At 45.8% G+C, this 72,089-nt stretch overlaps 1 protein-coding gene across 1 annotated transcript; it reads left to right on the forward strand.

Moving 5' to 3' along the window:
- Positions 1-8,281: 8,281 nt before the first annotated feature.
- LOC309559878 (uncharacterized protein) lies at positions 8,282-45,547 on the forward strand (the record flags this gene model as incomplete). Its single annotated transcript, XM_082263305.1, has 4 exons — positions 8,282-8,305; positions 10,605-11,136; positions 15,584-15,666; positions 45,383-45,547. The coding sequence occupies 4 exons, from the start codon at positions 8,282-8,284 to the stop codon at positions 45,545-45,547; spliced, it is 804 nt and encodes a 267-aa protein (XP_082119431.1).
- Positions 45,548-72,089: the final 26,542 nt, after the last annotated feature.

Here is a 72,089-nt window from a genome sequence, read left to right on the forward strand (position 1 = left end):
CTGGAAATCTATACTGGTATGGACTGGGTATTGTGTTAGGATCTATTCTGGTATGGACTGGGTAATGTGTTAGGATCTATACTGGTATGGACTGGGTAATGTGTTAGGATCTATACTGGTATGAACTGGGTAATGTGTTAGGATCTATACTGGTATGGACTGGGTAATGTGTTAGGATCTATACTGGTATGAACTGGGTAATGTGTTCGGATCTATACTGGTGTGAACTAGGTAATGTGTTCGGATCTATACTGGTGTGAACTGGGTAATGTGTTAGGATCTATACTGGTATGAACTGGGTAATGTGTTAGGATCTATACTGGTATGGACTGGGTAATGTGTTAGGATCTATACTGGTATGGACTGGGTAATGTGTTAGGATCTATACTGGTATGGACTGGGTAATGTGTTAGGATCTATACTGGTATGGACTGGGTAATGTGTTAGGATTTATACTGGTATGGACTGGGTAATGTGTTAGTATCTATACTGGTATGGACTGGGTAATGTGTTAGGATCTATACTGGTATGGACTGGGTAATGTGTTAGGATCTATACTGGTATGGACTGGGTAATGTGTTAGGATATATACTGGTATGGACTGGGTAATGTGTTAGGATCTATACTGGTATGGACTGGGTAATGTGTTAGGTATATATACTGGTATGGACTGGGTAATGTGTTAGGGTCTATACTGGTATGGACTGGGTAATGTGTTAGGATCTATACTGGTATGGACTGGGTAATGTGTTAGGAACAAAAGGATGCCACATCGTTTGATGAAAATGAAAATTATCACCCTACAGAGGGCTGAATTTAAAGACCCCCGTGAAAATCAAAGTGAAAAAATGATGCAGCCGGCGAGTCCATTTTGCGAAAATTTCATTGCAGCAACTCAGAATGGTCCTCAGTAGTTTCTATGGCTCCCACGTGCTTGTATGCAAGCCTGACAACATTGGGGCATGCTGCTTATGAGACGACGGATAGTGTCCTGGGGTATTTCCTCCCAGATCTGGACCTGGGCATCACTGAGCTCCTGAACAGACTGAGGTGCAACCTGACGGTGTCGGATGGACCGAAACATAATGTCCTAGAGGTGTTCTTTTGGATTTAGGTCAGGCGAGTGTGGGGGCCATTCAATGGTATCAATTCCTTCATCCTCCAGGAACTGGCTGCATACTCTCACCACATGAGGCCAGGAATTGTCGTGCACCAGGAGGAACCCAGGACTCACCGCACCATCGTAGGGTCTGACAATGGGTCCAAGGATTTCATCCCAATACCTAATGGCAGTCAGGGTGTCATTGTCTATTCTGTAGAGATCTGTCCGTCCCTCCATGGATTTGCCCCCCCAGACCATCACTGACCCACCACCAAACTGGTCATGCTGAACGATGTTACAGGCAGCATAACGTTCTCCACGGCTTCTCCAGACTCTTTCATGTCTGTCACATGTGCTCAGGGTGAACCTTCTCTCATCTGTGAAGAGCACAGGGTGCCAGTGGCAGACCTGCCAATTCAGGGGTTTAATGGCAAATGCCAATCAAGCTCCACAGTGCCGGGCAGTGAGCACAGGGCCCACTAGAGGACGTCGGGCCCTCAGGCCACCCTCATGAAGTCTGTTTCTGATTGTTTGGTCAGAGACATTCACACCAGTGGCCTGCTGGAGGTCATTTTGTAGGGCTCTGGCAGTCCTCATCCTGTTCCTCCTTGCACAAAGGAGCAGATACCGGTCCTGCTGATGGGTTAAGGACCTTCTACAGCCCTCTGCAGCTCTCCTAGAGTAACTGCCGGTCTCCTGGAATCTCCTCCATGCTCCTGAGACTGTGCTGGAAGACACAGCAAACCTTCTGGCAATGGCATCCTGGAGGAGTTGGACTGCCTGTGCAACCTCTATAGGGTCCAGGTATGGCCTCATGCTACCAGTAGTGACACTGACCCCCTCTATAGGGTCCAGGTATGGCCTCATACTACCAGTAGTGACACTGACCCCCTCTATAGGGTCCAGGTATGGCCTCATACTACCAGTAGTGACACTGACCCCCTCTATAGGGTCCAGGTATGGCCTCATGCTACCAGTAGTGACACTGACCCCAGCCAAATGCAAAATGAGTGAAAAAAAGTCAGAAAAGACGAGCAGGGAATAAAAGGCCGGTGGCCTCCACCTGTAAAACCATTCCTGTTTTGGATGTTGTCTCTTTGTTGCCCATCTAGTGCACTCTGTTGCTAATTTCATTAACACCAAAGCAGCTGAAACTGAATAACAACCCCCTCTGCTACTTAACTGACCAGGTTAATATCCCAGGAGTTTAATTGACTTAATGCTATACTCTGATTAAAAAGTGTCCCTTTAATTGTTTTGAGCAGTGTACAGTATATCCCATAGTTTGTGAACTCTATAGCTTTCCTACAGACTAAATGATATACACTGTTTTGGGTTATTTTCACCAAAGAAATGTAACAGAATACATTTTGGGCTAAATTAATGAAGAACAATTATTTATTTGCAAGATATTATAACTGAAACAAAGAAAAAAGTGTATTTTTTTTTAGCAAAAAATAGAAAACCCAGTGGTGATTAACCACTTTACCACTGGAGGATTTTGCTGTCTTATGTCCAGGCCACTTTTTGCGATTCAGCACTGTGCGACTTTAACTGACAATTGCGCGGTCATGCAACGCCGTACCCAAACGAAATTTACGTCCTTTTTTCTTTTGGTGGTATTTGATCACCTGTGCGATTTTTACTTTTTGCGCTACAAACAAAAAAAGCGTAAATTTTGAAAAAATAACAATATTTTTCACATTTTTTTATATGAAATTCCCCCCCAAAAAAAAATGTAAAAATCTAATTTTTTTTTAATTTTTGGCCAATTTGTTTTCTGCTACATATGTTTGGTAAAAAAAAAAATCACAATAAGCGTATTTTGATTGATTTGCGCAAACGTTATTGCGTTTACTAACTAAGGGAAAGATTTCTGTCATTTTTGGTGTTTTTTTTTTAACGAGTAATGGTGGCGATCTGCGATTTTTTTTTTTTTTTTTTTTTGCGGGACTGCGACATTGCGGCGGACAGATCGGACCCTTGACTGACATTTTTGACACTTTTGGGGTTACCAGTGACATTACTGCAGTAATCAGTGCTATATATATGCACTGTTACTGTAAAAATGACACTGGCAGGGAAGGGGTTAATTTTATTGGAGAGGGAGGGGTTAATGTAAGCCTGGTGCTTACTGACATGTGTGGGGGGAGGTGACTGAGTGACAGAGGGACAGATTGCATGTTCAGCTATGCTGAACCCTGCAATCTGACCCTGCCTGTCACTTAGGAGATCCGCCCGCTTTGTTTACACAAGCGGGCGGATCTCCAGACTTGATTCCCCGACGATCGGGGAAGAGCGGCGGTGATCGCCGCTGCTCCTCCCCTGGCCCGACTCCCGCTGTGACTGAATACAGCGGGAGCGAGCCTCCGGCGGCGCGCGAGCGCCGCCCAGAAGGGGTGGAGTCCAGCGACGTAGGTCTACGTCGCTGGACTGAATCGAGCAACTTTGCCGCAGTACAGTCCCAGTGACTGGTCGGCAAGCGGTTAAATGCTATCAAAAACAAAAAAAAGCTCTAGTTGTATAAACAACATGAAAACATTTAGTTTGGGACACCTATACCAAAACTCCATACTTCTTTCCTTTCAGCAACTACAGACCAAATACAATATCAAATGTAGCGCCCTCCTAGGTAGGTGCTGGTAGGTAAACTATAGTTTGTTCCATCTGCTTATCAGAGGAGCCAGATCGGTAGTTCTGCATGTTACATGTGTCCATGTGTGATTAACTTGGTGTCAGGGAGTGTCCCCGCTGTGTCCAATAGGGGAGCATGTTGGACAGTGGAGGAAACCCAGCCAGTGACACCCAGGCTTTGTGACTGTCCCAGAGGGTTGGCACAGGCAGTAGTGCATCCTGGGATATGTTATATAAGCCAAGGGCACATGTGAAAGGAGCGTATATTATCTGAAAACCCAACCTGAACACCTTTATTTATGATCTTTTAGATGACATTATCTTGCAACATAGGCAATAACCTCTCTCTCAATTCTTCTAACCCCTTATATTTGTTAGCATTGGTGTGCGCAGCCTATTGCATTAGACCAGTAATGGCGAACCTTGGCACCCCAGATGTTTTGGAACTACATTTCCTATGATGCTCAACTACACCGCAGAGGTCATGAGCATCATGGGAAATGTGGTTCGAAAACATCTGGGATGCCAAGGTTCACCCTCACTGCATTAGGGTGTGAACCCCAGAGCACAAACACGCATGCGTGTATATCAGCAAAGCAGTGGATGGTGTCAGTAGAGAAAAGATTGGTGTCAGTAGGGCAGTGGGCAATGTCAGTAGTTTTTTATTTTTATTTTATTTATTTATTTTTTTTACAATATTATTTTTTATTACTTTTTTACAATTTTGTTTTTGTTTTAAGAGCCCCCATTATGGGATTTAGGTGAAATATCAGGGTCTAAACCAGACCCCTGATGTCTCACTTTTGAGACAGAGAAAGAAACTGAGGACAGAGATTGCCCAGTCCGGTTTATGCAGCCTGCAGTAAACATAGTTTACTATGCTTCAGTTAAGAATGAAGACAGGAGCGATCGATAAAGATCACTCACTGCGTTCTTTCAGAAAAGAAAGGGGCTGCTTAACCACTTCAGCTCTGGAAGGTTTTACTTACTTAATGACCAGGCAATTTTTTGCGATTCAGCACTGCGTTACTTTAACGAAAAATTGCGCGGCCGTGCAACGCTGTACCCAAACCCAAATTGGATTCTAGGACAATATTCCCCCCCCCGGACAATATCCCCCTGGACAATATCCCCCTGGACAATATCCCCCCGGACAATATCCCCCTGGACAATATCCCCCTGGACAACATCCCCCCGGGACAACATCCCCCCGGGACAACATCCCCCCGGGACAACATCCCCCCGGACAATATCCCCCCGGACAATATCCCCCTGGACAACATCCCCCCGGGACAACATCCCCTCGGGACAACATCCCCCCGGGACAACATCCCCCCGGGACAACATCCCCCCGGACAATATCCCCCCGGACAATATCCCCCCGGACAATATCCCCCCGGACAATATCCCCCTGGACAACATTCCCCCCGGACAATATCCCCCCGGACAATATCCCCCCGGACAATATCCCCCTGGACAATATCCCCCCGGGACAACATTCCCCCCGGGACAACATTCCCCCCGGACAATATCCTCCCTGGACAATATCCCCCTAAACAATATCCCCCCTCTAACCCTAACCCTAACCCTCTAACCCTAACCCTATGTCCCGGGGATATTGCCCGAGGGATGTTGTCCCGGGGGGATATTGTCCGGGGGACATTGTCTGGGGGGATATTGTCCGGGGGGATATTGTCCGGGGGACATTGTCTGGGGGGATATTGTCCGGGGGGATATTGTCCGGGGGACATTGTCTGGGGGGATATTGTCCTGATACCATGCAATTGATGCCTTTTTTTCCCCCACAAATAGAGCTTTCTTTTGGTGGTATTTGATCACCTCTGCGTTTTTTTTAGATTTTGCGCTATAAACAAAAAACAGCAACACTTTTGAAAAAAAAAAAAACACAATATTTTTACTTTCTGCTATAAAACATTCCCAATTTAGAAAAAAAAATGTAAAAAAAAAAATCAAAATTTTTTTTATCAGTTTAGGCCAATCTGTTGTCTTAATTAATATACAGTATGTGTATCAGCGCTGCTCAATAAATAATAATGCAAAAATGTGCTCTATAAAAAGTGTGACTCTATTACTGGTGAATTTCCATTCACCTAAATAAATATCTAATTTTTGTGAACAAAAATTATATAAATAATGCAATCATAAATAAATCTATAAAGTGCAATCATAAAATTTTGCAAAAAATTCTCTCTATGTAAAGTGCCAAATATTAATACCAGTAGTGGATAATAAATATCTTCAATTAAGTGCCAATATTAAACCAATAATAAATGTATACCATATAAAGTGGCAATTAATCAATGTAATAGTAGCAAAAAATATTATTGATAACAACTGTCCTACAAAGATCTTGTGCAAAAAAATCCAAAGTGCTCAGTGCTGTCAAAGTGTGCTAACGACAGTTCCACACAAAGGCTTTGTGCACACAACAATAGTGCTCAGTGCCAGGTGCTTTCACTGCGTGATCCCCTCTTAGTCCCTCACTCACCGGATCAACAGAGAAAGAGCCCTCGTAGGTCAAAATGCCCCTAACTGGTCAGGGATCCTCTGTAGGTGGACTCCGGATAGGCAGTGGGTGAGCGCGCACACAGTGATCCTGCAAGGGTAGCGTAACTCCTGGATTCCGGGATCTTTGCCTCAATTTTTCCCATTGGGAATGGCCATGAAGAAGAGAAGGTTCTCCATAGTGTAGTAAATTTTAATGTAGCTTTATTATTATTCACCGGAAGTGACGTCAGACGGACATACGGGCAACGGCTTGATGCGTTTCGCCCCTCCTACTGGGCGTCTTCTGAAGTTGTTGCGTCATCCGTACGGAAGCTATTTATACGCTAAAACTCCACCCAGAGGCGTAAGTAGAACCTTCAGGGCCCCGGTGCAAAAAACCACGAAGGGCCCCCCGGACCCCTGGCCGGGGCCCTTTCCTTCAAGTCTGGGGCTCTTCCTACTGATTCTGGGGCCCCTTGCTCTCGTTGTGGGGCTCTTTATTACGGTCCCGCAATGGGACCCTTTCACAAGTTCTGCAGTGGGCCCCCTTCCTGCCATCTTGGCCCCCCCCACGGTGGTGGAATGCCAGGGCCCAGTCACAAGTTTGACCTTTACGATCCTGGAAGTTCACCCACTGGTGTCAGTAGTTTTTATTTTTTGGTATTTTAATTGTATTATTTTTTTATCATTCTATTTTATTTTTTTACAATGTCACTGACTATGACTCTGTCCATTCAGAAAAGGAAGGAGCTGGTAAATTACATATTTACCGACCCCTTCCTGGTTCTCTATTGTGACACATCCCCTGCAGCAGCCGGCAGGAGAGGGAAGGGAGCACAGTGGGGGGGGGGGGGACCAAGGGAGCACACAGGGGCCCAGAGACAGCAGAACACAAGTGAACTGGATAGGAGGAGTGGTGGCGGCAGCATACAGAGGAACCAATCTCCTCCATTTTCCTCCTGCAGCTACAGGAAGAAAAAGGAGGACAGTGATTTCTCTACATGCTGCCCCCGCCGCCCCTCCTTTTCAGGTGTACAGGGGAGCTGCACAAGGCCCCTTGAGCATGGGGCCCGGTTGCAATTGCAACCCCTGTAGTTACGCCCCTGACTCCACCTATTCCACCCATCCACCTCTTATTGAAGGATGATCATTCGGCGTAGACCGGAAGTGAGTCGGACTCCATATTGATCCTCCTACACCCACGGAAGTATTATCACCGCCATGATGGTCCTCCTGGAATCTATACTTAACCCCTCATTGCATTGCATAACTGTAAGTGCAATATATTTTTATATAATAAAGCTATATTAAAATTTACTACACTATGGAGAACCTTCTCTTATTTATGGCGATTCTGATGTCTCTTTCTGGCACATCGCTTGTGGAATTTGGGAAGTATATCAAATGATTCTTCCGAATTTCCAACAGAGCGATGTGCCAGAAAGAGACATCAGAATCGTCGCTGTCCTTACTTTCCGCACCTAATGACTAGGACGGCAGGGGAGAATGGCGGGAGGACAGCCGGGGAGGACAGCGGGGGAGGACAGCGGGGGAGGACAGTGGGAGGACGGCGGGGGAGGACGGCGGGGGAGAATGGCAGGAGGACGGCGGGGGGACAGCAGGGGAGGACAGTGGGAGGACGGCGGGGGAGGACGGCGGTAGGAACGGTGGGGGGAGGACGGCAGGGGGAGGACAGCGGGGGATCGCAGGGGAAGGTGAGTTTTAAAATGTAAAACAACAGATTTCTATGTAAAACAATGTACCGCTTTTAGCACAGAAATCCTGACATAATCAGACCGCCAGGGAGGTTAAAGAGTCTCCACAGTGGGAGCACATGTATTCTGATGGACAGATGGAGGACAAGTGACTGAAGGGATTTTTTTTTATGTTTTTTTTTTTATTTAATAACTGTTTATTGAAAACATTTTTTAAGGAAAAAGAAAAACAGAAAAAATAGTACAAAGTACAAACCCGGCACTATGTGAACGGGTATCAATGTTAAAATGAAAACTTGAGCAACCATATCTAGGGTATGCGATGTACATCAAAGTTACTAATAAGGTAAACTCATATATGACCATGTCACCTGAGTTTAGGAAAAAAACAAAAAAACAAGAATATAGAAAAAGAAAGGCAGAAAAATGGAAAAGAAAGAGAAACAGAGATGAGAAAGAAAAAAGGGGAAAAGCGGGGGAGGAAGTAGGGAAATAAAATGGGGGGGGGAGGGGGGATACCATCCGGGGAGCTCTGCAATGGTCATAGAGCAACATAACCAACATCCATAAAAAATTTCATCTGTAAAATAACACAGTAAGTCCAAAATTAAGTGGGAATATCAATGTTAGGGAACATCATTTCAGTATACTTCGAGGAACATATGAAGGCGAGCCAGCAGGCCACTCTTTTTGAGTAGATATGAGCTTGATCTTTCAAGGTTAGGGAAAGATCCTCCATGCGGGCTATATGTGCGACTCGTTCTAACCACATTTGAACTACTGGCAGAGGTGGGGGACTTGAGTCACTGACTTGACTTAAGTCAGACTTAAGTCACCAGTTGGAGGACTTGAGACTTGCTTGACTAAAATTAATTAAAGACTCGACTTGACTTTGACTTGGTATTCATGACTTGAGACTTGACTTTGACTTGAGACATATGACTCGAAATGAATTTTTGAAGTTATTAAATATTTGCATTTTCTCAAGATCTGTTAAAGCAATATTTTGACTTGATTTGTGACTTGACCAAATAAATGACTTGACTTGACTTGCTTGACTTCTAGCAGGGATTCGACTTGACTTGCTTGCTTTTCGCCACAGTAACTTGGGACTTGCTTGAGACTTGAAGGTTAAGACTTGAGACTTGCTTGTGACTTGCACATGTGTGACTTACTCCCATGTCTGCCTACTGGCTCACCTGAACAATAAAACAAAACCACCCAGGGGTCGTCCGGGAACCGCAGAGCCCTGGATGAAGTTGATCCAGTGCAAAACAGAGGACCAATATGGGCGTAGAAGTGGACAAGACCACCACATATGAGCATGGGAGGCATTTTCTCCACAACCTCTCCAGCAAGGAGCAGAGTAGTCTGGGAACATTCACTGCAACTGGTTGGGGGAGTAGTGCCATCTGGACAGCAGTTTGTATCGGTTTGTGTTGGTGATCCGTTAAAGAGCAGGTAAGGTCATGTTCCCATTTTGATAGAAAAGGACTATCCGTGGTGATCTCCATCTTTATTAATGCTTTGTACATGAGGGATAGACCACCTTTAGGCTGGGTTTCCACTAGTGCGACTTCAAAGTCGCGCGTCTTCAATAGCGACTTTGTACTTTGATAAACGCGCGACTTGTGTACGAATTTACAACGACTTGTTGCGGCTACGACTTGTTGCGACTTTGATGTATGCGACTTGCACATAAAAGATTCCTTTTCCTGCTAGTGATGTAATTTCCTGTTTTGGAATAGTAGTGTATGTTGCAGGAAACATGTTGGCTATGCAGTATGTTGGAGCAGCAGTAATTATGGCTGCTGTAGCAGCTGTTATTGATGAGGAAGAAGAGGACCGGAGAAGGAGAAGGCATCGCTTCTGGATCCATCCTGTCATCTCCCAAAGGGAAGAGAGAGGCCAGTTCAGGATCCTTTATCATGACCTCCGTGCTCATGAAGACAAATTCTTTAATTACACACGGATGTCAATTAAAAGGTCAGAACATATGTTCATGTCAACTCTTTAACAAATATGTCTCTATGTATGTTATTTTTTACATGGATAATGTTGATAAATGCCATATATGTTTTTTTTTTACAGTTTTGATGAATTGTTGGCTCTGCTCTCCACACATCTAGAGAGACAAAACACTAGATTCAGAAGGAGTATTCCGCCCATAGAAAGACTGATTATCACATTGAGGTAAATTTTCCAACCTACTTACCTCCTGAGGCATTTGGAGAGACACATTATCATGTAATTATCATGTAACATATATGTAGTAGTGGTTGTGATTATGTTTGCCATGTTTTTTTCAACAGTGTCTTTCTCCTGCCTATCTTCTTCCTTCATTTCCTCAGGTACCTTCGTCCAAGCCAGTTTATGCATCATTCTAACATTATTTTTTTATTTTTAGGTACCTGGCAACTGGACATTCCTTTACAAGTTTACATTATGAGTTCTTGGTTGGCAAAACTACTGCCAGCTATATTATCCATGATACCTGCAGAGCCATCTGGAATGTTCTTAAGGATTTGGTCCTGAAGAAACCCACTACAGAAGACTGGTGCAAGATAGCAGAATATTTCTGGGACCACTGCAATTTTCCAAATTGTGTTGGTGCAATTGACGGAAAACACATTAGAATATTGAAGCCCATTGGCAGTGGAAGTAAATTCTTCAACTACAAAAAATACTTTTCTTTTGTCTTACTAGCAGTGGCTGATGCCAAATACTGTTTTAGCTATGTAGACATAGGTTCGTATGGAAGCAGCTCAGACTCGAGCATATTTGCGAGATCCACATTCGGAAGAATGTTGAGGGAAGATGGACTTCAGCTGCCACCGGACTGTCCACTACCAGGGACAAACGGACCACCACAGCCATTTGTTTTTGTTGGAGATGAGGCTTTCGCTCTCAGTCATCATCTCTTAAGGCCCTATTCAAATCGGTCTCTGACTGTGGAAAAAAGAGTTTTCAACTACCGCTTAACCAGGGCAAGACGAGTTGTTGAATGCGCCTTTGGAATTTTAGCTAACAAGTGGAGGTTCCTGCACACATCTATCAATTTAAAAATGGATAATGCAATATGTGCAGTCAAAGCAGCATGTGTTCTTCACAACTATGTTGCACTTCGTGATGGGTACAATCATGAAGATTGTGGCATGAATGACATGGAGGGTGCAAGTTTGAGTGCCAGTAGGGGCACAAGCAATGGTGCTACTGTGCGTGAGGGATTCACATCCTTTTTCATGTCTGCTGCTGGTTCTGTCCCCTGGCAGCTGGACGCTATTTCATAATGTATCACACGTTCCAACACAGTCCAATTTTGAATAAAATTCTGTTATGTTTTCCTTATATTTCTGTGCAATTATAACCAAAGTCTGCATATTGTTCCAGTTCTAGCTATAATAAAAATACATTGCTTAACCTTCTGTTTTGCTGTTTTCTACTGTAGATATAATTATATAGCATACACACATTATTGACAGTACTATAGAAGCAAAAATAATCCAAACAAAAACCACAGAGTAGAGTAACAAGGTAATTTTTTTTTTTTTTTTTTTTTTCAAAATTTAGAAAAAAATAAACTTTTTATAACAACATCACCAATGTTTTGGAGATACCAGCACCAAAACAATGAAAAAATAAATTAACAGGTAAAATGTTAACAACACCAAAAACAAAAAAAATTACAATTCCTGGTATATAATTGGAGATTCAGTTGACCCAGAATGAGAAATATTTGATGGGCCAGATGGGCTTGGGTAATCACTTGCAGATCCCTGACGGTATTGCCTTTCCGGGAAAGGCGTAACCTGCATGGGAGCAGGTTGGTAAGGTCTTGGTGTGCCAAGGGTGGAGGCAATAGGGGGCGGTATTGGGTGCAACATGCGGGGCCTGGAGATATTCGGCATGTTGCCATACTCATCGTAGTATGGGCGATTAACTTGGTGCCCATACTGTGAACTTGGTGGTGGTGGTGGTGGTGGTGGGTACTGGTAATTGGGGGGATATGTGTGGTGGGGGGGGGGTTTCCATACATGCTGTAGAGCTTGCCTCCCCAACCACAAAAGATTGGGCGGTTGACATGAGAGCCATCCTTAGTGCATACTTTTTCTCAGGGGGGACCTGCTTGCACATACCCAACAGCACGGTCATGAAAGCAGTGTCATCACACATGCTTTCCTTCATGTGTGTGTTCATTTCCTTCACCACCTTCAGAACCTCCTCCATGGGTTTACCACCCCTAGGATTCACCCTTGATGAAGACCTTGAGGAAGATCTTCGTGAAGGCCTTTGTTCTGTACTAGGCCCTGGTTCAGCCTCCACCGCAGCAGGAGAATCAATAATGGACAATGGTCTTGACATTACTCCCTCTGATTCCTCACCATCAGGGTCAGGGTCACCAGGGTCTTGGCATCCCTCCTCCTCCTCCTCCTCCGCTGCCGCCTCCTGTGACCCCTCCTGCTGTTCAGAACCAAGTGAGGAGTCTTGCCAGCTTGCTTGGGTTCTGAAATATAATGAATACATTTAAAATTTTAGGAATATTAATATATTTTATATGTCAACTACAGTATCTAAAAAAATGCTGACAACTTACTCTCGCATCTCCAACACCGGCCTTAAAAATTCCAGCTCCTGGGCATGCGCATAAGGGACAATTCTGGAGGACCCAGAACCACTCCTTGCTTCTCGTAATTTTCTGAGATAGCGGTTATAGCAGTCCTTTATGCTTCTCCATCTGGTTTGTAAGGAGTGCACTGAAAAAAAGAAAATAACGGTACTGTACTGTACATATGGGGGCAAGCAGCAATGTGATAAATTGCATATATGAAACACTTACATTTTTCAGTCCGTTCTGTACTTGTAAGACAGTCCCAATTTTCAAAATAGATCCTTGCAATCTCCAGCCATGCTCTCTCCTTCCTCACATGGTCCTTATATAAGGGGTCTCGGGTGTCGTATATTGAGGGGCGAGCTCTGACCAGACGAATGATCTCCTCATTATCATGAGATGTTCTTTTATTCTTCCTGGATCTTGGCATGCTTGCTGTATATAACACTCTCCTCTCCTCTGCTAACTATGGGAAGTGATGTTCTTGGGAGGTGCAGAGATCATGTGATTTGGGGCGGAACATAACAATAAAAAAAATTTACTGTAAACTTCCGTGCAAATCGCAACGAAGTCGAGACAAAGTCGCGTTCAAAACCGTGTACTGCGACTTCGTTGCGACTTACATTACCTTCTATGAGGGACATATCGCACTAAAGTCGGCCCAAAGTAGTGCAAGAAGCAATTTTGAAGACGCTGCGTCTTGAGTCGCAGCAGTGGAAACGGTCCATATTGAAAACAATGGGTTTTGACTTGTCATGCGACTTGACATGTGTCAAGTCGCACCGCAAGTCGCACTAGTGGAAACCGAGCCTTAGGAATTTGTGACATTGCTAATACCAATTCAGATCCGCAAATAAGCAAATAGGCTTGGGTAAAGCGTGCACAAATCCGGATAGTTGTCGATATTGCCAATGGATCATCGGGGTGGCTGGTGAATCAGGGAGCAGGTCAGAGAGGGGCAGAATTACCGAAGCCGAAATAATATGATGAAGCAGAGGTGGGGAAAAAGGAAGCCATTTACCGAACGCAGAGTCCATGCTTCCTGGCAGAAAGTAAGAGTGGCCCAGCAAAGGCATCAAGGGAGAGTTGTAGCACCATTGATTGCGTCTGTGTACAGAATCTCATATGGCCAAAGTGGAGGTGGTTAGGGGGGAGGTATCCACAGAGTGTGATATATGTTGGCGTGGTATCCACACTTGCGGATATAAGGTGGTATGGTGCAAATATGATTCTAGCTGGATCCAGAGTTTAGTATTCCCATGGTGTTTCCAATCCAGTACACGAAGGAGCACTGATGCATCATAATATTTTTTGAAGTCCGGAAAGGCCAAGCCCCCTTCAGTTTTAGGTCTAATGCCTCGTACACACGCAACGATTGTTGGCCGTGAATTTTCGGCCACCGTCCGATCCGCTGATTTTCGGCTTGTTACTATGATGCTTCCGACAACCGACTGCGACTTTTCGGCCGAACAAAATCTGGTGTGCATGCTATAAAATTTTTGTTGGCCGTCAACAGAACGGTCGATTTCCCATCAGTCAGTACAGATTTCGGCAGACAAAAATCAGATGACCAAGACTGGGCATGCTCAGAGAAGAAAAAACACACGGAAAGTTAACCAGCACATGACATCACTTCTGAAGTTGGTTTTTGTTGGCCGAGAAAATTTGTGTGCAGTCTAGAGCACATTTCAACCAACACAACAACACTGGACAAAAGACGGCCGATCGGTCGGCCAACAATCGTTGCGTGTGTACGAGGCATAACCAGCTGGCGGAGGGCAATACGAGGGCATCTGCATTGCCAAACATACTTACAAACCAAAGCTGTCAGTGTTTTAAAGAAACCCGGAGGGACCAGGAAAGGTATCATTTGAAACATACATAAGAGTCTCGGCAGAACGTTCATTTTAATAACATTAATTCTACCCGACCATGAGCGGGCCAGGGGGGGGGGGGGGGGTCCACCTTCCCAAATCCGCACGAATAGTATTCACCAAGGGTTTTTAATTTTCCCAAAAGAGACGACGGGGGCAGGCAGTGAGACGTATTCCCAGGTACTGTATAGAACGCTTTTGCCAAACAAAAGGGAAAGATGGTTCTAAAGATACAACAAGTCTGGGAGGATCTCAGATTTAGACAGATTTATTTTAAACTCAAACAAACTAATGTTCATATCTCCTCCAGTGTCAATCAAAACAGGAAAGTCCAACACATAAGCAGCGCTGAAATGATGGTATAAACCCACACAGGAATATACACAGGTAAGTCCACAAAAGTCCAAAGGGTGGGATGGCCAAACACCACGAAGTGAAGTTGGGAACACAAAGCTTTCACCGCACCACGTGACCCCCCTTAGGTAGTGCTCACTCACCAAATGTATAATAATATGTGCCTTTAGAATGAATCCTTGCTCAGGATGGATCTCCGCCAGGAATGCGTGCTCAAACCTCCACTGGAACTGTTGTCTCCAGACTCCGGCTTATATGCATAAATAAACCTTAACCAGTGGCGGCATACACTTCCAACAAGGACATGAGGGAGCATATAAAGAGAGAGGGCTCATAGGGCAGTAGTCCAAAAAACTTTATTGGCACAAAACCCCCAAACCTCTTCCCTATACACTCACACAATTCAAATCAAAAGGCTCAAAACAATGTATAGCAGGCAAAATAAGACGGCAGCTGGGCCGCCGAGAATCTCACCGTCCCTCGCTCGTCAGCGTCCGGGGGATCTCGGAGACATTCGTATCAGCCGCTCTGCGTCTGGTTGCCGGGGTGACCACGTGTTCACGCCCTGACGCGTTTCGTCATCAAACTTCAACAGAGGGCGTGGGCACGCAGCCCGGACACCACTACTTATCTCCCTCCTCTCCAGCCGCTTAACTCTTACCACCAACTTCTCACAACGCAATGACAGCCGGCCAGGGGAAGCAGACAGGGTTCACCGGAGATCCCCGATATGTTACATTGATCGCTTGACAGTAAATGTTTATGAATACATTCACATCATTATTAGGGGACCCACGTGAGGCCGATGATCTTCCTCCTTACAACGGCCATAATTTGCAGTTAGAAGAAAGTCTGGTGCACATTACGGGGGTAAAATAGATTATATAACCCCACAATGATCGCACATTAGCCACAGGACGTCTATTGTCCCTTAAAGCAACATCTAAACGAAGCAAAAGTAAATAAACATACAGTACATCATATAAATAGATGACATTATTATACTTATACAATCATAAACAATATAAGAGACCTCCACATCTTATTCTTATACCCATTTCATATTTAACTCAGTGGTATTAACCCTGAGTGTGGGTGGTGATCTTTAGACCATCCAAGAATAATTAGTTATGGGTGCATATTGGATATGTGCCCACCCAATATTCAGGGGGATAAATAGCACAAATTACATATCAGAAATGGAGATCTCCAAAGAAATAAAATATATATAGATATAATTTAGGCATATGTGCAGTACCAAAACAAATCAGACTACTGCAATACATGCTGATAAAATTCAAATCTTAAAACTAAATAAATATAAAAATTAATAAAGCAAGCCACACCTTGTTCTATGCAAAGATGGGAACATTAGTCCCTCATATGCATGGCAACCCTCAACATCAATAATTGCTAATGTAGCAATTGACATCTAGTTCGACATTGAGGCCATTGGGAAACATAGAATTGGTAAGGTATATCCAGTGAGTTTCTCGTTTCGAGAGCTCCCTGACTAAATTGGACCCCCGCCATATAGGGTAAATTTTGTCTATACCCCAGAATTTTAGGTTTATTTTAAAGTTAGATAAAGTGACATATGAAATAAATTCTGACATCAAATTAGGGAGTGTAACCATGGGCTGTTGAACATAAAACACGTCACCCGCATACGCAGCATATTTGTGTTCATACTGGCCTACTTTAATACCATGAATGTTAGGGTTTAGCCTAATCGTGGAAAGGAAGGGTTCAAGGGACAAGACGAATAAAAGAGGGGAAAGGGGACAACCCTGACGAGTACCATTATAAAGGATGAGAGGTTCACTTAGTGTTCCATTTACCCGTATTTGCGCCGTTGGTGTATCATACAAAGCTTTAATTCTGTCCAGCATCCATGGGCCAATACCCATGGAGGACAGAGTCTCCATAAGGAAGACCCAATCCACCCTGTCGAATGCCTTTTCGGCGTCGGTAGAGAGCAAAAGGGTAGGTTCCGCGCTATGTTTAGCATGGGAGATCAACGACAACTTGTGAAGGGAGTTATCCCTTACCTCCCGACCCGGGGATAAAGCCAGTCTGGTCCTTCGAGATCCATTGTGGCATCAAAGGAAGCAGTCTATTTGCAAGGGCCTTAGCATAAAGCTTCAGGTCAGTGTTCAGAAGTGAAATTGGTCGAAAGCTACTACATAAAGACAGGTATTTCGCAAGTTTCGGGAGGATCGTGATATGAGCATGTAAAGTTTTAGGGCGCAAGCAACCGCCCTGAGAGGGAAGGGCAGCTTACGCCTGTAGGTGGGGTAGCAATTGATCGTAGAAGAGTTGGTAATACTTAACTGGAGGGCTTTTCTGACATGCGTTTGCCCTTCCAGTGCTCCTTGCTGTTTAGACCAGTTATATATTATATTTGTATTATTGTTATATTGGTCAGGCAATGCACTGACACCTTTGCTGCCATTGTGCAATGTGTTCAGTGCGTTCCTGCTCCTTTGAGTAGTGGGCTCCCTCCAGTCACCTGTCCTCCATCTATCCGTCAGAATGCATGCGCTCTCACTGTGGAGACTCTTTAACCACTTCTGGACCAAAAGGATTTGCCCCCTTAATGACCAGACTATTCGGCACTGCGTTACTTTAATTGACAATTGCACGGTCGTGCCACGCTGTACCCAAATAAAATTAATGTCCTTTTTTTTCCCACAAATAGAGCTTTCTTTTGGTGGTATTTGATTTTCTGTGCGATTTAAAATTTTTGCGCTATAAACAAAAAAAAGAGCAACAATTCTGAAAATGAAAACAATATTTTTCACTTTCTGCTATATAACATTCCCATAAAAAAAAAAAAAAACAATTTTTTTCATCATTTTAGGCCAATTTGTATTCTGCTACATATTTTTGGTAAAAAATAAAATCCCAATAAGCGTATTTGGATTGGTAATGTCGGCGATCAGCAATTTTTAGCAGGACTGCGACATTGCGGCGGACAGATCGGACCCCCAACTGACATTTTTTGACACTTTTGGGGGGACCAGTAACATTACTACAGTAATCAGTGCTAAAAATATGCACTGTTACTGTAATAATGACACTGGCAGGGAAGGGGTTAACCCAGGGGTGAACAAAGGGTTAAGTGTGAGCCTAGGGGAGTGTTTTCTAACTGTATGGGGGAGGGACTTGTGAAATGAACACAGAGACCTGTGATTCTATATAAAAGGATCACAGGCGCTCTGTGTTAATTTCAGAGAGAACAACAGTCTGCTGTGTTCACAACGGCTTCCCCGCTGCCTAATTGGGGCGTGTGCGTGCCTCCGGCAGACTGCTTGCAACAGCAGACCGTCATTCTCTCTCCATGGCGAGCGATCTCGGGTGCCTGGCGGCAATCGCGTCTACCGGTCCCGTGGATTGGCTTCCCCCTGCCTAATGGGGGCGGGCGCGCTCCTCCGGCAGACTGCTTACAACCGTTTACAACAGCAGACCATTATTCTCTCCCAGCCGTGGATCGGCTCCCCCGCTGCCTAATGGGGGCGGGCGCGCTCCTCTGGCAGACTGCTTACAACAGCAGATCGTCGTTCTCTCTCCATGGCGAGCGATCGCGGGTGCCGGGTGGCAATCGCGTCCACCGGCCCCGTGGATCGGCCTCCCGCTGCCTAATGGGGGCGGGGTTCGTGCCCCTGGCAGACCTCTTACAACCGTTTACAACAGCAGACTGTCGTTTTCTCTCAGCAGGGAGCGATCGCGGGTGCCTGGCGGCAATTGCAGTCAACGGCCCCATGGATCGGCTTCATCGGCTTAAGCAAAGGCATCTTGCAGTGCATTCCTATGGGAAATAAATTTAGAAGAGACAAAGCCAAACCTGGCTGGCTAAACCGTAGCGTTAAAAAACTTATTAGGGGAAAAAAAATGGCCTTCAAGAAGTATAAATCAGAGGGCACAGTATCGACCTTCCAGCAATACAAGGAGGCAAATAAGAAAAGTAAACAAGAAATCAAGATGGCTAAAATCAACTTTGAGAGACAAATAGCGGAGGATAGTAAAAAAAACCCAAAGAAATTCTTTAAATATATCAACAGCAAAAAAACTAAGGCAGAGCATATTGCACACATAATTAACGATGATGGGGGGATGGTTACAGAGGACACTGAAAAAGCAACCATGCTGAATGCTTTTTTCTCGTCAGTCTTTACGCAGGAAACGGAGGGGTACACTGACCATGACTGTATGGGGTACACTGACCATGACTGTATGGGGTACACTGACCATGACTGTATGGTTAGTAGTAATACCCAGGACTTGCCACTATGGCTAACAGAGGATGAAATCAGGGAAAGGCTGGATAAACTTAACACAAACAAATCACCAGGCCCGGATGGCGTACATCCGAGAGTACTCAAGGAACTCAGTAAGGTTATATCTAGACCACTGTTCCTGATCTTTGCGGACAGTATTAGGACAGGAGATGTACCAGGGGATTGGAGGAAGGCTAACGTGATTCCAATATTCAAAAAGGGTCAGAGGCATATACCGGGAAATTATAGGCCTGTCAGTCTGACATCAGTAGTATGTAAACTTCTGGAGGGGATGATAAGGGACTATATCGTAGAGTTTGCTAAAGACAACAACATCATCAGTAGTAACCAGCACGGGTTTACAAATGGGCGTTCTTGTCAAACCAATCTCTTAACGTTCTACGAGGAGGTGAGCTGTGAGCTAGATAGGGGCAGACCAGTGGATGTGGTGTACTTGGATTTCGCTAAGGCGTTTGATACAGTTCCCCATAAGCGCTTAATTTATAAAATAAGGTCTGCAGGTATCGACAGCAGGGTTTGCTCTTGGATACGGAACTGGCTAAAAGGCCGTGTCCAAAGGGTGGTAATAAACAGCGCATACTCAGACTGGTCTGAGGTAGTAAGCGGGGTCCCCCAGGGCTCAGTCCTGGGACCAACCTTGTTCAATTTATTCATAAACAGCATTGAGGACGGGATCAGTAGTGCGTTATCAGTTTTTGCAGATGACACAAAATTGGGCAGGGCAATAACTGCACAGCATGAAGCAGATATCCTACAGAATGACCTGGACAAAATAACGGAGTGGGCAACGACATGGCAAATGAGGTTTAACGTGGAGAAGTGTAAGGTTTTGCATTTGGGGACTAAAAACATAAAAGCACAATACACGTTAGGAGGGGAACCCTTGGGGGAATCAAAAATGGAGAAAGATCTGGGAGTCTTGGTTGATGATAGACTAGGCAATAGCATGCAATGTCAAGCGGCAGCTTCCAAAGCCAACAGAATATTAGCATGCATAAAGAAAGGGATGTATTCCAGAAATAAGACTATAATCCTTCCACTTTATAAAACTCTGGTCCGACCGCATCTGGAGTATTCTGTCCAGTTCTGGTCGCCAGTCCTCAGGAGGGATGTGTTGGAGCTGGAGAAAGTCCAGAGAAGGGCAACTAAACTGATTAGGGGGCTGGAGGACCTTAACTATGAAGAGCGGCTGCAATCGCTCGATTTATTTTCCCTGGAGAAGAGACGTCTGAGAGGGGACATGATAGCAATTTATAAATATCTTAATGGGGATCTCAGCTTAGAAAAAAAGCCGTTCATTCGAAGGAATTGCATGAGGACTCGAGGGCATACAATGCGATTAGAGGAGAAGCGTTTTAACCTCAGGCAACGAGGAGGGTTCTTTACTGTTAGGACTACAAGATTGTGAAATTGTCTACCACAAGAGGTGGTTTCTGCGGGAAGTATGGTGACTTTCAAAAGACTCTTAAGCCCCGTACACACGTACCGATGGTCGGCTTACAAATGTTCCTCTTTTCTCCCCGGGATGTCGGTGTCTGCTGAAAAGTGCAAAGACAGCACAAGGACAGCACAAGAATTTTGTCCGCCGACTGCAGAAGTGATGTCATGTAATGGTTAACTTTCCCTGTGTTTTCTATTTTCTGAGCATGCCCAGTCTTGCAAATCTGCGGTCTGTCGGCCGAATTGTGTACTGACAGGCGAACAATCGTCCGTTCTGGTGTCGGCATACAAATATTTTCATGTTTGCACGAAAGACTTTTGTCCGCGGATTGTGCGCAGACATCTGTCGGAGGCACCATACTAACACGCGTACAATCGGCAGATCCTTCGTCCACCGACGTTTGTATGCCGACGATCGGTACGTGTGTACGGGCCTTTAGACTTACATCTCAAGGATCAGGAGATTAAAGGCTATGTGAGATGATTACAGTCACACACACCTACACAGGTTGAACTGGATGGACTATTGTCTTTATTCAACCTCACCTACTATGTAACTATGTAAAAATGCAATTTTTGGTGTTTTGAAGACAGGGAAGTGCAGTGGAGGGGTTTGGGGTCTTTTAGAGTACCTGTCTCTGCATATTACTGTCACATTCCCCTCGATCCCTCCATAAAGAGTACCTGTCACTCCTATTACTGTCACATTCCCCCCCCCGATCCCTCCATAAAGAGTACCTGTCACTGCTATTACTGTCACATTCCCCCCCCCCCCCCGATCCCTCCATAAAGAGTACCTGTCACTCCTATTACTGTCACATTCCTCCCGATCCCTCCATAAAGAGTACCTGTCACTCCTATTACTGTCACATTCCCCCCTGATTCCTCCATAAAGAGTACCTGTCACTCCTATTACTGTCACATTCCCCCCCGATCCCTCCATAAAGAGTACCTGTCACTGCCTATTACTGTCACATTCCCCCCGATCCCTCCATAAAGAGTACCTGTCACTGCATATTACCGTCACATTCCCCCCTATCCCTCCATAAAGAGTACCTGTTACTGCCTATTACTGTCACATTCCCCCCGATCCCTCCATAAAGAGTACCTGTCACTCCTATTACTGTCACATTCCCCCCGATCCCTCCATAAAGAGAACCTGTCACTGCCTATTACTGTCACATTCCCCCCGATCCCTCCATAAAGAGTACCTGTCACTCCTATTACTGTCACATTCCCCCCGATCCCTCCATAAAGAGTACCTGTCACTCCTATTACTGTCACATTCCTCCCCGATCCCTCCATAAAGAGTACCTGTCACTGCCTATTACTGTCACATTCCTCCCGATCCCTCCATAAAGAGTACCTGTCACTCCTATTACTGTCACATTCCCCCCGATCCCTCCATAAAGAGTACCTGTCACTCCTATTACTGTCACATTCCTCCCCGATCCCTCCATAAAGAGTACCTGTCACTGCCTATTACTGTCACATTCCTCCCAATCCCTCCATAAAGAGTACCTGTCACTCCTATTACTGTCACATTCCTCCCCGATCCCTCCATAAAGAGTACCTGTCACTGCCTATTACTGTCACATTCCTCCCGATCCCTCCATAAAGAGTACCTGTCACTCTTATTACTGTCACATTCCCCCTGATCCCTCCATAAAGAGTACCTGTCACTGCTATTACTGTCACATTCCCCCCGATCCCTCCATAAAGAGTACCTGTCACTGCCTATTACTGTCACATTCCTCCCGATCCCTCCATAAAGAGTACCTGTCACTGCCTATTACTGTCACATCCCCCCCGATCCCTCCATAAAGAGTACCTGTCACTCCTATTACTGTCACATTCCCCCCGATCCCTCCATAAAGAGTACCTGTCACTGCTATTACTGTCACATTCCCCCCCCCCCCCCCCCCGATCCCTCCATAAAGAGTACCTGTCACTCCTATTACTGTCACATTCCTCCCGATCCCTCCATAAAGAGTACCTGTCACTCCTATTACTGTCACATCCCCCCCGATTCCTCCATAAAGAGTACCTGTCACTCCTATTACTGTCACATTCCCCCCTGATTCCTCCATAAAGTGTACCTGTCACTGCCTATTACTGTCAATTTCCCCCCGATCCCTCCATAAAGAGTACCTGTCACTCCTATTACTGTCACATTCCTCCCCGATCCCTCCATAAAGAGTACCTGTCACTGCCTATTACTGTCACATTCCTCCCGATCCCTCCATAAAGAGTACCTGTCACTCCTATTACTGTCACATTCCCCCTGATCCCTCCATAAAGAGTACCTGTCACTGCTATTACTGTCACATTCCCCCCGATCCCTCCATAAAGAGTACCTGTCACTCCTATTACTGTCACATTCCCCCCCCCGATCCCTCCATAAAGAGTACCTGTCACTGCTATTACTGTCACATTCCCCCCCCCCCCCCGATCCCTCCATAAAGAGTACCTGTCACTCCTATTACTGTCACATTCCTCCCGATCCCTCCATAAAGAGTACCTGTCACTCCTATTACTGTCACATTCCCCCCTGATTCCTCCATAAAGTGTACCTGTCACTGCCTATTACTGTCACATTCCCCCCGATCCCTCCATAAAGAGTACCTGTCACTGCCTATTACTGTCACATTCCCCCCGATCCCTCCATAAAGAGTACCTGTCACTGCATATTACCGTCACATTCCCCCCTATCCCTCCATAAAGAGTACCTGTCACTGCCTATTACTGTCACATTCCCCCCGATCCCTCCATAAAGAGTACCTGTCACTCCTATTACTGTCACATTCCCCCCGATCCCTCCATAAAGAGAACCTGTCACTGCCTATTACTGTCACATTCCCCCCGATCCCTCCATAAAGAGTACCTGTCACTCCTATTACTGTCACATTCCCCCCGATCCCTCCATAAAGAGTACCTGTCACTCCTATTACTGTCACATTCCTCCCCGATCCCTCCATAAAGAGTACCTGTCACTGCCTATTACTGTCACATTCCCCCCGATCCCTCCATAAAGAGTACCTGTCACTCCTATTACTGTCACATTCCTCCCCGATCCCTCCATAAAGAGTACCTGTCACTGCCTATTACTGTCACATTCCTCCCAATCCCTCCATAAAGAGTACCTGTCACTCCTATTACTGTCACATTCCTCCCCGATCCCTCCATAAAGAGTACCTGTCACTGCCTATTACTGTCACATTCCTCCCGATCCCTCCATAAAGAGTACCTGTCACTCCTATTACTGTCACATTCCCCCTGATCCCTCCATAAAGAGTACCTGTCACTGCTATTACTGTCACATTCCCCCCGATCCCTCCATAAAGAGTACCTGTCACTGCCTATTACTGTCACATTCCTCCCGATCCCTCCATAAAGAGTACCTGTCACTGCCTATTACTGTCACATCCCCCCCGATCCCTCCATAAAGAGTACCTGTCACTCCTATTACTGTCACATTCCCCCCGATCCCTCCATAAAGAGTACCTGTCACTGCTATTACTGTCACATTCCCCCCCCCCGATCCCTCCATAAAGAGTACCTGTCACTCCTATTACTGTCACATTCCTCCCGATCCCTCCATAAAGAGTACCTGTCACTCCTATTACTGTCACATCCCCCCCGATTCCTCCATAAAGAGTACCTGTCACTCCTATTACTGTCACATTCCCCCCTGATTCCTCCATAAAGAGTACCTGTCACTCCTATTACTGTCACATTCCCCCCTGATTCCTCCATAAAGTGTACCTGTCACTGCCTATTACTGTCACATTCCTCCCGATCCCTCCATAAAGAGTACCTGTCACTCCTATTACTGTCACATTCCTCCCGATCCCTCCATAAAGAGTACCTGTCACTCCTATTACTGTCACATTCCTCCCCGATCCCTCCATAAAGAGTACCTGTCACTGCCTATTACTGTCACATTCCTCCCGATCCCTCCATAAAGAGTACCTGTCACTGCTATTACTGTCACATTCCCCCCGATCCCTCCATAAAGAGTACCTGTCACTGCCTATTACTGTCACATTCCTCCCGATCCCTCCATAAAGAGTACCTGTCACTGCCTATTACTGTCACATCCCCCCCGATCCCTCCATAAAGAGTACCTGTCACTCCTATTACTGTCACATTCCCCCCGATCCCTCCATAAAGAGTACCTGTCACTGCTATTACTGTCACATTCCCCCCCCCCGATCCCTCCATAAAGAGTACCTGTCACTCCTATTACTGTCACATTCCTCCCGATCCCTCCATAAAGAGTACCTGTCACTCCTATTACTGTCACATCCCCCCCGATTCCTCCATAAAGAGTACCTGTCACTCCTATTACTGTCACATTCCCCCCTGATTCCTCCATAAAGAGTACCTGTCACTCCTATTACTGTCACATTCCCCCCTGATTCCTCCATAAAGTGTACCTGTCACTGCCTATTACTGTCACATTCCTCCCGATCCCTCCATAAAGAGTACCTGTCACTCCTATTACTGTCACATTCCTCCCGATCCCTCCATAAAGAGTACCTGTCACTCCTATTACTGTCACATTCCTCCCCGATCCCTCCATAAAGAGTACCTGTCACTGCCTATTACTGTCACATTCCTCCCGATCCCTCCATAAAGAGTACCTGTCACTCCTATTACTGTCACATTCCTCCCCGATCCCTCCATAAAGAGTACCTGTCACTGCCTATTACTGTCACATTCCTCCCGATCCCTCCATAAAGAGTACCTGTCACTGCTATTACTGTCACATTCCCCCCGATCCCTCCATAAAGAGTACCTGTCACTGCCTATTACTGTCACATTCCTCCCGATCCCTCCATAAAGAGTACCTGTCACTGCCTATTACTGTCACATCCCCCCCAATCCCTCCATAAAGAGTACCTGTCACTCCTATTACTGTCACATTCCCCCCGATCCCTCCATAAAGAGTACCTGTCACTCCTATTACTGTCACATTCCTCCCCGATCCCTCCATAAAGAGTACCTGTCACTGCCTATTACTGTCACATTCCTCCCAATCCCTCCATAAAGAGTACCTGTCACTCCTATTACTGTCACATTCCTCCCCGATCCCTCCATAAAGAGTACCTGTCACTGCCTATTACTGTCAGATTCCTCCCGATCCCTCCATAAAGAGTACCTGTCACTCCTATTACTGTCACATTCCCCCTGATCCCTCCATAAAGAGTACCTGTCACTGCTATTACTGTCACATTCCCCCCGATCCCTCCATAAAGAGTACCTGTCACTGCCTATTACTGTCACATTCCTCCCGATCCCTCCATAAAGAGTACCTGTCACTGCCTATTACTGTCACATCCCCCCCGATCCCTCCATAAAGAGTACCTGTCACTCCTATTACTGTCACATTCCCCCCGATCCCTCCATAAAGAGTACCTGTCACTGCTATTACTGTCACATTCCCCCCCCCCGATCCCTCCATAAAGAGTACCTGTCACTCCTATTACTGTCACATTCCTCCCGATCCCTCCATAAAGAGTACCTGTCACTCCTATTACTGTCACATCCCCCCCGATTCCTCCATAAAGAGTACCTGTCACTCCTATTACTGTCACATTCCCCCCTGATTCCTCCATAAAGAGTACCTGTCACTCCTATTACTGTCACATTCCCCCCTGATTCCTCCATAAAGTGTACCTGTCACTGCCTATTACTGTCACATTCCTCCCGATCCCTCCATAAAGAGTACCTGTCACTCCTATTACTGTCACATTCCTCCCGATCCCTCCATAAAGAGTACCTGTCACTCCTATTACTGTCACATTCCTCCCCGATCCCTCCATAAAGAGTACCTGTCACTGCCTATTACTGTCACATTCCTCCCGATCCCTCCATAAAGAGTACCTGTCACTGCTATTACTGTCACATTCCCCCCGATCCCTCCATAAAGAGTACCTGTCACTGCCTATTACTGTCACATTCCTCCCGATCCCTCCATAAAGAGTACCTGTCACTGCCTATTACTGTCACATCCCCCCCGATCCCTCCATAAAGAGTACCTGTCACTCCTATTACTGTCACATTCCCCCCGATCCCTCCATAAAGAGTACCTGTCACTGCTATTACTGTCACATTCCCCCCCCCCGATCCCTCCATAAAGAGTACCTGTCACTCCTATTACTGTCACATTCCTCCCGATCCCTCCATAAAGAGTACCTGTCACTCCTATTACTGTCACATCCCCCCCGATTCCTCCATAAAGAGTACCTGTCACTCCTATTACTGTCACATTCCCCCCTGATTCCTCCATAAAGAGTACCTGTCACTCCTATTACTGTCACATTCCCCCCTGATTCCTCCATAAAGTGTACCTGTCACTGCCTATTACTGTCACATTCCTCCCGATCCCTCCATAAAGAGTACCTGTCACTCCTATTACTGTCACATTCCTCCCGATCCCTCCATAAAGAGTACCTGTCACTCCTATTACTGTCACATTCCTCCCGATCCCTCCATAAAGAGTACCTGTCACTCCTATTACTGTCACATTCCTCCCCGATCCCTCCATAAAGAGTACCTGTCACTGCCTATTACTGTCACATTCCTCCCGATCCCTCCATAAAGAGTACCTGTCACTCCTATTACTGTCACATTCCTCCCCGATCCCTCCATAAAGAGTACCTGTCACTGCCTATTACTGTCACATTCCTCCCGATCCCTCCATAAAGAGTACCTGTCACTGCTATTACTGTCACATTCCCCCCGATCCCTCCATAAAGAGTACCTGTCACTGCCTATTACTGTCACATTCCTCCCGATCCCTCCATAAAGAGTACCTGTCACTGCCTATTACTGTCACATCCCCCCCAATCCCTCCATAAAGAGTACCTGTCACTCCTATTACTGTCACATTCCCCCCGATCCCTCCATAAAGAGTACCTGTCACTCCTATTACTGTCACATTCCTCCCCGATCCCTCCATAAAGAGTACCTGTCACTGCCTATTACTGTCACATTCCTCCCGATCCCTCCATAAAGAGTACCTGTCACTCCTATTACTGTCACATTCCTCCCCGATCCCTCCATAAAGAGTACCTGTCACTGCCTATTACTGTCACATTCCTCCCGATCCCTCCATAAAGAGTACCTGTCACTCCTATTACTGTCACATTCCCCCTGATCCCTCCATAAAGAGTACCTGTCACTGCTATTACTGTCACATTCCCACCGATCCCTCCATAAAGAGTACCTGTCACTGCCTATTACTGTCACATTCCTCCCGATCCCTCCATAAAGAGTACCTGTCACTCCTATTACTGTCACATTCCCCCCGATCCCTCCATAAAGAGTACCTGTCACTCCTATTACTGTCACATTCCTCCCCGATCCCTCCATAAAGAGTACCTGTCACTGCCTATTACTGTCACATTCCTCCCGATCCCTCCATAAAGAGTACCTGTCACTCCTATTACTGTCACATTCCTCCCCGATCCCTCCATAAAGAGTACCTGTCACTGCCTATTACTGTCACATTCCTCCCGATCCCTCCATAAAGAGTACCTGTCACTCCTATTACTGTCACATTCCCCCTGATCCCTCCATAAAGAGTACCTGTCACTGCCTATTACTGTCACATTCCTCCCGATCCCTCCATAAAGAGTACCTGTCACTGCCTATTACTGTCACATCCCCCCCGATCCCTCCATAAAGAGTACCTGTCACTCCTATTACTGTCACATTCCCCCCGATCCCTCCATAAAGAGTACCTGTCACTGCTATTACTGTCACATTCCCCCCCCCCCCCCCGATCCCTCCATAAAGAGTACCTGTCACTCCTATTACTGTCACATTCCTCCCGATCCCTCCATAAAGAGTACCTGTCACTCCTATTACTGTCACATCCCCCCCGATTCCTCCATAAAGAGTACCTGTCACTCCTATTACTGTCACATTCCCCCAGATCCCTCCATAAAGAGTACCTGTCACTGCTATTACTGTCACATTCCTCCCCGATCCCTCCATAAAGAGTACCTGTCACTGCCTATTACTGTCACATCCCCCCCGATCCCTCCATAAAGAGTACCTGTCACTCCTATTACTGTCACATTCCCCCCGATCCCTCCATAAAGAGTACCTGTCACTGCTATTACTGTCACATTCCCCCCCCCCCCCCCCCGATCCCTCCATAAAGAGTACCTGTCACTCCTATTACTGTCACATTCCTCCCGATCCCTCCATAAAGAGTACCTGTCACTCCTATTACTGTCACATCCCCCCCGATTCCTCCATAAAGAGTACCTGTCACTCCTATTACTGTCACATTCCCCCAGATCCCTCCATAAAGAGTACCTGTCACTGCTATTACTGTCACATTCCTCCCCGATCCCTCCATAAAGTGTACCTGTCACTGCCTATTACTGTCAATTTCCCCCCGATCCCTCCATAAAGAGTACCTGTCACTGCCTATTACTGTCACATTCCCCCCGATCCCTCCATAAAGAGTACCTGTCACTCCTATTACTGTCACATTCCCCCCGATCCCTCCATAAAGAGAACCTGTCACTGCCTATTACTGTCACATTCCCCCCGATCCCTCCATAAAGAGTACCTGTCACTCCTATTACTGTCACATTCCCCCCGATCCCTCCATAAAGAGTACCTGTCACTCCTATTACTGTCACATTCCTCCCCGATCCCTCCATAAAGAGTACCTGTCACTGCCTATTACTGTCACATTCCTCCCGATCCCTCCATAAAGAGTACCTGTCACTCCTATTACTGTCACATTCCCCCCGATCCCTCCATAAAGAGTACCTGTCACTGCCTATTACTGTCACATTCCTCCCGATCCCTCCATAAAGAGTACCTGTCACTCCTATTACTGTCACATTCCTCCCCGATCCCTCCATAAAGAGTACCTGTCACTGCCTATTACTGTCACATTCCTCCCGATCCCTCCATAAAGAGTACCTGTCACTCCTATTACTGTCACATTCCTCCCCGATCCCTCCATAAAGAGTACCTGTCACTGCCTATTACTGTCACATTCCTCCCGATCCCTCCATAAAGAGTACCTGTCACTCCTATTACTGTCACATTCCCCCTGATCCCTCCATAAAGAGTACCTGTCACTGCTATTACTGTCACATTCCCCCCGATCCCTCCATAAAGAGTACCTGTCACTGCCTATTACTGTCACATTCCTCCCGATCCCTCCATAAAGAGTACCTGTCACTGCCTATTACTGTCACATCCCCCCCGATCCCTCCATAAAGAGTACCTGTCACTCCTATTACTGTCACATTCCCCCCGATCCCTCCATAAAGAGTACCTGTCACTCCTATTACTGTCACATTCCTCCCCGATCCCTCCATAAAGAGTACCTGTCACTGCCTATTACTGTCACATTCCTCCCGATCCCTCCATAAAGAGTACCTGTCACTCCTATTACTGTCACATTCCTCCCCGATCCCTCCATAAAGAGTACCTGTCACTGCCTATTACTGTCACATTCCTCCCGATCCCTCCATAAAGAGTACCTGTCACTCCTATTACTGTCACATTCCCCCTGATCCCTCCATAAAGAGTACCTGTCACTGCTATTACTGTCACATTCCCCCCGATCCCTCCATAAAGAGTACCTGTCACTCCTATTACTGTCACATTCCCCCCCCCGATCCCTCCATAAAGAGTACCTGTCACTGCTATTACTGTCACATTCCCCCCCCCACCCCGATCCCTCCATAAAGAGTACCTGTCACTCCTATTACTGTCACATTCCTCCCGATCCCTCCATAAAGAGTACCTGTCACTCCTATTACTGTCACATTCCCCCCTGATTCCTCCATAAAGTGTACCTGTCACTGCCTATTACTGTCACATTCCCCCCGATCCCTCCATAAAGAGTACCTGTCACTGCCTATTACTGTCACATTCCCCCCGATCCCTCCATAAAGAGTACCTGTCACTGCATATTACCGTCACATTCCCCCCTATCCCTCCATAAAGAGTACCTGTCACTGCCTATTACTGTCACATTCCCCCCGATCCCTCCATAAAGAGTACCTGTCACTCCTATTACTGTCACATTCCCCCCGATCCCTCCATAAAGAGAACCTGTCACTGCCTATTACTGTCACATTCCCCCCGATCCCTCCATAAAGAGTACCTGTCACTCCTATTACTGTCACATTCCCCCCGATCCCTCCATAAAGAGTACCTGTCACTCCTATTACTGTCACATTCCTCCCCGATCCCTCCATAAAGAGTACCTGTCACTGCCTATTACTGTCACATTCCCCCCGATCCCTCCATAAAGAGTACCTGTCACTCCTATTACTGTCACATTCCTCCCCGATCCCTCCATAAAGAGTACCTGTCACTGCCTATTACTGTCACATTCCTCCCAATCCCTCCATAAAGAGTACCTGTCACTCCTATTACTGTCACATTCCTCCCCGATCCCTCCATAAAGAGTACCTGTCACTGCCTATTACTGTCAATTTCCCCCCGATCCCTCCATAAAGAGTACCTGTCACTGCCTATTACTGTCACATTCCTCCCGATCCCTCCATAAAGAGTACCTGTCACTGCCTATTACTGTCACATTCCTCCCGATCCCTCCATAAAGAGTACCTGTCACTGCCTATTACTGTCACATCCCCCCCGATCCCTCCATAAAGAGTACCTGTCACTCCTATTACTGTCACATTCCCCCCGATCCCTCCATAAAGAGTACCTGTCACTGCTATTACTGTCACATTCCCCCCCCCCGATCCCTCCATAAAGAGTACCTGTCACTCCTATTACTGTCACATTCCTCCCGATCCCTCCATAAAGAGTACCTGTCACTCCTATTACTGTCACATTCCTCCCGATCCCTCCATAAAGAGTACCTGTCACTCCTATTACTGTCACATCCCCCCCCGATTCCTCCATAAAGAGTACCTGTCACTCCTATTACTGTCACATTCCCCCCTGATTCCTCCATAAAGAGTACCTGTCACTCCTATTACTGTCACATTCCCCCCTGATTCCTCCATAAAGAGTACCTGTCACTGCCTATTACTGTCACATTCCTCCCGATCCCTCCATAAAGAGTACCTGTCACTCCTATTACTGTCACATTCCTCCCGATCCCTCCATAAAGAGTACCTGTCACTCCTATTACTGTCACATTCCTCCCCGATCCCTCCATAAAGAGTACCTGTCACTGCCTATTACTGTCACATTCCTCCCGATCCCTCCATAAAGAGTACCTGTCACTCCTATTACTGTCACATTCCTCCCCGATCCCTCCATAAAGAGTACCTGTCACTGCCTATTACTGTCACATTCCTCCCGATCCCTCCATAAAGAGTACCTGTCACTGCTATTACTGTCACATTCCCCCCGATCCCTCCATAAAGAGTACCTGTCACTGCCTATTACTGTCACATTCCTCCCGATCCCTCCATAAAGAGTACCTGTCACTGCCTATTACTGTCACATCCCCCCCAATCCCTCCATAAAGAGTACCTGTCACTCCTATTACTGTCACATTCCCCCCGATCCCTCCATAAAGAGTACCTGTCACTCCTATTACTGTCACATTCCTCCCCGATCCCTCCATAAAGAGTACCTGTCACTGCCTATTACTGTCACATTCCTCCCGATCCCTCCATAAAGAGTACCTGTCACTCCTATTACTGTCACATTCCTCCCCGATCCCTCCATAAAGAGTACCTGTCACTGCCTATTACTGTCACATTCCTCCCGATCCCTCCATAAAGAGTACCTGTCACTCCTATTACTGTCACATTCCCCCTGATCCCTCCATAAAGAGTACCTGTCACTGCTATTACTGTCACATTCCCCCCGATCCCTCCATAAAGAGTACCTGTCACTGCCTATTACTGTCACATTCCTCCCGATCCCTCCATAAAGAGTACCTGTCACTCCTATTACTGTCACATTCCCCCCGATCCCTCCATAAAGAGTACCTGTCACTCCTATTACTGTCACATTCCTCCCCGATCCCTCCATAAAGAGTACCTGTCACTGCCTATTACTGTCACATTCCTCCCGATCCCTCCATAAAGAGTACCTGTCACTCCTATTACTGTCACATTCCCCCTGATCCCTCCATAAAGAGTACCTGTCACTGCCTATTACTGTCACATTCCTCCCGATCCCTCCATAAAGAGTACCTGTCACTCCTATTACTGTCACATTCCTCCCCGATCCCTCCATAAAGAGTACCTGTCACTGCCTATTACTGTCACATTCCTCCCGATCCCTCCATAAAGAGTACCTGTCACTCCTATTACTGTCACATTCCCCCTGATCCCTCCATAAAGAGTACCTGTCACTGCTATTACTGTCACATTCCCCCCGATCCCTCCATAAAGAGTACCTGTCACTGCCTATTACTGTCACATTCCTCCCGATCCCTCCATAAAGAGTACCTGTCACTCCTATTACTGTCACATTCCCCCCGATCCCTCCATAAAGAGTACCTGTCACTCCTATTACTGTCACATTCCTCCCCGATCCCTCCATAAAGAGTACCTGTCACTGCCTATTACTGTCACATTCCTCCCGATCCCTCCATAAAGAGTACCTGTCACTCCTATTACTGTCACATTCCTCCCCGATCCCTCCATAAAGAGTACCTGTCACTGCCTATTACTGTCACATTCTTCCCGATCCCTCCATAAAGAGTACCTGTCACTCCTATTACTGTCACATTCCCCCTGATCCCTCCATAAAGAGTACCTATCACTGCATATTGCTGTCACAAGGGATGTTTACATTGCTTGTGACAGCAATAAAAGTGATCAGATTTTTTTTAAAAAAACCTGTGTTAAAATTTAAAAAAATAAAAAATAAATAGGAAAAAAAATAAAAAATTAGCCGCCCCCGTTAGCTCGCGCACGAAAGAAAACGTGTATGGAAGTTGTGCCGCAAATGAAATCGCTGTTCAAACCACACATGTGAGGTATTGCCGCGATCGCCAGAGCATGAGCAATAATTAAATAAAAAGAGCTACACTCTAACTCTAAACTGGTAACCGTTAAAAAAATGTTAAAGAGTCGCCTATGGAGATTTTTATTGACCATAGTTTGTCGCCATTCCGCGGGTGTACGCAATTTTAAACCATAACATGTTGGGTATCTATTTACTCGGCGTGACATCATCTTTCACAATATACAATAAAATGGGCTAACTTTACTGTTTAGTTTTTTTAAATGCAGTGAAATGTGATTTTTCGTAATTTTTCCAAAAAAATGGCGTTTCAAAGATCGCTACGCAAATACCGCGTGACAAAAAATATTGCAATGACCGCCATTTTATTCTCCAGAGTCTTTGCTAAAATATATATATATATATATATATATAATGTTTGGGGGTTTTAAGCAGTTTTCTAGCAAAAAATACTGATTTTAACTAGTTAAAAAAAAAGTGTCGAAAATAGGCTCAGTGGTAAAGTGGTTAAAGATTCTATGAGATTTTACTGACTGTGATTACATCTACTTTAATTCATAGAAGAGTCTTCAGATTGCATCAGATTATGAAAAATATAACTTGGCTTTCCAGCTGTCATCATCCCTCCCTCCTGCGGGCGCTCACGAGCCTTCATGCGCCTCCTTCCTGCCCCGGATATTTAGCAGCGATCTTATCTTTAACCGCTTGCCGACCACCGCACGACTATTTACGGCGGCGGTCAGCCCCGTACAGGCAAAGTGACGTAGGACTACGTCACTAGCCTGTGAGCCTCTAGGGGGCGAGCGCGCGCCGCCGGAGGCGCGCTCCCGCCCCCGCTCGTTCCCTAAGAAGTCGGCGCGTGTGACCGGCGGACCCGATGTCACTCGCGATATCCCGCTGGAGAGGGAGAAAGGCAGGCGGCTGATGTAAACAAAGCCGTCTGTCATTCTCCCTGGTGTAACTGCAGAGATCATACGATCCTGCTATGTAGGATCGTATGTCTCTGTGCTTACATCACTAGCCACACCCCTTTACAGTTAGAAGCACGCCCCTAGGGACACACTTAACCCCTGCATCACCAATAAAGTTAACCCCTTCCCTGCCAGTGTCATTATTACAGTAACAGTGCATATTTATAGCACTGATTACTGCAGTAATGTCATTGGTACCCCCAAAAGTGTCAAAAATGTCAGTCAAGGGCCTGATTTGTCCGCTGCAATGTCGCAGTCTTGCTAAAAAAAAAATCGCAGATCGCCGCCATTACTCGTTAAAAAAACACCAAAAATGACAGAAATCTTTCCCGGAGTTAGTAAACGCAATAACTTTTGCGCAAACCAATCAAAATACGCTTATTGCGATTTTTTTTTACCAAACATAGGTAGCAGAAAAAAAATTGGCCAAAAATGTTAAAAAATTTCGATTTTTACATTTTTTGGGGGGGAATTTCATATAAAAAAATTTGAAAAATATTGTTATTTTTGCTAAAATTTACGCTCTTTTTTTTGTTTATAGCGCAAAAAATAAAAATTGCACAGGTGATCAAATACCACCAAAAGAAAGCTCTGTTTGTGGGAAATAAAGGACGTCAATTTCATTTGGTTACAGCGTCGCACGACCGCGCAATTGTCCGTTAAAGTAATGCAGTGCCGAATTGTCAAAGTAGAAAAAAATTGTTATTTTTTCAAAATTGTCCCTTTTTTTTATTAATATCGCAAAAAATTAAAAGCGCAGAGGTGATCAAATACCACCAAAAGAAAGCTCTGTTTGTGGGAAAATAAGGATGTAAATTTTGTTTGGGTACGGCGTTGCATGACCACGCAATTGTCCATTAAAGTCGCACAGAGCCGAATCGCAAAAAGTGGCCTGGACGTAAAGCAGGAAAATCCTCCGGTGGTAAAGTGGTTAATTCATAGAAGAGTCTTCAGATTGCATCAGATTATGAAAAATATAACTTGGCTTTCCAGCTGTCATCCTCCCTCCCTCCTGTGGGCGCTCACGAGCCTTCATGCGCCTCCTTCCTGCCCCGGATATTTAGCAGCGCTCTTATCTTTCAGTTCTTTTCCCTTCTCGCCCCCCGCAGGGTCAGTGTGCTCTGTTGTCATGCGTTTAATTTTCAGAACTATTAACCGTCGCAGTCACATTTTTCATTGTATCTGGGATCACGGGCCGACATAGTCTACCTCTATTTACTGTAACCCGCGCTCCTTCTGAAATCGGCAGAAGATAAACCGCTGAAGCCTCACTAACGCGCCGGCGGGAGGCCAGGAAAACACGCAGAGACAATCGAAAAGAGCGGGTGGTGGGAGAAAAGACACAGAAATTGTTTTGTCAAGCTGTGAAAAATGCTTTTATCTGGTTGCCCAGCAACGGCAAAGCTGATTATCAATGTCAAAAGATGGAAAAAAAAAAAAAAGCCAAATAATTAAAAAAAAAAAAAAAAAAATGCCAACGGCATCACCGCGGAGAGTCACAACAAAAAACAAAACTCCACCAGACTCCCCTTATCGGATTTCATTTTAAGGGACATTTCTGGCAAAAATGTAAGAATCAAGAGTTCTCACTGAATCCCTATCAAAAGCCTAATACCTGTGTGAAAAGCCACAGACGGAAACCGCCGTTCTCATACTTCCAAACTGTATGGGAGAAGTCGGGGCGAGTCCTGAGGTGGGATAATTCCTGTTAGAGCTTCGCCACTTCAGTCCCACACAGATCTGTAATAAGTTTGTAATTGATTTAATTTTCATTACAATATTTAAATAAAATAAATAATATTGTCTTCAGAATCAAATTTTTAAGATGTAAATTACTATAGGTGAATACAATTCGAACTTTTTCCTTTGATGAAATAGCAACAAAAATTGGGGACATTTAACCACTTAAGCCCCGGAGGATTTTCCTGCTAAACGACCAGGAGGTATTTTGCGATTCGGCACTGCGTGACTTTAACAGACAATTGCGCAGTCGTGCGACGCTGTATCTAAACGAATTTGGCGTCCTTTTTTTCCCACAAACAGAGCTTCCTTTTGGTGGTATTTGATCACCCGTGCGATTTTTACTTTTTGCGCTATAAACAAAAAAAAACGTACATTTTGCAAAAATAACAATATTTTTCACATTTTTTTTATATGAAATTCCCCAAAAAAAAAATGTAAAAATCAAAATTTTTTTACATTTTCGGCCAATTTGTTTTATGCTACCTATTTTTGGTAAAAAAAAATCGCAAAAAGCGTATTTTGATTGGTTTGCGCAAAAGTTATCGCGTTTACTAACTAAGGGAAAGATTTCTGTCATTTTTGGTGTTTTTTTTTTAACGTGTAATGGCGGCGATCTGCGATTTTTTTTTTTTTTGCGGTACTGCGACATTGGGGCGGACAGATCGGACCCTTGACTGACATTTTTGACACTTTTGGGGTTACCAGTGACATTTCTACAGTAATCAGTGCTATATACATATGCACTGTTACTGTAAAAATACACTGGTAGTGAAGGGGTTAACTTTATTTGGGAGGGAGGGGCTGTGTGTGTCCCTAGGGGCGTGCTTTCTACTGTGATTGGCTGTGGCTTCAGCTGTAAGGACACTGATCAACGGATCTACATAGTAGATCCGTGTGATCAGTGTCTTTACACCGAGGAGAATGACAGGTGGCTTGTTTACACAAGCTGCCTGACATTCTCCCTCTCCCCCGCCGATCGCCGAGTGACCGGCGGACATCGGGTCCACTGGTCACACGCACGGGGGGGTCCGTGACCGCGCCTCCGCGGGCGCGCGCCTCCGCGGGCGCGCGCTCGCTCCCCAGAGCCTCACAGGCGAGCGACGTAGACCTACGTCACTCTGCCTGTGAGGGGCTGACCGCCGCAGTAAATATACTGTGAGCAGTCGGCAAGCGGTTAAGCAGACAGAATAATGGATGGGAATTTAACGGAACCAAAAAAATTACCAACATAAAAAGTACAAAAGTTTATTATACATCATTTAAAAACAAATACAGAGATTAAAATCATATCAATCCATGGTAGGATGAGTCACATATATATGTGTATAGTATCTCAGACTAGCAAGGTGTACCTAATAAAGTGACTGGTGAGTGTGTGTATACAGTATATATATATAAATATATATACAGTATCTCACAAAAGTGAGTACACCCCTCAGATTTTTGTAAATATTTTATTCTATCTTTTCATGTGACAACACTGAAGAAATGAGACTTTGCTACAATGTAAAGTAGTGATTGTACAGCTTGTATAAGACCCCGTTCAGACAGGGGCGACACGACTTGCTGGGGCGACCTGTGAAGTCGCGGCGCGACTTGCACGGACTTCATATAATTGAAGTCAATGCAAGCCGCCTCCAGGTCGCCCCAAAGTAGTACAGGACCCTTTTTCTAAGTTGGAGCGACTTGTGTCGCTCCTATTAGAACGGGTCCTGTGCTAATCAATGGCAGGCGACCCACCGCGACATGTCAGGCGACCAAGTCGCCTGACAAGTCGCGCTAGTGTGAATGGGGTCTAACAGTGTAAATTTGCTGTCCCCTCAAAATAACTCAACACACAGCTATTAATGTCTAAACCACTGGCAACAAAAGTGAGTATCCCATCCCCCACACACACCTGTACTCTATTGGTGTCCACTATCAAGTAGATATAGGAGGAGTCCCCTGTAGTGCATTAGCACACCTTCCCAGCAAGGAGTGTTGTCTCCAAGGGTAAGAAAGGCTGGATTCACCCCTTTTTTATGGATAGTGTAGGACCCACTGATAATGGGGTACTTTGACGCAGTGGTGGGCTTGAGCACGATATGGCCATAAGGTGGGACCAAATCCCCATTTTTATTTATGGATTGTCTCCATATTTGAGAGTCATTTCTTTTGCATGTGTGCGCTATTCTTTTTTAATATACACCCCTAGTGAAAATGTCCAAATTGGGCCCAAAGTGTCAATATTTTGTATGGCCGCCATTATTTTCCAGCACTGCCTTAACCCTCTTGGGCATGGAGTTCACCAGAGCTTCACAGGTTACCCCTGGAGTCCTCTTCCACTCCTCCATGATGACATCACGGAGCTGGTGGATGTTAGAGACCTTGCGCTCCTCCACCTTGCATTTGAGGATGCTCCACAGATGCTACATAGATTACTACAGAAATCAGTGCTAAAACTATGCACTGTTACTGTACTAATGACACTAGCAGGGAAGGGGTTAACACTGTGGGTGATCAAGGGGTTAAATGTGAGCCTAGGGGAGTGATTCTAACTATATGGGGGTGGGGCTTATGGAATGACCATAGAGACCTGTGATCCTATATAGAAGGATCACAGGCGCTCTGTGATCATTCCAGAGAGAAGAACGGTCAGCTGTGTTTCAGCTGACCGTTCTTCTCTCTCAGCGGGGAGCGATCGCGGGTGCCAGGCGGCAATCGGATTCGCCTGCCCCATGAATCAGAGTCCCTGCTGCTGACTGGGGGCGGGAGCGTGCCGCCGGTGGCGCCGGCTCGCCCCCTAGCTGCAGGCGCTTGACCGACGTAGCCGTACGTCGGTTCGCGCAGGAGGGGCTGCCTGCCCCAGTATTTCTGCGGCGGGTGGTCCGGAAGCGGTTAAATAAAACCACAAAAACAACTACATCCCCTAGACTGTTCATTTACTGAGCCAGAGTGTGAAGAGTTAAATGCTGCAGTTGCTATCGGTAACCCAGGGGGACTCCCAAGGTGAACAACTCAGCAGTCCTCTAGGGGGCAGTGCTACACTTACATGCAAGATACAGCATCCAATTGAAAAAAGGGGGAACATACATGTGACCCGGACACATCAAGATAGAAAAATTGTTTAAAAATATATGGCAGAATGGAGTTCAAAGACAGACAATTATGTAACGGGTCAAAAGACATCTGTAAACAAAAATAAAAGTAATCACTAGGACCATGTAAAAATATACAAACATAAATGAACAGCAAAAAACAGTTCCAAAGTATACACTTAGGAATCTGTACCTACATGTCTGGAGCTAAAGAGCTGCACCTCAGAGGGACTACAGAAATCCCAACCAATGAAACAGCAAAACTCCAAACTATATTAACCACTGGCTGACCGCCCCACGCAAATTTACCGCAGCAGGGCGGCTCGGCTGCGTATAATCACGTAGATCTACGTAATTATGTGATCAGACACAGTGGGAGCCAGACCGCGGGAGGAGCGGGCTCGATTGCCTCCCGCGATCTTTGGGGAAACTGACAGAAGAGCCGTCTGCCTATGTAAACAAAGCAGGCGGCTCTCCTGTCACACAAGCACAGTGAGATCGTGTGTCTGTAAGGTTCTGGCACTCTCAGTGCCTCCTATCACATTATTTCCGGGTGATTTCCATCTACCTAGATAGAAGAAACACATATAGGTGTGTTTCCCTTTAAGACTGATGCTGTCATCACTCGCCGGACTAGATGGCTATTTAAATCGCCGGTTCTCACTCACATGTGTTCGTTCAAACACCCTTACCTGGATGCTAACTTGGCTTTAAGCTTTCATGCTTGCAAGCATACCTCTCTGACGGAACCTCGCTGCGCTGATCCCTGTATCCCGCTTCTGGATCATCCGCTCCTCCTGAACCAACCTTCGGCTGTATTGCTATTAGTGCTAAGTACCCCACAGGGGAACCCTCTATAAACTTATACTAAGCTTACACTATCTAGCTCTGCATAGTAAAGACTATTTATCACATCTGCATATCTAGATTGCTAGCTCTTAAGACTACTGCTACTTATTCCTGCACTGGGTTGATCTCTCTTGTATGTCCACCTGCTACTCTGTCATCTGCTACCATACATGATTGCTAAACCTACCTGCATCCATCTGCTACTGTCTTACCTTCAAGTGTCTGTCACCTACCACCTCCACTCAACCTGTCTCTTAAATCTTCATCACTGTGTTACTACATACATAAAGTCACTCTAGGAACCAGCTTTTTGAGTGTGTGTATTTACTAGCTGAATTAAGACCTTCCACACATGATGAGTCATTGAGGTTGGGAATGGTATCTCAGCATCTCTCTTACATGACTACTGAAGTGGAATATTTCTGCAGCTGAAAATCCACACCATACATGAAACGCAGGAGCGTTACAGTGTCTCAGCTAAGAGCACAAGCCCTCTCTATTTTTTTTTTTTTTTTTATTAATGGATACAGACAACCAGAACAAGCCAGAGGTCAGGGCAGGCAGCAGACATGGATAAGCAGCTACAAGCCTGAGATCAGGGCAGGCAGCAGACATGGATAACCAGCAACAAGCCCGAGGTCAGGGCAGGTAGCAGACATGGATAAGCAGCAACAAGCCTGAGGTCAGGGCAGGCAGCAGACATGGATAACCAGCAACAAGCCTGAGATCAGGGCAGGCAGCAGACATGAATAACCACAAACAAGCCTGAGGTTAGGGCAGGCAGCAGACATGAATAACCAGCAACAAGACTGAGATCAGGGCAGGCAGCAGACATGGATAACAAGAAACAAGTCTCAGGACAGGGTAAGCAGCAGACATGGATAACCAGAAACAAGCCTAAGGTCAGGGCAGGCAGCAGACATGAATAACCAGCAACAAGCCTGAGATCAGGGCAGGCAGCAGACATGGATAACCAGAAACAAGCCTGAGGTTAGGGCAGGCAGAAGACATGAATAACCAGCAACAAGACTTAGATCAGGGCAGGCAGCAGACATGGATAACCAGAAACAAGCCTGAGGTCAGGGCAGGCAGCAGACATGGATAACCAGAAACAAGCCGGAGGTCAGGGCAAGCAGCATACATAGATAACCAGAAATAAGCCTGAGGTCAGGGCAGGCAATGCACATGAATAACCAGGAAACAAAGCCAAAAAGTGGTACACAGCAATCAATAGAAACATGCAGGCTGGATAGCAGGAAGGCTCACCAGGGGCATAGCAGCCCAGCTAGTATAAAGCATTACTTAGGCACCAAAGCGGCAGCTTTAAATAGGCTTGATGGAAGGCATAGGTGTGCGCAGCCTATTGCATTAGGGTGTGCACCCCAAAGTTTAAATACACATGCATGTGTTTGCCTACATGTATATGGCCCCGGTACATTACTCTCCCTGCTGGCAAAGTGAAATAGAAGTGTGTGGCACTTCTCTTATGGCAGAGCAGGTCCGAGGGAGATCTTTCCCATCTCCTCACTGGCAAACAGAGCGATAATGCTAATGTGCCCTAGGTGATTAGGGTGTGCCCAGGCACACCCTGTGCGCACGCCTATGCCTATGTATGTGGCCAGGCTGTGAAAAAGTGTTACACATGTGGTATCGCCATACTCAGGAGGAATAGCAGAATGTATTTTGGGGTGCAATTTTTGCTATGTACATGCTATGTGTTAGAAATATTGCATAAATGGACAGCTTTGTGTAAAAAAAAAATGTGTTTTCATTTTCTTTCCACATTTTCCAAAAACTTGTGGAAAAAAAATGACATATTCAAAAGACTCATTATGCCTCAAAAAGTATACGTTGGGCTGTTTGCTTTCCAAAATGGGGTCGTTTTATGGGGGTTTCCATTGTCCTGGTGCTCCAGGGCCTTCAAAAGTGTGATAGGTTGTCAGGAAATTATATGTGTAATTTGTGCTCCTAGAATGCCGGACGGTACTACTTGAATGTTAGGCCTCTGTATGTGGCCAGGCTGTGAAAAAGTCTCTCACATGTGGTATCGCCATACTCAGGAGGAGTAGTAGAATGTGTTTTGGGGTGTAGTTGCAAGTATACATGTGCTGTGTGAGAGAAATAACCTGTTAATACGGCAATTTGTAAAAAAAAAAAAAATCTTCATTTTGCAAAGCATTGTGGGAAAAAATTACAACTTCAAAAAACTCACCATGCCCCTTATTAAATACATTGGAATGTCTACTTTCCAAAAAGGGGTCATTTTGGGGGGTATTTGTACTTTCCTGACTTTTTAGTGTCTCAAGAAATGAGATAGGCCTTCAGTACATCAGGTGTGATCAAGTGTGATCAATTTTCAATGATTCGCACCATAGCTTGTGGACTCTATAACTTTCACAAAGACCAAATAATATATACTTACTTGGGTTATTTTTACCAAAGATAAGTAGCAGTATAAATTTTGGCCAAAATTTGTGAAGAAAAATTACTAATTTGCAAAATTTTATGACAGAATCAAGAGAAAAATGCGTTTTTTCACGATATTTTCAGTCTTTTTTTATTTATAGCACAAAAAATAAAAAACCCAGTATTGATTAAATACCATCAAAAGAAAGCTCTATTTGTGTGAAAAAAGGACACAATTTTTGTATGGGTACAGTGTTGCATGACTGAGTAATTCTCAGTCAAAGTGTGAGAGCGCTGAAAGCTGAAAATCGGTCTGGGCAGGAAGGGGGTGAAAGTGCACTGTAGGCAAGTGGTTAAAGGGTACCTCCGCCTCTAAAGCAGTAGGCTAAGGAGCTTTCATCAGATTGGCCAGATGTGTCTTCATGCTAGCAGAGAATGCAAGATCCTTTCTGTAAAGCCCAGCTTCACTTCAGAGGCAGTTGGCCTAGGAATCTTCATCAGACAAGCCAGAAGTGCCAGTCTGTCAGAGGATGATGAAAATTCCTTCTCAGAGGCATGGGAGCAGCAATATGGATTTGGAAATTAGGTTTATTCTACCATTAGGTAGCGTGGGCTGCGTGGAAGTTAACTTCAGAAGCCAAGGCTATATGGTTCTCAGCTGAAGAGTTGAAGGCAAACTTGACTAGTAATAAGTCTCTGTGGCGTGTGATCCCTGAATGAAATTAAAGTGACCAGCGATGCAGTATGCTGTTCCTCTCGTATTCTGTGTAGTTAGTCAAGCCCTATGGCTTAACCCACTGACTGCATATGCCTCTTTCTAAAGTGAATAAACTTCTGTTCAAGATGGAATCCGTGATGTCTAGATTTGGGACTAATCTATCTAAAACTGAGCTCATAATATTTCCTCCTCCGTGTGCCCCTTCCCCTGAATTCTCTGTCAAGATCAATGGAACAACTATTAGTCCTTCCACACATGCCAGGGTGCTAAGGGAAACCCTGGACTCTGCACTGTCCTTTCAGGCTCACATCCAATCCTTGTCCAAATCATGCCGCCTTAACCTCCGCAACATCGCTAGAATACGCCCCTTTTTAACCAATGACACCACCAAGCTTTTAATTCAAGCCCTGGTTATCTCTCCCCTTGACTATTGTAACTCCCTCCTCATTGGATTACCCTTACATAGATTATCCCCCCTTCAATCCATAATGAATGATGCTGCAAGACTTATCCACCTTACCAACCGTTCAGTGTCCTCCACCCCTCTCTGCCAATCCCTTCACTGGCTTCCACTCACCCAACGAATAAAATTGCTAACAATAGTTTACAAAGACATCCACAACTCTGCCCCCAGCTACATCACTAACCTGATCTCAAAATATCAACCAAGCCGCTCTCTTCGGTCCTCCCAAGACCCCCTGCTCTCTAGTTCCCTTGTCACCTCTTTCCATGCTCGCCTCCAGGATTTCTCCAGAGCTTCTCCCATTCTTTGGAACTCTCTTCCCCAATCTGTCTGACTGTCCCCTAATCTATCCATCTTTAGAAGATCCCTGAAAACCCTTCTCTTTAAAGAAGCCTACCCAGCTACTAACTAATAACACTGTTTCACTTGCTCCATCAGCTCATCCCCCACAGCTATTGCCTTTTGTATCAATTTACCCTCCCTTTTAGATTGTAAGCTCTAACGAGCAGGGCCCTCTGATTCCTTTTGTTCCAAATTGTAGTGTAACTGTAATGTCTGCCTTCATTTTGTAAAGCGCTGCGCAAACTGTTGGCGCTATATAAATCCTGTATAATAATAATAATAATCCCTTAGGCTAGTCACCCAGGCCCAGAACAAAGTTGGTGACAGGGCCTGAGAAGAGCTATAGAAGAGAGATTGAAAGATCCATAATCGTCTTTCTTTGGTTGCCTAAATCCAAGTCTGCTCCTCCCTAGGAGCAGCAAAGTTCCTTTCATTCAAATTTGCCCAGTGGGTGTTATTGCAGGAATTATGGCAAATTTGGGCAGAGGAGGCTAAGGATCAGTGGGGCCTATGCAGTAGGAAGTCATTAGAATTTTCTTTCCACTCCTCCATAGTTACATAGTAGTTGAGGTTGAATAAAGACAACAGTCCATCCAGTTCAACCTGTGTAGGTGTGTGTGGACAAATTCATTTGCCATACCCCTGAGTGTTTTGATCTTGGAGATGTATGCCCAAGAGTCTTTTAAAAGTAGCCATACTCCCCACAGTTACCACCATTTGTGGAAGAGAGTTCCACAATCTTATTGACCTTACTGTAAAAAAAAAAAACCCTTGCGTAGCCTGAGGTTAAACCGCTTCTCCTCTAGTCGCCTCATATCCTCTTACATTCCTTGCAACTGAATCGTTTTTTTTTCTATGCTGAGATCGCCATTGAGGTATTTGTAAATCACTATCATGTCCCCTCTCAGGCGTCTCTTCTCTAGGGAGAATAAATCAAGCGCTTGCAAACACTGCTCATGATTTAGGTCCTCCAATCCCCTAACTAGCTTAGTTGCCCTTCTTTGGACTATTTCCAGTTCCAGCACATCCTTTCTGAGGACTGGTGACCAGAACTGGACAGAATACTCCAGATGTGGTCGGACCAGAGTTTTATAAAGTGGAAGGATTGTAGTTTTATCTCTGGAGTATATCCCTTTTCCTTATGCATGTTAATATTCTGCCGGCTTTGGCAGCTGCAGCTTGACATTGCATGCTATTGCTTAGTCTATCTTCTACTAAGAATGGGTATCGTCTTAGTGGATATCGTCTACTGGGTACCATCTTGGGATTAGTATATCTTCTACTGAGACTCCAACTCCTCTAATTCCTACTATGGTTCTTTAAAGCTTCAAGCAAATGTTACCAAATCGTATTCCAACAGTGATCCATTCTCCAGTGTTCTTAGTCGAAAAGCAAATTTAGGCAGGAAATGGAACGAAGAATCAAACACCCAAACTTCATATGGAGTCATTGAGAACAATCACTCAAACCATCAGATAAAGCAGCTGTAGTTTTCTTCTAGATCTAGCTAGTGTGCATACGCTTTTTGGCACATGCATGCTTCTGAGAGTTTCACTTCAGGTTCATTCAACAACCTTTGCCCTTTCCACATAAGAGATTTTTCCATAAAATTGCTTCCAGTAGTGGCCATCTTGCGGAAGCAAGGGCAGCAGGTTCCATAGCTGGACAACAGCCTGCGGGTGTCTCAACATCCTTCAGGTACTGGCAAATTCTGATTCAGACTCAAACCAAATTTGGATGGATCATCAGCTGGGGAAGGCCACCTCATCTCATTATAATAATGACATTTTGGGCACAGGAGAATACTGTAGGGTTCCCCTTACAGAAGGTGACGGTATCAGGTTCTCACTTGGGGCAAGTCATAGCTCTATCCCAAGGGTCTTCAAACTATGGCCCTCCAGTTGTTTGGGAACTACAATTCCCATCATGCCTAGTCATGTCTGTGAATGTCAGAGTTTTACAATGCCTCATGGGATGTGTAGTTCTGCAACAGCTGGGGGGGCCGTAGTTTGAGGATTCCTGCTCTATCCCACCTATTCTTGGTCTCAAATGATCGAGAAGTAGTCTGCAGTAATCCATGCAGTCGGTTGAACTTACTGGTAGATTGTGAACATTATAATCTGACCTTCTAAGGTAATGGAAGATTTGCTTCCTACTCCAGAGAAGATGACCCCACATATGAGACAAGTCCTGTTGGTGGTGGCTAAAGATAGTTAATCTGTTCAGCTTTCATCAGCTTCCTAGCATACCAATCATCACAATCTATTCACTTTCTTGGTATTCACCTCAGTGACCTTCTAGCTCAAGGTCAATGACATATGCCAATGGAGGATGAAGTGGCTAACATCAGGGGTGCAGTGATTCCCAAGCGTTGAAGTTGTTTGGGCAACACAGCCTAGGAGGCCTCAGTTATGCTCCGAACAGACGGTAATGGTAATCTCCTATCTTCATGCCAAGAAGGAATACAAAATTATTAAACTTATGTCAAAGGTATCTCCCATTCAGGTTTGCCAACAGTAGAAACTGTCTCATCTCATCGTTCTTTGTGTTCTGGCTTCCCAGAACTTCCTGTCCGACACTGTAAGATACAAAGTCCTGGATGTCAAGAGTGTGTGTCCCTAGACCAACAAGCAGTTCAATGAATCTCAACCTAACAGTAACTTCTATGGTCATGAATGGAAGGTATTCCTGCAAGAAGGAGCTTCCCAGAAGTTGAAGCAGTGGATCTACTAACATCCAGTTTGGCCGGCAGGTCAGCCTATAAAGCCACCAGACCCAGTGGACTCCAAGCTTCTCATCAGGATCCATAGTCGTCCAGCTGTGATTAGGACAATAATGTCCTGGTGGCCTTGCAGGCCGCGATGTCCTCAAGTACAGTCTTTAGCCCAAGAACCTCCTATTCTCCTTCCTGAGATTTCAGACCTTACACAGTGGGGCCAATTGTATCCAAATTCAGCCACGTTAGATCTAGCAGCTGGAAGACCAAGAATGGAAGGCTCATCTCGGGGTCTCACCTTCAGTATTTGAAACCCTGTGGAAGTCAGGGCACCTGCTACAAACTTCAGGTATACTAGAACATGGGAAACCTCACAGAATTTAGGCCCTGTTCACATCTGAGTGTTTTTCAGCTTGTAAAATGCTCATCTGTAAAGTCTCAAAACACCCAACAAGCAAAATCCTATTCATTTTAATGACCCCTGTTCACATATGAGCGTTTTGTCGCCTGAAGCAAAACGCCTGAAGCTCAAAAAAGTGCATGAGCTTCTTTTTTGGCAGATTACAGGCGTTATTGTTAGATAGAAATAGAAAGAAAAAGCCGCGCTAACTGTAATGTGATAAAAACTCCTATGATAAATATCCTAGGAATGACTCATAGGAAATCAACTCAAGGCAAGAGATTATACCAATACATCAATAACATATGCTGATAATAGGCATAGCTGTGTATATAGGCATAAATAGATGTAGCAATAAGTTCTATGCAATAGAAGCGTAGTAATCGTGACAGTTCATAAATAATTAGTGATGTCGCGAACATAAAATTCGCTGTTCGCGAACGGCGAACGCGAACATCGGCGAATGTTCGCGAACCGGCGAACATTGCGAACCGCCATAGACTTTAATAGGCAGGCGAATTTTAAAACCCACAGGGACTCTTTCTGGCCACAATAGTAATGGAAAAGTTGTTTCAAGGGGACAAACACCTGGACTGTGGCATGCCGGAGAGGGATCACACAAAAAAAAGTTCTTAAAAATTGTAATTTTTTGATAGAGAGCCAATTATTGGAAAAATTAAAAAAAAAATAAAAAAACTTTGGATTTAGCATCTGGGGGGTCTAAAAAGTGTACCTGTGAAGTTTCAGCTCTGTAGCATGTCCGGAACCAGAGAAAATTACGAATTAGCGTTAGGGCTAGGGTTAGGGCTAGGGTTAGGCTTAGGGCTAGGGTTAGGGTTAGGGTTATTTTTATGGCTAGGCTTAGAGGGTTAGGGTTAAGGTTAGAGGGTTAGGGTTATGGTTAGAGGGTTAGGGTTAAGGTTGGAGGGTTAGGGTTATGATTAGAGGGTTAGGGTTAGGTTTAGTGTTAGGGGCTAGGGTTAGGGTTACGGTGAGATACTTAGGGTTAGAGTTAGTAGCCCTACCCCTCTAACTCTAACCCTAAGCACTAAAAATAACCCTAACCTTAGCCCTGACCCTAACCCTAGCCCTAACCCTGATTCTATTTTTTTTTCTGGTTCTGGACATGCTACAGAGCTGAAACTTCACAGGTACACTTTTTAGACCCCCCAGACAATAAATCCAAAGAATTTTTTTTTTTTTAAGTTTTTTTTTTTTTTTTTAAGTTTTCCAATAATTGGCTCTCTATCAAAAATGACAATTTTTAAGAACTTTTTTTTGTGTGATTTAGTGTCTGGGGGGTCTAAAAAGTGTACCTGTGAAGTTTCAGCTCTGTAGCATGTCCAGAACCAGAAAAAAGATAATTTTTCAGTAGAGCAGGGATGGTGGGAACCCCTTTTACACCTATATGATCTTTTTTTTCTGGTTCTGGACATGCTACATATATATATATATATATATATATATATATATATATATATATATATATATTAAAAAAATACTCAAATACCAGCCCTCAAAGGGGCTTTTGGGGACAATATATATATATATATATATATATATCCAAAAAAACCTCAAATACCAGCCCTAGGAAGGGCTTTTTGGGGTGCTGTCCTTACAGCAGGAGTGTACCAAGAACACTGGCTAACAAGACCGGGAACTGTCCCCAGCTATAACAGCAGCACCAGCACTTTCCCTGCTCTCAGTAACACAGAAATGATCTAAGATGGATGCTGCCCTTGCTTATTTATAGGAGGTGGGAGGGTGTGGGAGGGAGGGTATGCTGATTGGCCTGGAATGTGTCTGCTGACTGTGATGTTCAGGGTCAAAGTTTGCCTCAATGATGATGTATAGGAGGCGGACCGAACATCGCATATGTTCGCCCGCAGCGGCGAACGCGAACGTTCGAAGTTCGCCGGGAACCGTTCGCCGGCGAACCGTTCGGTACATCTCTATAAATAATCCAAAAGTCCCAGAGTCTTGCAGGGTCAGTGGAGTGAGGAGAAGATCCAATCAGGCTATTCACCACAGTGCCACACACAGAGGTCATGCATATCTCCTTACCAGATAGCTGTACCACACAAGCATGGAATAATGTTATCCTCACAAATCTCAAGGGATCAGGACTAGTGTTGAGCGAACACGGACTGTATTATTCGTGTTCGTACCGAATAATTGGATTTTTTTACCCGAACACGGACACGGACACTCAGGGCCGATCCTAGGGTCACAGGCGCCTGGGTGCAGAAATTCTTCTGGCGCCCCCACATGGGCGTGGTTATCTTACTAACTCCTCCCCTTTACAAATGTTTCTATGGCAATGGCACAAACACAGAGATGCTCCCCTAAGGACCCTCCCATGATCTCTTGACAATAAACAAATTACAGTAAGAGAAGCAGAGTACTCTAATGGGACCTGGAGGGGGTCTCTCTAATGGACACAGAGAGGGCATCTGTTAGAGAGTCTGTTAGACAGAGACAAGAGATGGTCAGAGACTGCGGATATGATACAAGAGATCTATGCATTGATGCAGCCTCATTAGTGCCCACCAAATGCAGCCTCATCAGTGCCCATCAATGTAGCCTCATCAGTGCCCACCAAATGCAGCCTACCAGTGCCCACCAAATGCAGCCTACCAGTGCCCACCAAATGCCAGTGCCCACCGAATGCAGCCTACCAAATGCAGCCTACCAGTGCCCACCAAATGCAGCCTACCAGTGCCCACCAAATGCCAGTGCCCACCGAATGCAGCCTACCAAATGCAGCTTACCAGTGCCCACCAAATGCAGCCTACCAGTGCCCACCAAATGCAGCCTACCAGTGCCCACCAAATGCAGCCTACCAGAGCCCACCAAATGCAGTCTACAAGAGCCCACCAAATGCAGCCTACCAGTGCCCACCAAATGCCAGTGCCCACCGAATGCAGCCTACCAAATGCAGCCTACCAGTGCCCACCAAATGCAGCCTACCAGTTCCCACCAAATGCCAGTGCCCACCGAATGCAGCCTACCAAATGCAGCTTACCAGTGCCCACCAAATGCAGCCTACCAGTGCCCACCAAATGCAGCCTACCAGTGCCCACCAAATGCAGCCTACCAGAGCCCACCAAATGCAGTCTACCAGAGCCCACCAAATGCAGCCTACCAGTGCCCACCAAATGCAGCCTACCAGAGCCCACCAAATGCAGCCTACCAGAGCCCACCAAATGCAGCCTACCAGTGCCCATCAAATGCAGCCTACCAGTGCCCACCAAATGCAGCTTACCAGAACCCACCAAATGCAGCTAACCGGAGCCCACCAAATGCAGATTACTAAATAAAATCAATTCTTATTTGAAAACATTGTACACTAATCTACACTATTTTAATGTTGTACTACTCTGCCTCTGGTTGGTTGGCAAACGATGGAAATGATGTGTATTGTCCCACCCCATCCACCACCGAAGCAACAGTGCAAAATGAGAGTGGTTTCCAGATGTGACGCTTCATGTGTGTAGTTATGACAAGTCTATGGCGCTGGCACACTGATCCATGTCCTCCCTAGGATGGAAGAAAGATACTCACGTTTCCAACAGTCCCTCTGGTGCTGGCATAAGCTCCTCTGTGGCAGTTTTCAGGCCTCTTTAGCGGTCAGTTTGGAGTCACATCACTACTGCGCATGCGTAGGAGCTAGTCATCCCGGCACACAAGATCAGGCCAGTTGCTGTAGGCTTGGGCAGCTCAGCTTACATTTCAGGGATTGCTGTGATCAGGTAGGTAGGTGTCATTTATTGCAGAAGACACTTTGCATGTCTTTTCTGTAATAACTGCCTCCCTACTCACACTGACTTACAATGGAACTTCATTTCTGCTTTAAGTGCCGGTTCACATTATTGCGGTTTGCGAGATCACATGTAATTTGGAGTGCACTGCTCCCAAATTACATGCGATCTGATGTGCGGATGCGAGTTCAGCCATACACTTTGTATGGCTGAATTTGCAGCGCATCCGCAGCAAACTCGCACATGAGGCATTTTTTGAGCCGCATCAGAATCGGATCGCACAGTGGTTCACACTTGTGCGATCCGATTCTGTGCGAACTTGCAGATCGCACTGTGATATGCGATCAAACTGGGGGTGTCATTAACTTTTAATTGACACCCCCTGCGTATCACATATGGCAGTGAACTGCCAGATGTGCGGATGCGATGCGGGAACATGCTGCATATTCGCAGCGTTCCCGCATCGCGGAAGTGTGAACCGGCACTAAGAATTAGTAAACTGATATATTATTTTTTGTTTTGGGGTTTATTACCACATTAGGGAAACCACTGCACATCTTATACACAAACCAAATAAAACAAGAAAGAAACAGACACAGGGATACTCATTTAATACTAATCAGAATAATATAGGCAGCTCTAAAATAAAGAAATGCTCTGATGAATAATCCCAGTAAAAACTTCTGGTGGGACCCCACCACTTCAATAAGCATAAGGCCCCTTTCACACGAACGATCCGATCAGATCCGACCTGTCAGTTTTTTAGGTGGACCTAATCGGATCCTCCATGCATCCCTATGGGGCAGCAGATGTCAGCGGTGACATGTCTGCTGACACCCGCTGCCATCCACATCCGATCCTGTCCGTGAAGTCCGGACGGATGGAAACCCTATTTTCCATCCGTCCAGCGGATCGGATGAGAATGGACAAGCGGTCCGTTCTCTTCCGATTCCCCCATAGAGGACAGCGGGGAATCTGACACCTCCCTCTCTGCACACAGAGCAGAGATGGAGCTGTCATCCGCCTGCTCAGCAGGGATCGGCGGATCGATCCCCCGCTGAGCAGAGAACGGTCCGCACCGGGCAGCAGACCATGTGAAAGGAGCCTAAAGAAAAAAAGAAAAGAAGATCCCACAGTGCTTATTCCTGAGTGATAGAGGGGGATGCACTACCTATGGCTGACCCTAGTAGTGGTGCACTATACACATATCATCAGTGATGCCCAGGGATGGAAAGTCAGGCTCAGGTCACCATCTTATCTGACTCACCTGTCTAGAGGAAAGAATATTCAGACCCCCCCCCTGGAATTACACAGCATTTGGGCACTCTTACTTCCATCTGCCAGGTAACAAGTGCCAGCAACACCAGCATTTCCTGCATGTCATGTGGATTGGTGCACTCTCCAAAACGGTCCCCAGTGTACTTTGTCACTGAACATAAAGTTCCTGCTTTTCCCTTCACATCATGTGTTAGTAAGGTGCTGACATTTTCTAGAAGACATTGCTGGCTGGGGAGGAAGATGGCAGGGAATGAGACCAATTGTAACTATTGTATATGCACCCACAGCAGTGTATAATTCAGGTTTATTATACACCACTATGTGTGCAGATAGAGTAGTTACAATTGTCCCGCCCCCTGCCATCTATTCTCCCCAGCAGCTGCTGTTAGTCTGTGTATGGAACAAGGGGGCGGAGCCCCGTATACCGGCCCCGCCCACCCCGACATCAATGCTTGATTTTGACAGTTCCACTCACTGTCATTGTGGCCGCCCCCTGCTTGCCCACCAACCATCACTGGATACAGATGGATGTTACACTGCTGGCCACTATAGTAACGCCAGCATTTTATGGTCAGTAACAATGGGGGAAACAGTAATTAGTTAGATTACTAGTGCTGGAGGAGGGGAGGACTCTGCCACTGCTGGAGCTTCGGCGCCCCTCCTCTGTCTCAGCTTGCAGCGCCTGGGTGCATTGAACCCTGTGCACCCGCCTCGGATCGGCCCTGCGGACACTTTACTGTATGTTCGGGTAAAAATCCGTGTTCGGTCGTTTTATTTCCGGGTTTTGCATGCTTTGGCGCTCTTTTCATGGCGGGCTTTCAACAGCCAATCAACAATCGTTTAACTGGTGTGCCTTAAGCCATCCCAGCCATGCCTGCAAATGTCTTAGTAGCTGTGATTGGCCGTCTGAAGCATGTGACCAAGTCTTTATAAGTTCGAGGCAGCCGCCGCAGCAGCGTCATTCTGCTGCTTAGCTAAGGGACAGAGCACACATCAACGTGCTGGCTGCTGATTAGGGAAAGATAGGCAGGAAAAAAACATTTGTGTCCGGATAGAATTGAGGGACAGGTCGGAGTGTTTAGGCAGGGCGAGTTGTAGGCATTTTAGGGATAGAGTCTGCTGAATTATAGGGTCAGTGTCTTCTACAAACTACAATCGATATTGCTGTGTGGGGGGTGGGGTGAATCTGCACTCAATCCTGATCTACGATCTCTTCTCAATCCTGTTAGGGACAGAGTCTGCTGAATTTTAGGGAAACTGTGTTCTACAAACTACAATCGATATTGCTGTGTGGTGTGGGATTGGAGATAGGCAGGTGTCAGTGATCCACATCCATTTTTCTGTGTGTGAGCTGCAGTGAACACAATCTTTTTGGGCTGCAGTGAACACAATCTTTTTGGGGTGCAGTGAACAAAATCTTTTTGGGGTGCAGTGAACACAATCTTTTTGGGGTGCAGTGAACAAAATCCTTTTTGGTGTGCAGTGAACACAATCTTTGTGGGGTGCAGTGAACAAAATCCTTTGTGGGGTGCAGTGAACACAATCTTTTTGGGGTGCAGTGAACAAAATCCTTTTTGGGGTGCAGTGAACAACATCCTTTTTGGGGTGCAGTGAACACAATCTTTTTGGGGTGCAGTGAACAAAATCCTTTGTGGGGTGCAGTGAACACAATCTTTTTGGGGTGCAGTGAACACAATCTTTTTGGGGTGCAGTGAACAAAATCCTTTTTGGGGTGCAGTGAACAACATCCTTTTTGGGGTGCAGTGAACAAAATCCTTTTTGGGGTGCAGTGAACAAAATCATTTTTGGGGTGCAGTGAACACAATCTTTTTGGGGTGCAGTGAACACAATCTTTGTGGGGTGCAGTGAACACAATCTTTTTGGGGTGGAGTGAACAACATCCTTTTTGGGGTGCAGTGAACAACATCCTTTTTGGGGTGCAGTGAACACAATCTTTTTGGGGTGCAGTGAACACAATCTTTGTGGGGTACAGTGAACAGAATCTTTGTGGGGTGCAGTGAACACAATCTTTGGGGGGTACAGTGAACACAATCTTTTTGGGGTGCAGTGAACACAATCTTTGTGGGGTGCAGTGAACACAATCTTTTTGGGGTGGAGTGAACAAAATCATTTTTGGGGTGCAGTGAACAACATCCTTTTTGGGGTGCAGTGATCAAAATCCTTTTTGGGGTGCAGTGAACACAATCTTTTTGGGGTGCAGTGAACAAAATCCTTTGTGGGGTGCAGTGAACAGAATCTTTGTGGGGTGCAGTGAACACAATCTTTGGGGGGGTACAGTGAACACAATCTTTTTGGGGTGCAGTGAACACAATCTTTGTGGGGTACAGTGAACAGAATCTTTGTGGGGTGCAGTGAACACAATCTTTGGGGGGTACAGTGAACACAATCTTTTTGGGGTGCAGTGAACACAATCTTTGGGGGGTACAGTGAACACAATCTTTTTGGGGTGCAGTGAACACAATCTTTGTGGGGTGCAGTGAACACAATCTTTGGGGGGGTACAGTGAACACAATCTTTTTGGGGTGCAGTGAACAACATCCTTTTAGGGTGCAGTGAACACAATCTTTGTGGGGTGCAGTGAACAACATCCTTTTAGGGTGCAGTGAACACAATCTTTGTGGGGTACAGTGAACAGAATCTTTGTGGGGTGCAGTGAACACAATCTTTGGGGGGTACAGTGAACACAATCTTTGTGAGGTGCAGTGAACACAATCTTTGTGGGGTGCAGTGAACACAATCATTGTGGGGTGCAGTGAACTCAATCTTTGTGGGGTACAGTGAACACAATCTCATACTTCTGAAGGTTTGAGGGTGCTGCCTGTTCCATACTCCCCCTACTCCTCATCTAGCCTTTTAGGGGTACAAACAATAGTAATTGGGGCCCAGTGTGGTTGTGTACGTGTGATATACATACACTTTTTTTGGATCATATTTTCTATTCCGCTATTTAATCAAAAACCTTTGGGGATCAGTTAAATTGGGGGATAGTCTGTGTTGGTACGTGTGAGAGAGATCCACCTTTCCAAGTTGTTGGGGTTCATCTCATACTTCTGAAGGTTTGAGGGTGCTGCCTGTTCCATACCCCCCCTACTCCTCATCTAGCCTTTTAGGGGTACAAACAATAGTAATTGGGGCCTAGTGTGGTTGTGTACGTGTGATATACATACACTTTTTTTGGATCATATTTTCTATTCCGCTATTTAATCAAAAACCTTTGGGGATCAGTTAAATTGGGGGATAGTCTGTGTTGGTACGTGTGAGAGAGATCCACCTTTCCAAGTTGTTGGGGTTCATCTCATACTTCTGAAGGTTTGAGGGTGCTGCCTGTTCCATACTCCCCCTACTCCTCATCTAGCCTTTTAGGGGTACAAACAATAGTAATTGGGGCCCAGTGTGGTTGTGTACGTGTGATATACATACACTTTTTTTGGATCATATTTTCTATTCCGCTATTTAATCAAAAACCTTTGGGGATCAGTTAAATTGGGGGATAGTCTGTGTTGGTACGTGTGAGAGAGATCCACCTTTCCAAGTTGTTGGGGTTCATCTCATACTTCTGAAGGTTTGAGGGTGCTGCCTGTTCCATACTCCCCCTACTCCTAGCCTTTTAGGGGTACAAACAATAGTAATTGGGGCCTAGTGTGGTTGTGTACGTGTGATATACATACACTTTTTTTGGATCATATTTTCTATTCCGCTATTTAATCAAAAACCTTTGGGGATCAGTTAAATTGGGGGATAGTCTGTGTTGGTACGTGTGAGAGAGATCCACCTTTCCAAGTTGTTGGGGTTCATCTCATACTTCTGAAGGTTTGAGGGTGCTGCCTGTTCCATACTCCCCCTACTCCTCATCTAGCCTTTTAGGGGTACAAACAATAGTAATTGGGGCCTAGTGTGGTTGTGTACGTGTGATATACATACACTTTTTTTGGATCATATTTTCTATTCCGCTATTTAATCAAAAACCTTTGGGGATCAGTTAAATTGGGGGATAGTCTGTGTTGGTACGTGTGAGAGAGATCCACCTTTCCAAGTTTTTGGGGTTCATCTCATACTTCTGAAGATTTGAGGGTGCTGCCTGTTCCATACCCCCCCTACTCCTCATCTAGCCTTTTAGGGGTACAAACAATAGTAATTGGGGCCTAGTGTGGTTGTGTACGTGTGATATACATACACTTTTTTTGGATCATATTTTCTATTCCGCTATTTAATCAAAAACCTTTGGGGATCAGTTAAATTGGGGGATAGTCTGTGTTGGTACGTGTGAGAGAGATCCACCTTTCCAAGTTGTTGGGGTTCATCTCATACTTCTGAAGGTTTGAGGGTGCTGCCTGTTCCATACCCCCCCTACTCCTCATCTAGCCTTTTAGGGGTACAAACAATAGTAATTGGGGCCTAGTGTGGTTGTGTACGTGTGATATACATACACTTTTTTTGGATCATATTTTCTATTCCGCTATTTAATCAAAAACCTTTGGGGATCAGTTAAATTGGGGGATAGTCTGTGTTGGTACGTGTGAGAGAGATCCACCTTTCCAAGTTGTTGGGGTTCATCTCATACTTCTGAAGGTTTGAGGGTGCTGCCTGTTCCATACTCCCCCTACTCCTAGCCTTTTAGGGGTACAAACAATAGTAATTGGGGCCTAGTGTGGTTGTGTACGTGTGATATACATACACTTTTTTTGGATCATATTTTCTATTCCGCTATTTAATCAAAAACCTTTGGGGATCAGTTAAATTGGGGGATAGTCTGTGTTGGTACGTGTGAGAGAGATCCACCTTTCCAAGTTGTTTGGGTTCATCTCATACTTCTGAAGATTTGAGGGTGCTGCCTGTTCCATACCCCCCCTACTCCTCATCTAGCCTTTTAGGGGTACAAACAATAGTAATTGGGGCCTAGTGTGGTTGTGTACGTGTGATATACATACACTTTTTTTGGATCATATTTTCTATTCCGCTATTTAATCAAAAACCTTTGGGGATCAGTTAAATTGGGGGATAGTCTGTGTTGGTACGTGTGAGAGAGATCCACCTTTCCAAGTTGTTGGGGTTCATCTCATACTTCTGAAGGTTTGAGGGTGCTGCCTGTTCCATACCCCCCCTACTCCTCATCTAGCCTTTTAGGGGTACAAACAATAGTAATTGGGGCCTAGTGTGGTTGTGTACGTGTGATATACATACACTTTTTTTGGATCATATTTTCTATTCCGCTATTTAATCAAAAACCTTTGGGGATCAGTTAAATTGGGGGATAGTCTGTGTTGGTACGTGTGAGAGAGATCCACCTTTCCAAGTTTTTGGGGTTCATCTCATACTTCTGAAGATTTGAGGGTGCTGCCTGTTCCATACTCCTCCTCCTACTGCTCAACCATCCTTTTAGGGGTACAAACAATAGTAGTTGGGGCCTAGTGTGGTGGTGTACGTGCGAGATACATACACTTTCTTTTTGATCATATTTTCTATTCCGCTATTCAATTAAAACCTTTGGGGATCAATTAAATTGCGAGATAGTCTGTGTCGGTACGTGTGAGATCCACCTTTCCAAGTTGTTGGGGTTCATCTCATACTTCTGAAGATTTGAGGGTGCTGCCTGTTCCATACTCCTGCTCCTACTGCTCAACCATCCTTTTAGGGGTACAAACAATAGTAATTGGGGCCTAGTGTGGTTGTGTACGTGCGAGATACATACACTTTTTTTGATCATATTTCCTATTCCGCTATTCAATAAAAAACCTTTGAGGATCAATTCAATTGCGAGATAGTCTGTGTCGGTACGTGTGAGATCCACCTTTCCAAGTTGTTGGGGTTCATCTCATACTTCTGAAGATTTGAGGGTGCTGCCTGTTCCATACTCCTGCTCCTACTGCTCAACCATCCTTTTAGGGGTACAAACAATAGTAATTGGGGCCTAGTGTGGTTGTGTACGTGCGAGATACATACACTTTTTTTGATCATATTTCCTATTCCGCTATTCAATAAAAACCTTTGAGGATCAATTGAATTGCGGGATAGTCTGTGTCGGTACGTGTGAGATCCACCTTTCCAAGTTTTTGGGGTTCATCTCATACTTCTGAAGATTTGAGGGTGCTGCCTGTTCCATACTCCTCCTCCTACTCCTCATCCATCCTTTTAGGGGTACAAACAATAGTAATTGGGGCCTAGTGTGGTTGTGTACGTGCGAGATACATACACTTTTTTTGATCATATTTCCTATTCCGCTATTCAATAAAAACCTTTGAGGATCAATTGAATTGCGGGATAGTCTGTGTCGGTACGTGTGAGATCCACCTTTCCAAGTTTTTGGGGTTCATCTCATACTTCTGAAGATTTGAGGGTGCTGTCTGTTCCATACTCCTCCTACTCCTCATCCATCCTTTTAGGGGTAGAAACAATAGTAATTGGGGCCTAGTGTGGTTTTGTACGTGCGAGATACATACACTTTTTTGGATCATATTTCCTATTCCGCTATTCAATAAAAACCTTTCTAGGGCAAGATCTTAAATTACAGAAATATGAGGAGACCGTCAAATAAGGGCCGTGGCCTGGGTCGTGGTGCTGCTGGTAGAGCTCCTGTTGCAAGGAGAGGACGTGGTCGATCTGTGCCAGCTACACGCACAAGTGAAACACCTTCCTCAAGTGTGAGTAGGCGACAGAACCTGCATCAGTATTTGGTAGGGCATCAAACGCCCCTAGAAGTGATGAGGCCAGAACAAGTTGAGGCGATAGTAGATTGGTTTGCTGCTGACAGTGCCTCCAGTTCCTTCACATTGTCTCCCACCCAGTCTACTGCAGAAAGGTCAGAGTTGGCTCCTGCAGCCAATGTCCAACCGTCTTTCACCTCACCCCCTTGCAAATCAGGCCAGCAGTCTGAGCCCCAAGCCATACAGCAGTCTCTTATTCTTTTTGAGGACTCTGTCAGCAGGGTTTCCCAGGGCCATCCACCTAGCCCTGCCCCAGAAGTGGAAGAGATTGAGTGCAGCGATGCCCAACCACTTATTTCTCAAGATGAGTACATGCAAGGATCATCGCAGCACGTCTCCGATGATGACGAAACGCAGGTGCCAACTGCTGCGGCGTTCAGCATTGTGGAGACCGACAAGGAGGGCAGGGGTGAAGACTGGGTGGAAGATGATGTGGAGGACGATGAGGTCCTCGACCCCACATGGAATGAACGTCATGCAGGTGACCTGAGTAGTTTGGAGGAAGAGGCGGTGGTCGCACAGAGCCACCAGCACAGCAGAAGAGGGAGCAGGGTGCAGAAGCGGAGCGGCCGTGCCCTAGACACTACGCCCGCTACTGCCCAACGCAGCAAGGGAACGAGCGCACCAAAGTCAGCTCAAAGGAGTTCTCTAGCGTGGAAGTTCTTTAGAAAATGTGCTGATGACAGGACACGAGTGGTTTGCACCCTGTGCAATCAGAGCTTGAAGCGAGGCATAAACCTTCTCAACCTGAGCACAACCTGCATGATCAGGCATCTAAGTGCAAAGCACGAGCTGCAGTGGAGTACACACCTTCAAAACCAAGAAACGTCTCTGGCTCATCCTGCTTCCTCTTCTGCTGCAGTCTCGGCCGCTCCAGCCACATCTGTAGTGATACCGGCACCTGCCACCCCGCAAACAGACGATCTGTCAGCAACACCACCACCTGGGTCACCAACAACCATCTCCACAATGTCCCGTGGAAGCGTTCAGCTTTCCATCTCCCAAACACTTGAGAGGAAGAGGAAGTACCCCCCTACCCACCTGCGATCCCTGGCCCTGAATGCCAGCATTTCAAAATTATTGGCCTTTGAAATGCTGTCATTCCGTCTGGTGGAGACGCACAGTTTTAAAAACCTTATGTCGGTGGCTGTCCCACAGTACGTCGTGCCCAGCCGCCACTACTTTTCCAGGCAAGCCATCCCTTCCCTGCACAACCAAGTGGGGGAAAATATCAGGTGTGCACTGCGCAACGCCATCTGTGCCAAGGTCCACCTAACTACGGATACGTGGACCAGTAAGCACGGTCAGGGGCGTTATATCTCCCTAACGGCACACTGGGTAAATGCAGTGGCGGATGGGCCTGAGGCGGATAGCAATTTGGCGCATGTCCTTCCACCACCGAGGATTGCAGGGCGCTTCAGTTTGCCTCCTGTTCCTAACTCCTCCTACTCCGCTTCCTCATCCTCTACCGCCTCCTCATCCGGACAGCGTAACACCTTCACCACCAACTTCAGCACGGCCAGGGGTAAACGACAGCAGGCAGTTTTACAACTTGCCTGTTTGGGGGACAAACCACACACCGCGCAGGAGTTGTGGAGGAGCATGGAACAGCAGACAAATGAGTGGTTGCTGCCAGCGAGCCTCAAGCCCGGCCTGGTGGTGTGCGATAACGGGCGAAATCTCATAGCAGCTCTGGGCCTAGCCGGTTTGACGCACATCCCTTGCCTGGCGCATGTGCTGAATTTGGTGGTGCAGAGGTTCCTTAAAAACTACCCCGATATGTCAGAGCTGCTGCAGAAAGTGCGGGCCGTTTGTGCGCACTTTCGGCGTTCTCACCCTGCTGCTGCTCGCCTGGCAGCGCTGCAGCGTAACTTCGGCCTTCCCGCTCACCGCCTCATATGTGACGTGCCCACAAGGTGGAACTCCACCTTGCACATGCTGGAAAGACTGTGCGAGCAGCAGCAGGCCATAGTGGAGTTTCAGCTGCAGCACGCACGCGTGAGTCGCTCTGCGGAACAGCACCACTTCACCACCAATAACTGGGCCTCCATGCGAGACCTGTGTGCCTTGTTGCGCTGTTTTGAGTACTCCACCAACATGGCCAGTGGCAATGACGCCGTTCTCAGCTTAACTATCCCACTTCTATGCCTCCTTGAAAAAACAATTCGGGCGATGATGGAAGAGGATGTGGCACAGGATGAGGAGGAGGAGGAGGATGAAGAGGTAACATTTCCAAGGCTTTCAGGGCAGTCATTCGCAAGGGGCTCCGAGGGTGGGTTCCTGCACACGCAAACGCCAGGGACGCAATTGTCCAGCAGGGGCACAGTTCTGGAGGATGAGGAGGAGGAGGAGCTGGAGGAGGAGATGGAACCATGTTCACAGCAGGGTGGCACCCAGGCCAGCTCATGGCCATCACTGGTGCGTGGCTGGGGGGATACAGAGGACACGGACGATACACCTCCCACAGAGGACAGCCTTTCGTTGCCTCTGGGCAGCCTGGCACACATGAGCGATTACATGCTGCAGTGTCTCCACAACGACCGCCGAGTTGCCCACATTCTAACTTGTGCTGATTACTGGGTGGCCACGCTGCTGGATCCCCGTTACAAGGACAACGTACCGTCCTTAATTCACTCACTGGAGCGCGATCGCAAGATGCGCGAGTACAAGCGCACGCTGGTAGACGCCATGCTGCTGGCATTCCCATCTGACAGCGGGGCCACAGTGGAAGCACAAGGCAGAGGAGGAGGAGGAGGAGGTCGCCAACGCAACCAGGGCACCGCCAGCACCTCAGAAGGCAGGGTTAGCATGGCCGAAATGTGGAAAAGCTTTGTCAGCACGCCACAACAAACAGCAGCACCAGCAGCTCAGATGGAACGTCTTAGCAGGAGGCAGCATTTTACCAACATGGTGGAGCAGTATGTGTGCACACGCCTACATGTAGTGAATGACGGGTCTGCCCCCTTCAACTTCTGGGTCTCCAAATTGGGCACATGGCCTGAGCTTGCCCTTTACGCCTTGGAGGTGCTGGCGTGCCCTGCAGCCAGTGTATTATCTGAACGGGTATTTAGCACGGCTGGGGGCGTTATAACAGACAAGCGCAGCCGCCTGTCCAGAGACAATGTGGACAAGCTCACGTTCATTAAAATGAACCAGGCATGGATCCCACGGGACTTTTCCGTACCTTATGCAGAATAGCAATGGATACCGACCTTACCCACCCATTGTTCCATTTTTGCTCTTTCTCACTCTTTTGGGGTGTACCCTCATTTAAAATTTTTGAAAAGAAGCAGTGTTGGCTACCTCGTCCTCCTCCTCAGGGCCAGATTAATGTAGGGGCTATTGGAGCTGCAGCTCCAGGCCCCTACCTTTTATATAGGCCCCGGGTTGGCCATATTCACTGTTACCGCTCTTCTGTCACTTGTAAACACAGAAGTCTGGCTTCTATGCTCGCTTCCCCAGGCAGCACCCTCAGAACCTCCCCACACAGCGTGAAGGCCGGACAAGGAGGGACAGTTGGCGATGCATGGATGTGTTTATGGGCTTCAGAGACAGCATCCCATGTTGAATTAGGCATGCATGGCTGCACCCTTCCTCCTCTGGGTGCATGGCAAGGCACGGCCCTTAAGGCCCTTCAAAATCCTCAGCACCAAGCCCATGATGCTGTTAATCCGGCCCTGGTCCTCCTCCACCGCCGCTTCCACCTACACCGCCCATAGGTGTGCGCAGCCTATTGCATTAAGGTGTGCACCCCAAAGTTGAAATACACATGCATGTGTTTGCCAGCAGGGAGAGTAATGTATCGGGGCCATGTACCTGTAGGCAAGGAGAAATAGAGCAGAGCAGGTCCCAGGGAGATCTTTCCCATCTCCTCACTGGCAATGCTATGTGCCCTAGGTGATTAGGGTGTGCCCAGGCACACCCAGCACACCCTGTGCGCACGCCTATGTCACCGCCACATCCACCACCACCTCAACCTCCCTCCTACTCCATATGGGCCTCGTCCTTCAGAGATGAAGAAGAACATTGTTTTATTTTTCTGTTTTTTTTTGTTGTTTTAAGTTATTTCCCTATCCACATTTGTTTGCAGAGCACTTGCCATGCTCTTAATTACGTTTTGCTGCCATTTGCAGCACTCTAGCCCTTTCCTTTGGTGTTTTAGAGCCATTTTAGTGCCTTAAAGTTCGGGTCCCCATTGACTTCAATGGGGTTCGGTGTCCGGGAAAAGTTCGGTAAAAGTCCGGGACACGGACCCGGACTTTTTTTTAAAGTTCGGCCGAACCCGTCGAACACGGACATCTAGGTGTCCGCTCAACCCTAATCAGGACACAAAGCTTCCAAATGCACATAGTCAGACCAACAGACCAAGGAGACAGGATCGATCCAGGATGCAAAGGATGGTCATAAAAGAGAAAAACTAGATAGTGTAATACCATCAAGCTTTATTGATAAATAAAAAGAAACACACTTACAAACTCCAAGTGTTAAGATCGCATGGAAACAAGCCGGCCCTCATGTAGCCCGTTCCGCAGGGCAGCGTAGTGACGTCAGCATGCCGTACCCTACGCGCTCGTCTTCACAGACTTCAATGGGGGTTATTGTTAGATGTCAATGCCTGCCTCCAAATGCGCCTGAAAAAAGCCTGAAAAAGCCCCCCAAAAAAAGCCTGAAAAAAGCCCAAAAAAACACCTGAAAACTATACGCTCAGGTGTGAATGGAGCCTAAAGGATGAAATCCTCTCCTCCCGACTGTAAAGATTTGGATGTCTGCAAGTAAGCCGAGATAAGGGATTAAGTGGTAGTCAAGTCTTGGTCAGGTTCTCACTTCCTAAAATCCAGTGACCACCACACATCTTGGTAAACCAGTTTTTGAAAGGCCTGTACAGATCGTTCTTTCCCCTTAGAATTTGCAGTGTAACTAGAGTTGGGAAGGTTTTCCTACTCCTACATTCTTTTGAGCAAGACTTCCCCAATATTTTCCATGACCCTGAAGCAGTATTTCCTAAAGCTATCAGGTCTGGGAGAAAGATTTCAGATAGCCAAGTGTCAAGCGGTATACTACCTTATTACTACCATTATTAAACTAAATAGCTCTAGTTTCTTCTTCTCCAGCACCATACAAAGGTCTGCATTCTTGCATCTGGAACAAGATATCGACCTTCCAGCATGTCCAAACTGAAATATCTGAGTCGCCATAAGCTTGGGTAGTGGACTCGATGTGGAAGAAATACATGGAAGTGGCCCTTTTCTAGAAGGTCAGATAGTGGCCTCTTCAGGCCTGGCGGTATTAGAAGAAGATTTTCACTGTCCACTAGGACGATGGCATCATCTCAGGTCAAAGTAGCCTAGGGGGCTTCTAGGGCAAAGATTAATCCATCAATCTAGTGCAGAGCCCACTTTACCAGACGGGTGGCGTGCTCATGGGCATAATTCATAGGACCAGAATAATTTTTACAGGATACCAACTAGGTTCATATACTACAAACCATTTTTAGCCCATTACAAAGTTAATCAAGCAACATTGGAAGGAGGGGAGTTGACTTCAGTTCTAAATGAGTCTAGAGATATGTTGATTAAAACACTTCAGCATGGTCCTCCCTTATGTTTTTTTGTTGGCGTGCTACATCCCATGTCGCCCTTAAAGGCAGATAAAGAAAGTGGGATACCCCTGCAAATGGGGCCGATATCTGGTGAGTGCAACCCCCGAAGGGGGACACGAGTGAAAGGACTGGAGTTCACCGCACAACGGGGTGTTTATTAGAAAAGTTTGTGTTTTTTCACTGAAGGACCACTATGAACAAAAATGCTCTGGCATAGTGGTCCTAATTAGGACACCAATGTATTTTATGAACTGTTTTTTATGGACTTTATTTTTATTTTTAGGATATCCCCTAGCAAGCGGTTTGCTGTGTATATATATATATATATATATATATATATATATATATATATTTTTTTTTTTTTTTTTCCCTCCCCATACTGTGGTGTGGTCCTAATTTATTTTGCACATAAATATTTTGGCACATATGCACTTTAATTATTGCACCTGCACTTTCTTTAACCACTTCTAGACCGGAAGGATTCGCCCCCTTAATGACCAGACCATACTTTGTGATTGGGCACTGCGTTATTTTAACGGACAATTGCGCGGCCGTGCAACGCTGTACCCAAATAAAATTGATGTCCTTTTTTCCCCACAAATAGAGCTTTCTTTTGGTGGTATTTGATTACCTGTGTGATTTTTATTTTTTGCGCTATAAACATAAAAAGAGCGACAATTCTGAAAAAAAAAACAAAAAAAAAACCAATATTTTTCACATTCTGATATATAACATTCCCAAAAAAAAATTAAAAATCAAAATTTTTTAACATTTTAGACCAATTTGTTTTCTGCTACATATTTTTGGTAAAAAAAATCGCAATAAGCGTATTTTGATTGGTTTGCGCAAAAGTTATTGCGTCTACTAACTACGGGAAAGATTTATGTCATTTTTATTGTTTTTTTTATTTTTTTACTAGTAATGGCGGCGATCTGCGATTTTTAGCAGGACGGCAACATTGCGGACAGATCGGACCCCTAACTGACATTTTTGACACTTTTGGGGGGACCAGTGACATTACTACACTAATCAGCGCTAAAAATATGCACTGTTACTGCAATAATGACACTAGCGGGAAAGGGTGATCAAGGGGTTAAATGTGAGCGTAGGGGAGTGATTCTAACTGCATGGGGCGGGGCTTGTGGAATTATCGCAGAGACATGTGTTCCTACAAAGAAGGATCACAGGCGCTCTGTGATCATTCCAGAGAGAAGAGCAGTCAGCTTTGTTTACAACAGCCAACCGTTCTTCTCTCTCAGCGGGGAATTGCGGGTGTCAGGCGGCAATTAGAGCCGCCCGCCTCGTGCATCGGAGTCCCCGCTGCCGAGTGGGGGCGGGAGCGCGCCACCGGCGGCACGCGCTCGCCCCCTAGCTGCAGGCGCACGACCGACATAGACCTACATTGGTTTGCGCAGGAGGGCCACCCTGCCACAGTATATATGCGGTGGGTGGTCCAGAACCGGTTAAGAAGCGTAAGGGGTTTTTCACTGTAAGGGCGGTGAGAATGTGGAGCTCTCTTCCACAAATGGTGGTCGCTGCACAGGAGGTGCAGTATAACTGCGGCGGGGGTTGTCCGTAAGTGCTTAATTATTGCCATCCTTCCATGATCGTTAATGTGCAACATGCTCTGACCCTGTTTTTTTCTGTTGATATATTTAAAGAATTTCTTAGGGTTCTTTTTGCTTTCCTCTGCTATTTGTCTCTCGAAGTTGATTTTAGCCATTTTGATTTCGTATTTACATTTTGCACATAAATAATTTGGCACATAGACACTTTAATTATTGCACCTGCACTTCCTTTAATATTGGATATGCACTGGCTATATATGTGATTACATTGTATGTGTATTGGATTTCAGGCACTGTTTTGCGCAATTTGTTATTGAATTTTCATTGAACTTTATGATATGCACAGATTCACATGATTTTATTAGTTACGGTGACACTTGCATATATCTAATTGGATTTAGGAGCAGCGCCAATTCCCACTTCCATTCAGCATCATTTTCAGTTTGTTTGCTTGAACATTTGATTTTGGAATAAATGGACTTTACTGAATGAAATTTGTCCATCCGGGAAAAAATGTCCTTCTAATTTTCTTGTCACTGTGGTGGAAAACGAGCGTTGATTTGAAACCCACTAATGATTAGAAAAACAAACAAACTTTCTTAGAACCTTCTTTTCCTAAGGCCCCGTTCACATTGCCGCGATCCGACTTGGGGGGGCGACCTCCGAGGTCGCGGTGCGAGCAGCGCGCCGCGACCTCGGAGCGGCCGCCACGGACTTCATAACATTGAAGTCTATGGCGGTCGCCTCCGGGTCGCCCCAAATAAACTCCGGACCCTTTTTCTAAGTCGGAGCCACTTGTGTCGCTCCTATTAGAACGGGTCCGCAGCTTCCCTATGGAAGGCGACCTACAGCGACCTGTGAGGCGACCAGGTCGCCTCACAGGTCGCCTTAGTGCGAACGGGGACTAAGAGTTTTTCGTCGAAATTTGGGCAGCCTAAGATGATAATTGTACATTGTAGCCAATGCACGCAATGATTTTGCTTATTTAAATTCTTTTATCTGCATATCCAGCAGATGAACCAAGGAGGGTGTGTGTGCCGGGATCTGTGTATTTTCATGTCGGTTCTCCTTAATTGAAAATGTTAATGCTTCCTATAATTCAGTTAAACTTATAAAGCATGAAATTAGCCTTGTATTTCTGGTAATTTTGCTCCAGAACACAATTAATTTTGCATTTATATTTTGCTGTGCTTCGTTAGGCCGTGTCCTCGGCCCTCCCTGTAATGTTGGCGAGGAGAGGGAGGAACGCCGCTCGGGGTGCTGATACGGTGGGAGTCACCCACCATAAACGCATTGCCTCCCCTCCCGCCGAATTCCATGCTGTCTGCTGTCAGGTGTTAACAAAGGGGAAACGTCTGGAATTCTGTTTGCAGGTAAAAGATAAAGACGATGAGAATAAGGAGACTTTCAGTGTTTTGACCACAACTTTCCTGTTAAAGAAATTCTCTTTAGAAATGTTCGAGGAGGGACATCCAACAATGGTAAAGCCACTCAATTCTTTTTATTGGAACAGATATATGAACTCATCCTCTACTAAAAAACAAAGTCATATCCCATACTTGGAGAAAAATAGCTTAGCGCAGGGGTCTTCAAACTATGGCCCTCCACTTGTTCAGGAACTACAATTCCCATCATGCCTAGTCATAGCTGTGAATGTCAGAGTTTTACAATGCCTCATGGGATGTGTAGTTCCGCAACAGCTGGAGGGCTGTAGTTTGAGGATCCCTGGGCCTTAGTGAGACAGTCCTAGAATACCTTGAAGTGGACATCCAGTCAAATCCCAACTACAGTGCCTTGAAAAAAATATTCATACCCCTTGGAATTTTCCACATTTTGTCATGTTACAACCAAAAATGTAAATGTATTATATTGGGATTTCATGTAATAGACAGGGGAGGACTGGGCCAGGGGACAATTGCCCCTATGGCCGCTCTGATGCCCCGTAAAAAGGCTGCACTGCTTCTGCCCCAGACATGCCTAAAGGATTCCTGGTGAAGAGAAATAAAAAGTCCCCGCTGCTGACCTACTGAGTGCGGGATGAAGGCAAGGAGGCCTCCCCCCCAGCATGGATGGTGTGAACTATGTCTGAGCAGAGGCCCATTCCATACCCCACTGGAGAATCTCCTCCCCCTGCCAGCCCCAGTCAAGCTGTCCCAGCTCCCCCCAACCGCCCCCTGCTGGCCAGGTCAGGAAACAAGATTTGGCCGGTGAGTAGAGAGTACCTGGAGCAGAGCTTCAGCCTGGAATGGGGGTCAGGAGGAGGCCAGGGAGAGGGAGAGTAGGAGTTGCTGCACCATGGGCTTCTGGTTTGTACTTGCCCCCTGGGCCGAAAGTTGCCAGTCAGCCCCTGGAAATAGATCAACATAAAGTGGCACATAATTGTGAAGTGGAAGGAAAATGATAAATGGTTTTCAAAATTTTTTACAAATATGTGAAAAGTGTGGCGTTCTACACTGAAGCCGGCCGCTGGGGAGATCATATGACTGGACCGGAGGGCACTCAGCATAGGCAAGTATAGACATCTTTCCTTTAAAGGGAAGATAGAATAGGCTTAACATGGGGGTGGGAGTAGGTTTATGGATAGTTTTTTTTTTTTTTCCAATTCTTTATTTATACATTTCAAGTCATATAAGAACAATCAGATCCAGAGAGCTTTAAGGTAGTACACAATATGGTCAATGAGCATTACATACATAATACTTGAAAGCATCTTTGATTCCAATGCAAGGAAGTATTACGTTAGTCAGTATCAGCAGACCAAGGTTGTAAGTAGTAGAATCATCATGTCAAAAGCAATACGACTTAATATGTCCCTAGACCACTACTGAAGGCATCTCCTTTTCAATTATGGGTATACTAAGACCAGAGGAAAGGGTAGAAAGATCCAGCCTATGTAGGCTGAGAGAAGAAAAAAAAAGGGGGGGGGGTGGGGGGGGAAACAAAAACAAGACAGTGTAAGTGAAGGGGGCAGAGGTAGAAGGGATAAGGGAGTATGTGTGTGCATCTTGAGTAGGGGCATCTATGGGTACAGCGTAGAGGTCCCCCCCCCCCCCCAATCCATACCAGGCCCTTAAGATGGGGAAACCCACATCAAAATAAAAATAAAAATGGTGTGCCCCCCACCCCCCACCCAAAATCCAATCCAGACCCTTATCCAAGCATGCAGCTGGGCAGGTCAGGAAAGGGGGGGGGGAGCAAGCGCCCCCTCTCCTGAACCATACCAGGCCACGTGCCCTCAACATGGGGGGTGTTTTGGGGCAGGGGGGCCTCTTGCCCACAACTCTGACTGGTGGTTGTGGGGGTCTGCGGGTGGGGGGCTTTTACAAGGTGGTCCCCAGATCCCTGACTTACCTGATTACATCATCGGGTGACGTCATTGGGATTCCTCGCTGACAGCAGAATATAAACAAACCAAATGCCAACTTAAAAAAAAACACACAAAAAAAAAAAAAACAGGGGAATTTAAAGAGGAACCACATGCCAAAATGTAAATAAAAATGGCTTTAACAAGGGGGCACCTAGATCCCAGCCATACCAGATTACATCATTTGGTGACTTTGCCCCTTAGCCCACCCAAAGCCTGTAGCAGCGGTCCAGGTAGAGATATCCTCCTTTGAGCAAAAAGAGCCCCTCTGCTCCAGGGCTCAGATTATGTATACTCCTTCCCAGCCACCATCTGGGCACCTCTCCGCAGGGATTGGCTAGGACTGCATAAATATTCAGCTGCTGATCCGACTCTCCCAGTCCAATATCTTCCAGAACCTCTCCCGAAAGAAAGGTGGAAGAAGGAGTCAACCCTGCAGCCAGTGAAACACAGGACAGACCAAACAAATCGCATACAGCTCAATTGACTACATTGAGCCAACGAATATTAAAAAAAAAAATTGGAATCTTAGATCTTTGGATTGGTGCTCTAATTGGAAACTTTGGTTTGTTTAGATAAGAGGCTCCCTGTTTTTGTTGAGACGGCCTTCACTGGAGCAACTGTCTTCTGTATAAACTCAATTGACTTTCTTTACCCATGACCCAATGTGATAAGTTGAATCTAGCACCCCAGATATACATGTTTCAGGCAGCAACAAAGAGAGCCCTTCACACCCTACAGTCCTGAAGAAAGAGAACCTCGTGACCGTATATTCAGTTTTTTTTAATTAATGGGGGATGATGGAGCTGGGCTTTAACTTTAATCTTTTTTTTTTTTTTTTTTTTTTTTTTAACAGAAACGTTTTTATTAATTCAAAAAGCAAGGTACAAACAAAAATACAGTGCTGTGTTCACATTAGACAATATCATAGGCAAGTAAAAGGGCAAGGTACAACATACGCAACAGTAACAGAAGATCTCCTGCATAGGCAACAGAGGCACAACAGAGCTGGAAGGACTCCCTCCACCCCCCACCCAAGCAGCCACACCCCCCTAGCCAGGGTCAGTTACCCCAGATGGGCCGGCAACCAGTAGCAACGCCAGCTATAGGGACACCAAGTGAAGGATGACACCACCCAGTGAAGGGACCACAACCCCAAGACAGAAAGGGGGTGGGGGGGGAGAGAGGGGGGAGAGGGAGAAGGGGGGAAGGAAAGGGACCCTAGGGGGAGCCGAGCACAGCAAAGCAGGAGAGAGGAGGCCAAGAGAGAGTAGACAGAGGAGAGAACATAAGAGGGGAAGGGTCTCATCCCAGCCCTCCCCTGGCCACCCACAAACCCCACACCTTGTCAAACTTCTGAGGACAACCCCTGCTCATGTAGGTGAGTTTATAGAGCGGCAAAACTGAGTCAACCAGGGTCCGCCACCTAGACAGTAGCGGAGGGTCAGCCGATTTCCAAAGCAACAATATCGTTTTCCGGGCATAGAACATAAGATAAAATATAAAGAGCTGCATATGCCTCCTGTAAGAGACCAAATCGCAAAGACCCAGTAATGAGACTCTGGGATCAAGGACCATGCCAGCAACCACCAAACCCTCAAGTTCACCAACCACCTCCCGCCAAAACCTCTGAGCAACAGGGCAGGACCACACCATATGGAAAAAGGTACCGGTTTGACCACAGCCCCGAGGGCATACATCCGAACTACCACGGTATATCTTGGCCACTCGCTGAGGGGTATAATAGGCCCTATGGAGAAAGATTTGAGTTGAATAAAGCGATCCCTGGCCAAAATAACTTTAATCATTTTAATGATACAACTTTTGTGCAAGTTTTCTGTGACTGTTGAACTCTTTCCTCCATTGGAGGTCTCAGGGATTTTTTTTTGCTCTTCCTTTATCATCTTTGCAGACAATTCCAGAATTACATTGTAACAAACTGTACAGTTCAGTACATTTCACCCTGAACACGGGGAATTCAAGTTAATAAACTTGTTTCCTTTCCCCTCTCCGCAACTGAAATATTTGCAATAATTTCACCCCGGGATCCATTCGCTGCCTCTCTTTCCACCAAGTGCCCCTTGTTCCATTTATTTGTAATCATCGCCATCGGGACTTTTTAAATAAATCTTTTAATAGGCGTATTGTTTAGCGCTGCACTTCTAATAATCTCCTGCCGTTCCGCTATATGAATTTTTACCATTATTTACTTTTCTGGTGCTATTTTTACCATTTTATGTAATTGTTATTTGATTATTGGTTTTAGGAAAGTAGTGGGAGACCGGCAGTGTGCAAATTTAGTTCATAAACTCGCGGTACTAATTATATTATTTATACAGTATGAGTTCATAAAAGTTTTTACACTATCTTTAGCAGAGATAAATAGTACCGAGCAAATCCGTTTGTCTAAACCCAGATAAACTCCAAATCAGGGCAGGGGGAAACCAATCCTCTATGTGGATTGGGAAAAGTGTCCATTAGATGGTGGCTGAAAATATTGTGTTGTATGAGTCTGGTCATTTGCAAAGCCATTCTTCTTCTTGCAAGAAGAAGGAATTAGGACCTAATTCTCCTGCTATTAATCCCCTTAGTGACAAAAAGATCACTATAGAGGAATCAGGACC

Source organism: Pelophylax lessonae, assembly GCF_965119305.1.
Source record: "Pelophylax lessonae genome assembly, chromosome: 7".
Classification (NCBI taxonomy): Eukaryota; Metazoa; Chordata; class Amphibia; order Anura; family Ranidae; genus Pelophylax; species Pelophylax lessonae.